Source organism: Lissotriton vulgaris, chromosome 3_1, assembly GCF_964263255.1.
Source record: "Lissotriton vulgaris chromosome 3_1, aLisVul1.2, whole genome shotgun sequence".
In the NCBI taxonomy this organism is placed as follows: Eukaryota; Metazoa; Chordata; class Amphibia; order Caudata; family Salamandridae; genus Lissotriton; species Lissotriton vulgaris.
Window position 1 is genome coordinate 1,683,152,945 of NC_141689.1, and position 72,089 is coordinate 1,683,225,033.

Genomic DNA, 72,089 nt, shown 5'->3' on the forward strand with positions numbered 1-72,089 from the left:
GCATAGGCTGCAGTGGTAGTGCCATCTGGTAGTTTGAAACAAGAGCCATTGACATATAGTTCCCCTTGGGGGTCAGATAAGGACACATCAGTCAGGTCTACCCGTCCTTTCGTTTCTTCCTCAGTCCAAAATAAACAATCATGGACATCATTGTCCTTTTCTTCCAAAGGGAGGGGTAGTAACGTGGCTGGGTTCAGAGTGGCAAATCATTTGATGGTGATGTGTGGAGCAAACAAGGTTAATTTATGTCCAGTCAAACGTGCACTAGTAAGGTGCTGTGTCTTTGTCTTATTCAATAGCGTATCCACAGCATGAGTTACCATTACTGTGAGATCAGTATTAAGGACAAGCCCTGTTGATTGTCCTATAGAAACTACCACTGCCACGGAAGCTCTCAGGCAGCTTAGGAGAGCTCTAGCGACGTTATCAAGAATAGCAGAGAAATAAGGGCAGGGTCTCTGCTTACCACCGAAAGCCTGAGTTAGGACAGAAAGGGCGCAACCATCTGCGTTGTGTACGTAGAGCACAAAAGACTTCTGGTAATCAGGAGTACCAAGCACAGGAGCAGAGCAAAGTGCAACCTTTAATTGCTCAAAAGCTTGCTGGCTTGCAGATGTCCAAGGCAAGGGTTCATGCACTTCTTTGGTGGTCAGGTAAAGAAGGGGTTTCGTTATTAAGGAATAGTTAGGGATCTAGTGACGACAATACAAAGGTATGCCAATGAAAGAACGCACCTCGCGTTGAGTCTTAGGAACAGGCATATTAGTAATAGCAGCTATGCGTTCGGGTATTAGTCTGCGACCCTCCTTTGACAGTAGGTGACCTAAATAGGTGACCTCCTGTCAACAATTTTGAAATTTTGAGAGTGACACCTTGTGACCATGGTGTGCCAAATGTAACAGTTATATAACTGTGGCTTCTTTGCAACCATCCTCAGTGTCCAAAGCCACAAGGAGGTTATCAACATACTGCAACAGCACATTACCAGGGGGAAGCTCCAAATAATCCAATTAAGCTTTCAGAGCTTGGCTAAAAATACTAGGACTTTCTGATAGCCTTGTGGAGCACGTCAGAATCTAAAGCTCCGACCGGCTATTGCAAACCAAACAGATATCAGCTATCTGTATAGATTGGTATGCTAAGAAAATCATTCTTCAAATCGATCATGGAAAATCATTTTGTGGATGGGGGAATCATTGTCAAGATCATGGTAACGTCTGGAATAACAGGGTGCTGGGAAACCACTATTTTGTTTACCTCTCTAAGGACAATTACAAAGCATGAAACATCAGGGTGGGCATCAGAAGAATCCAAGGGTGTCTTTTTAAGAATACGAAGAATAGGGCTATTACACACATTCGCCACAGTCTCTTCGACCACACCAGACTTAATCAAATCCTGTATTATTTCTAATAAAGCCTTTTCTGCGGCCTGCAAGATCTTGTACTTGGAAATGCGTGGCAATTTGGCATTGTCCTTAGTCTGGATGGAGACCAGTGGGATCTGAAGCAAATCCACAACCGTATCCCCTGCAGCCCACAATGTGCTTGGAAAGTTTTTGAACTCCGCGGGGAGGGGCGCATCTTTTGAGAAGCATTGCTTTGCACGGGCCACCTGTGGTCCAATAGTCATGTATACACCATCTGCAGAACAAAATATGAAAAATCCAGTTCCAACAAATTCTCTCCACAATTTGACGTTAATAAAAATGGTAAATCAACCGTGAAGGGGCCAATAGTCAAAGCAAGAGGTTTGGAAATGGGTCCAGCAACTGGCATGCCTGAAAAGACTACCTACCCATTATTTTAGCCAAACAGAGCTGCCTCCAAGACCTGTGAATGGGAGACAGAGCTATTCATAGCCCCTGTATCAACTAAAAATGTCTTGGTCGTACTCTGCAAATCCACCATAACATAGGGTCCGCGCTGATCTACAGGCACCGGAACTGGTACCTCACACTGTCCCTGGCTGTCCTAGCTATGGGACACCCCCGTCACCTCGTCCATTTCATAGTTAGCTTGATTGTATTATCGGCCTCGGGGTCGTCAAAATAGTTCCTGCTCAGTCTATTATGTGATGTATTCTCTGACTGCATCTCCCCTCGGCCTCCTCGTCCTCTTCTGCATCCTCTAAAGCCTCGACCTCTCGGGCCTAACTTTTCTGCAACAACTCTGTACACTCATTCCGCCATTGACACTCCTGCTTACAATACGCACATTGGTTAAACCCAATGGGTGCACTTGAAGCACCACCCCTATTAGACTGGGGTAGCCACCGGGCCAAACCTGAACCTCTGCCTCTTCCGTTAGCCCTCGCTACTTGCTGTATCACCAGCCTCTTCTTCAATTCTTTTGACTTTTTCTCCACTTTCTCTTTCTCCTCATTCTCCCTATGCTCATAATACTGTGCCATACTCAATATTACTGATGGTGAAGAGGTGCTCACGTACCTTCTGAAGTCTGCAACCTCATTGCAATCTCAGGGAGCAAGCTATTAACAAATCGTCTGACAAACAACCGGACACCACCCTTCAATGACAGGTCCTGACCACTAAAGTTGAGGAACACCGCTTCAAACCTTGTAAAGAAATCTGACACACTCTCAACCTTCTTCTGACGACATGCAGTCAACTTGTCCCAATCCATTCGTCTTTGCAGGGTAAGGGAGTGCATGTAAGTGATAATATGCCCTGGCAAAGCTAGGAGCTCTGCTTTTGGCTTCTCGCCGGGCGTACACTCCTTATCCCAAGCCTTGATCTCATCCCATGTGCCACCCAATTCCAGAGCATGATCCTGCGTATGAACCTGCCGCCATATATCGACCAGTACAAGGAGACCAAAGAACAACTCAATATCAGCTAATGTCATCACTGTTGACGCTGTCTCCCTCAATTCTTTATAATATACATTTAGGGTTTTTCCGAGGGTCCGGCAGCTGGCTCTTTAGGGATAGGACTAAGCATGGGCAAATTTTGCGAATTCGCGGTTCGTGAATTTGCGTATTCACGAACTTGCAATCCGCAAAATCTGCGAATTCGTGCGAATTTGCGAATTTGCTGTTTTTGCCGGTTTGCAGGGGTTTTGTACAAGTTCGGGAACGCGAACTTACCTATGTGGTCACAACGGTCGCGACCATGTTGTTTCTACATGTCCAACCTGTTTGCGACCTTGTGGTTCATCGTGGCCACCCTCCGGTTCATCACTGCCACCCTCTGGTTCACCAATGCCACCCTCTGGATCATCACTGTCCCCCTCTGGTTTATCACAGCACCCTCTGGTTCATCACTGTCCCCCTCTGGTTTATCACAGCACCCTCTGGTTCATCACTGCCACCCTCTGGTTGATCACTGCCATCCTCTGGTTCATCCCTGCCACCCTCTGGATCATCACTGCCACCCCCTGCTTCACCCGTGCCACACTCTGGTTCATCACTGCCACCCTCTGGTTTATCACAGCACCCTCTGGTTCATCACTGCCACCCTCTGGTTTATCACAGCACCCTCTGGTTCATCACTGTCCCACTCTGGTTTATCACAGCACCCTCTGGTTCATCACTGCCACCCTCTGGTTGATCACTGCCATCCTCTGGTTCATCCCTGCCACCCTCTGGATCATCACTGCCACCCTTGCTTCAACAGTGCCACCCTCTGGTTCATCACTGCCACCCTCTGGTTTATCACAGCACCCTCTGGTTCATCACTGCCACCCTCTGGTTCATCACTGCCACCCTCTGGTTCAAGGCTGTGAATTGGGGCAGGGAGGTTGAATGAAACTAGACACTGCCTGGGGCACACAAGGTGTCCCATGCAAAGTCCAGTTCAAACCGGTGCTGGGGCTCTCCAGCCCCAGCTCTGGCGTGAAACTGGACAAAGGGAAAGGGATGTAACCACCCCCTTACTGGGTCCCACCCATAGGAGGGACCTAGCAGGAGATCCAGCCCCTAGATTTGGAAAAAAGGTAGGAGCTGTGCCAATGCAAACCAGAGCATCCTGACTGAAACTTTGAAATGAAACTCTGGACCCTTCGACATCCCACTTGACGTGGAAGACTGAAGAATCTCCTTTGTGGTCAAGGAGTGGCCACCCTGTGCAAGCAGGCACCATTAGCGCATCAAGACTATCTTTGCTGTTGCTCCCGCCAGAGCTTGAACAACAGAGATCGACAAGACCCAGACTCCCAGATATCCAACAGCCCCATCCACAGTCCTGGCAAAGCTGAGACCCGTGGAGGCGACGAGAGACGTGGAACCGGCCATCTTGAAGAGTCGACAAAGTGCTTCCTGTGCAGCTCCCGAGGCACCCTAGATGCTGTGCTTTGGGGTTTGAGAAGTCTCATCCCCAAGCAGCCTGAGCTTTAAAGATCACCCCTCCACACTCACTGAGTGCTGCATGGGGCCGTTTTGCACTTTTCCTGCTTGACATGTTGTCCGGTCACTTGCCCGTTGGCTAGTGGCCTCTGTGACGACGATCCATCAAAACTACACTGCTGGTCTGGTTGCTCCCGACTGGCCCTAGCTCCCCTGAAATGGAGCCATTGATCTGACCTTCCCGGTCTGATCCAGAAGACATCTTTGAGTCCTGCTTGGGTTGCATTTGCCAATGTTTGGTGACTCCAATTCGAGAACCAACACCGCCCACAGCAAGAGTCTTTGTGGGACAGCTCGTGTCCACCAGCTGGTCATCTTCGATCCTTCCTGGTCCACGTGGCAGCGGAGACAAACTACTCAACAGCACCTAATCGCAACCTGACACTGCCTGGTTCCGTCCTAGTTCCATCCTGGTCACTGGCTAGTGACCTAGACTCTGTCCCCTCTGCTTTCAGGTACTCTACATCTTCGATCCATTCTTGGATCCAACCGGCCTCTTCTCTCCTGGCCGCCTGCAGCATCTTTATCTCCAGGCTCCATAGAACTCCACGAAGAAACTCGACGCACTTTGGCACCTATGCACCCACTTCCTGTGGATGAGTTAACGAGATTACACCAGTGCTCCTACAGTGGTTTACACCTCTAGTGTCCTACTTTTTAGTGGGTAAGTTCTAGTCCAGTCGGAAGACTCATAAACCTATAACTTTCTGATTTTTACGCACCATTGACTTGTATGGTAAACGCGATTGCCTATAGACACTGCACCCGCATCCTGTGGGCCTCCTATGTCCTTACCTTCGTTAGTCCAGTGTAGGCCCAGCGATTCCCTAGGCCCTAGGCCTGTTCATAGTTTGTGAAGTGGTACTTATACCACTTTCTTAATATATGGTTTGAGTGGCCACCCTGCCTATCCATAATTGTGCATCTTATTATATGTTATACTGTGCTCTTTGTTTAACGCTTGTGCTCCTGTGCTCATAAAGAGTCAAGGGGATTATTCTAGAAATAAATACATATATTTTATAATATATCATTTATGTGGTGTCCTTTCATTTGGGATTTAAAGGATTGCATATGGTAAAACAGCTGGCTTCACATGCCCTCTTGAGTTTAGCCTAAGACTGCTTCTGTCCATGCTACCACTAGGATAGCTGGTCTATAAGGTTGACTTACAACCAATCACCATAAGGGTCATTTGGACTGGTGCAAGGTGCTCACTAGAATAGTGATAATCATATACCAGGCCAACTTCTCACACACAGCACCCTCTGGTTCGCCACTGCCACCCTCTGGTTGATCACTGCCATCCTCTGGTTTATCCCTGACACCCTCCGGTTCATCCCTGCCACCCTCTGGTTCATCAATGCCACCCTCTGGTTTGCCACTGCCACCCTCTGGATCATCACTGTCCCCCTATGGTTTATCACAGCAACCTCTGGTTCATGACTGCCACCCTCTGGTTGATCACTGCCACCCTCTGGTTCATCAATGCCACCCTCTGGTTGATCGCTGCCTTCCTCTGGTTCATCCCTGCCACCCTTTGGTTCATCACTGCCACCCTCTGGTTTGCCACTGCCACCCTCTGGATCATCACTGTCCCCTTCTGGTTCAAGGCTGCCACCATCTGGTTCATCACTGCCACCCTCTGGATCCTCACTGTCCCCCTCTGGTTTATCACAGCACCCTCTGGTTCACCACTACCACCCTCTTGTTCACCACTGTAGATTATGGAGGGAAAGCAAAGCACACCTTCCCAGCCTCAACTGAGATGAATTAATTTGGAGCTGGTTAATGTGTCACTGAATGTGTGCTTCAAGTCGGGCACCTGCTTCCTTAGCTGTAAGACCTTCCTGTTGCAGTTATTTTTTTTACAGGAGCATTGTGCCATACATGTAACTATTCTCTGACCCTGATTTGAGGGTCAGAGCAGGGTCAGAGAATAGTTGAAAGTAGGCAACTGAACTCTGGAGGGGCCCCTCTCAGGAAGCACTACAGGGAATGGTTACGAATTAGTTTGAACTTTTGCACCTGGTAAGTGCTTTCAGTTTTCCAAAATGTGTTTTTTCTTCCATTTCGCGAGATTTGCGGGACGCGTAATCGAACTTGCAATCCGCAAATTCGTGCGATTTTGCTGATTTCTCTTTTTTTTGCATGTTCGGGCGGTTTTTCTTTTTTTTGCCTATTCAGGCGGTTTTTTGCTTATTCGTGGGCTACTTGCAGCGCACCGACCCCGACGTTGCCCATGAGGTCATGTACGGGCGCGGCCATCTTGTTTGCGTGACGTGTTTCCGTTTCCGGGCGCTCGTTGTAAGTTCGCGTTGTATGCGGTGCGCGATTACGTATTCTTGGGCGTTTTTGCGTGCTCGCGGGGGAAATATCGCGCGAACTTACCCACGCGGTCCTCTATGGGCGCGGCCATCTTGTTTTTCATTCACTGGTATGGTTTTGGGCATGCTACCTTTCTATCCACCTTACATCTTTGCAATCCTATGAACTTTTTTGGGGGTTTCTTTGTTTATTATCTCTCTCTTCAATTTCCTACATCAATATTTTGTGTTTTTTTTTTACTTTTTATTACTTTATTACCTACTTTATTTCTTTTGGTCTCTCAATTATTTTTTTTCACATCTATTCTTCTTTCCTTCTTCTTGTGCCCAGGACCATGGCTAAGGGAGGTGACAAGGGCAAGGGGAAGGGCCCAGCCCCACGTACCCGGCTCCCTTGCGGGCGTTGGAGGGGGGAGGAAGTGCAACCCAGGGAGATCTTTTCTGCGGTGGAGGTGGCCGCCTTGATGGTTTTTCTCCAGGTCCACCTCCCTAAGACCGTGGCAGCAGGTGGGCGGATTGCTTCCGGTTACGGCCTCCGGGAGCGTCGCCAGCTGTGGGAGAAGGTGTGCCGGCGCATGTATAAGGAGTCTGGGGTCCGGCGCACCTACCAGCAAGTAACGCACCAGTGGTCTGACATCTTGGACCGGAAGCATGACATGCTCGACTTGCTTGGTGTGGAGATCCCTGGGCTTGGTAAGGAGCTATTTAATAACTACTTTTTTTCCTTCTGCTCTGTTCTTTTGCTAATCTATTTTTTTCCTGAAGAGTACGAATGCTGCTGATTAGATTACATTGCAGGTAAATTAATGTTTAAATAGCTTCTGTCATTGCAGGTGCTCGCCTGGTTATTGGCGTTGCTACTATGCTTACTTTTTTGCAACTTTTTAGTTATTTGAGAGCATTACTACGTAATGCTAGAGACAGTAGACTCAAGTCTAGTCCTTCTTTGTACTCCTGCTGCTGCCACTTTGAAGAGATAGTGGTGGATTGATACGTTGAGTATGCTATTTATTACTTGTTCTAGGACATTTGTTAGTGGTCTGCAATCATGATGACGGACTGTGTCTGTCACTCGATGTCTCGTGCTGCTGAGTGATGGCAGTCGTAGTAGAACCTTTTTGTTGTTGATGTAGTTAGTGAATTACATAACTTTCCTATTAGACGGCCTGCGAATCCTGCAATACTGTACTACTATCCTCTTAGTTGACCAGATCAGATGCAATTGATGTTAATTTGTTTCCCCGACATAATTTTAGATTGAGTACAAAGAAATCAAATATTTCCCAAAAAACAATCATCCATGTTGTGTTTCTTTATTTCATTATCACCAGCAACTCCCTGGGGCAAGGTGACGGCGGAGACAGAGACTCCGGTGGCAGAAGTTGGTCAGGAGAAGTCCCTTCCAGGCTCTTCTGCTGGCCCCAGTAAGTTGTCTTATTGTTATCTTAATACTTATACTTCCCTAACTTTTACAGCTCCTATTTATTATAAATTGGTTCCTAATAATTCTATGTTTTACAAAATAGTCTTGGATCTTCTTCTAATGTAGACTACTTTCTACATTCTTATCCTACCTCTACCATCACTCTCTGTGCTACTACTATTTACAATTATGAGTTGGTCTGTGTAGGTAGCTAAGCTTGCCCATTCGGCAAACGGTGTGAAACAAAACTCTGATACAGCAATAGCTCTAGGCACTGAGTGTAGTCATCTGGGTTGCCCTTGCTGTCTATTCCAGTCTTCTTAATGTAAGTGCTTTGACAATTTGCAACAACAAAATGTAATTGTTTACACCAAGTAAAAGGTAGCAGTGTCCTTTTTGTTTTGAGAGGAGCACATCCCATACCTCTAGTGTTTCAGGGACTATTCTGCACACAAAGAAGTATGGACAAGATGATAGGTGCAGTTCCTGTCTTTCGACATACCTCAGTCCGAACAGAAGTTGAACCCCCAATCCCCTGACCGACTATCTAGAATGTCTGACCAATGATTTTTACGACCCTGAAGAACAGAAGAAGACTACCTCCGAGTCCCGGCCTATCTGAGTCACTGAAACATGACTGCCAAGTGCAGTAGTTCAAACCTTTCCGCTCACTCACTCGTAAACAAAAACCATACAGTGTTTGTTAGTTTGAAAGTTTTATTTTCAATTAAGAAATGAAAACACTATTTCTTTATTTTTAATAGCGTAGTATTCTGATGGATGAAGATGACGTTAAAGTTGTACTTGCAACAACATTCCGATGAATGAAATTAGTATGACTCAAAATTAATAATAGTTAACAGACACATGAAATTATTAGAATAACTGTGCGGGAGCCCCCACCTTCTTTAAAGAACTTAAAGTACTGCTGGTGATGATTTACTAGTAGTTGGAGAATTGTCTGGCAGAAGGGCAATGGAATCTTCTTTCTATAATGAGAAAAATGGTGCCCGTTAAGCAAGCATTCATCAGTTGTCATAAGAACAAGTGTAGCATTTAATGGAATAAGCATATAAAAGGTTAACACCCTCCCCAAAACCGTTACTTTTTTTCAATGCCAGTAAAAAAAAAAATGTGTTATGTAACATGTAGGGGGTTGTGTATGGCATCTGAAAATATGACATGTTTTTCCTAGACGTCACAACATCTGACGCGGCACAGATGACAACCAGTGCCAGGGCCCGCAGTGCGGAGAGGCCCACTCAGGATGCGGCGGCGCCAACAGGAGGAGCTGGGGGGGGAAGACTCAGCAGCGGCGGACGATGGTAAGTTATTATACTCCTTACTAATTGACATTTTTTTGAGTAGCCTCGCAAAGGAGTGTACGATGTACTGTACAGTAGTACACAGTACACTAGTATAAATACACTGCACTGTCAAGAACATTTACTAATTTAGAACTACTTTTTGGGCTATCACGGAGAAGACAGTCAACCTTGACTTTTAATAGCATTAGCTGCAGTACTTCTCTGGTAACCAATGGCCCCCTCTATTTCACTTCAACTCAGCTGGCAAATTTTTATTGTGATTTGTGAAGCCAAGTCATATCAGATGAAGTTTAGGGATGTGAAGAACGAAAAGTTAAAGAAGGGTGAAACGAAGGACGAGCAAGTCTTAATATTTATGACTGTAAAGAATGGTTTTGTTGAATGCAATTCAACATTAGAAGACAGCTCTTTCCAAAATATAATGAAAAGGGTGTTAGTTGGTTTTTAACAAAAATAAATTTTGGTACATTTGAGACATCAAGAAGAATCATAGCCGTACTTTCGAAGCCTGGATGTTATCTTCTTTATCCTCCTCGTCGATAGCAGAGGTGTATGATGTAGTAGAGCAGACGCTGAGTGGAAGAAGTATGGCCAGTGGCAGTGCCAACCCTATAGAAAAGTAAGACATTCAGATCCCCACTTGCATGTACTGCATAAAGTACTGCGAGTCTGCATCATCATGGCCTGTGTCTGTATTTCTTGGGTGAAAGCAGAGTGAGCTGCCATTATGGCGGCGAGCACAAGTTCACGTACCAGTGATTTCTTGCAACCCAAGTGAAACAAAGTTAAAAAAGGCCTTTTTTTAGTACTCTCTGACTATGTATGTAGTAGTGAATCCACCCATAGTGCTGCTAGTGGAATTCCTGAAACTCCCAGTAATGTCACAGGCTTACAAAGACGGCGGAAAGATACATGCCAAAATGTTATACTGTTACAACAGGTATCTGTGCACGCGTCGCCTTTTACAGAGTAAATGCTGTAGGTAATCAAACAACACAACCAATAGACAAACAATGTGGAAGTAGTCTTGATAGAAGTTTTTCTTCAATTCAGATTTTATCCACCACGCCCAGCCAACATGTGTTTCGTCAGGGCTAGTAGCCCGCGACTTAATCAGGGCTCCCGCGGGCAGCGGTTCCAAAGCTATTGCCACAATGGCTAGGTGCTCTCAGCCGGTTGTAATTCCGACCCGGCTACCGGGTACTGTCGAGGTTCTTGCTGATTCATCTCAGCCGTCCGTGTGATGGTTAATACCAAAGATGCAACACACCATAGGAGTATCCGTGTGAGCGGAAGGTTACGCCGTACTGCTTTCCAGCATCTCCGCGTGTAAATGCCGAAGTCATTTACAGTTTACACGCGGAGACGCTGTAAAGCTGAGACGGCTGAGACGAATCAGCGAGAACCTCCACAGTACCCGGTAGCCGGGTCGGAATTGGAAGCGGCTGAAAGCACCTAGCACCTAGCCTAGACTATGCCAGCAGTGCTCCCAGACCCCAAAACCCACCCACCAACACCCGGAACCCCCCCAAAGAGCACCTCAGTCAATCAATCAATCAATCAATCAATCACCCGAGGGTCCCAAGGTGCTTGGGGGAGGGGGGTCTGCTACTGCTTGAACAGCCAGGTCTTGAGTTGCTTCCCGAAGGAGAGGTGGTCTTTTGTCTGATGAAGGTGGATGGGGAGGGAGTTCCATGTCTCGGCTGCTAGGTAGGAGAAGGATCTTCCTCCAATGGTGGCTCTTCGTATGCGTGGAACGGCGGCGAGGGTGGGGCTGGTCGAGCAAAGCTGGTGGGTGGGAGTGTAGAAGGTCAGGCGGATGTTGAGGTACCTGGGACCCAGGTCGTGGAGGGCTTTGTGTGCGTCGGTGAGGAGTCGAACGTGATTCTCTTGTTGACAGGGAGCCAGTGCAGGTCTCTCTAAGGTGTCCAGAGATGTGGCCATGACGGGGGATGTCCAGGATGAGTCGTGCGGAGTCGTTCTGGATGTGTTGGAGTCTCTTCTGTAGTTTAGCTGTGGTTCCGGTGAAGAGGGTGTTTCCGTAGTCCAGTCGACTGGTGACGAGTGCCTGTGTGACCGTCTTCCTGGTTTCAGTGGGGATCCAATGGAAGATCTTCCGGAGAATGTGAAGGATGTTTAAGCACGAGGACGAGATGGCGTTGACTTGTCTGGTCATCGAGAGGGAGGAGTCCAGGATGAAGCCCAGGTTGCGTGCGTGGTCCGTTGGTTTGGGTGCGCTGCCCAGGGCAGGGGACCACCAGGAGTCGTCCCAGGCGGAGGAAGATGGTCCCAGGATGAGGACTTCCGTCTTGTCTGAGTTGAGTTTCAAGCGGCTGTTCTTCATCCACTCGGCTACTTCTTTCATCCCTTCGTGTAGGTTGGTTCTGGCGGTGGCGGTGTCGTTGGTGAGGGAGAGGATCAGCTGGGTGTCGTCGGCATAGGAGATGATGTTGAGACTGTGTTGGCATGCAATGGCTGCGAGGGGGCTCATGTAGATGTTGAAGAGGGTGGGGCTGAGTGATGATCCTTGTGGTACGCCGCAGATGACTTTGGTGGCCTCGGATCTAAACGGAGGGAGGCGGACTCTTTGGGTTCTTCCGGCGAGGAACGAGGTGATCCACTCCAGAGCCTTCTATTAGATTCCGATGTTGCTGAGGCGTTGTGCTAGGTTGCGGTGACAGACCGTGTCGAACGCTGCGGAGAGGTCCAGGAGGATGAGGGCCGCTGTTTCCCCGTTGTCGAGCAGGGCTCGGATGTCGTCCGTGGCTGCAATGAGGGCGGTCTCGGTGCTGTGGTTGGCTCAGAAGCCGGACTGCGAGGGGTCGAGGGATTCGTTCGTCTCAAGGAAGGCGGCAAGCTGTTGGTTGATGGTCTTCTCGATGACTTTAGCAGGAAACGGGAGGAGCGAGATGGGGCGGTAGTTCTTGAGGTCGGCGGGGTCTGCTGATGGTTTCTTCAGGAGGGCGCTGAGTTCGGCATGCTTCCAGCTCTCCGGGAAGGTGGCCGTGTTGAAGGAGCAGTTGATGACGTCTAGGAGTTGGGGTGCGATGACGGAGGCGGCCTTGTTGAAGACGTGGTGGGGGCACGGGTCGGTTGGTGATCCGGCGTGGATGGTGTTCATCGTGTGGATTGTGTCTTCGGCGCTGACCGGGGTCCAGGCACGGAGGGTGGTGGTGGGGGGTGGGCTGCGTGCCGAAGCTGTTGTGTATGTCGGTGATCTTGCTGTGGAAGAACGAGGTGAGTGAGTCGCAGAGTTCTTGTGAGGGGGTGATGAGGTTGGTTGCAGCGCTGGGGTTCGAGAGCTCTTTGACGATGCTGAAAAGTTCTTAGCTGTTGTGTGCGTTGTTGTCTAGTCATTCCTTGAATGCTGTCTTCTTGGTGGTGTGGGTCAGCTGGTGGTGTTTGCGGGTGACGTGCTTGAGGGCGGTCATGTTGTCTGTAGTCGGGTCTTTGCGCCAGGCTTTCTCCAGGGTGCTGCAGTTCTTTTTGGAGTTCATGTGATCGTCGTTGAATCAGGAAGCCTTCTTGCTGCCGGGTCTGGTGGGATGGTTTTTCAGGGGTGCGAGGTCATCAGCGCAGTTGGTGATCCACTGTGTCAGGTTGATGGCTGCCTGGTTGGGGTCCGTTGAGCTGGCAGGAGGATTCAGGCTTAGGGATGTGGAGAGCTGGTCCGAGGTGATCTTGTTCCAGCTCCTGCGGGGAACCGGCTGCGGGTGATGGTGAGTCGTGGTTCTTCTGAAGCTGAAGTGGACGCAGCTGTGGTCTGTCCAGTGGAGTCCTGTGGAGTGGCTGAAGGTGATGTCCTTGCTGGAGGAGAAGACGGGGTCAAGCGTGTGTCTGGTGTAGTGGGTAGGGGTGTTCACCAGCTGCTTAAGTCCGAGGTTGGCGAGGTTGTCCAGCAGGGTGGTGGTGTTGTTGTCCTTGTTGTTCTCCAGGTGGAAGTTGAGGTCCCCTAGGAGGATGTAGTCAGCGGAGGAGAGGGTGTGCAAGCTGATGTAGTCTGTGATGTCTTCGCTGAATTGTGTGCGGGGTCCTGGGGGTCTGTAGATGAGGGTGCCTCTGAGTGTGGTCTTGGGGTCGGTGTGTATCTGGAAGTGAAGATGTTCGGCGGCTGTGAGGGTGTCGTCGGAGCTGGTCGTGATGCGGATGGTGCTCTTGTGGACGATGGCAATGCCTCCTCCTGTCTGGTTGACGTGGTCCCTCCGGGTGATCTTGTATCCGTCCGGGATGGCGATGGCGATGTCGGGCGCTGAGGAGGCGTTCATCCAGGTTTCCGTGAGGAAGGCGATGTCTGGTGATGTGGTGTCGAGGAGGTTCCAGAGTTCTACGGCGTGTCTGTGGATGGAGCGGGTGTTGAGAAGGATGCACTTTAGGTGGTTGCTACTGGTGCTCGGCTTGGCGGGTGTGGTGCAGGTCCGGATGCAGGAGAAGGTGCAGGATCGGCAGATGAAGGGTCCGTGGGTGCGTCGCGGGGTGGCTCGGTAGCATCCGGGGATCCGGCCTGCGTTGAGTGCTGTGAGGGTAGCAGCGTTGTAGGTCCGGCGAGTGGGCTGGCATCCTCGGGGGCCAAGGGGTCTGGCGCTGGGCGCGGTCCAGGCGCGGACGGGCGCAGATGGGCTTACCTTTGGCGTGCCTTCGGTGCACAATCGGCACGCCCACTGCGCATCAACGCTGCGCGTGCGTGGGGGCGTCATAAGAAGGGAGTCATGAGGGAGGGTCCGCTGGGTGGCAGGAGCAGGGGGACCAATCGGCTGGCGGGGGCGGGGCCGCAGGGAGGCAGCAGCGAGAAAGTCGGGTGCGGGCGGGCGGGCGGCTCAGCGGCGGCTGGGTCGCCTGCAGCGAAGCAAGGTCAACAATCTAGCAGGAACAGCAAGCAGGAGGATCGTGGGGGCGACCAGGCCTAGGCAAGGCACAGCGGTCGCTGAGACAAGCAAACAGCCAAAAAGCAAAATTACAAAAATGGGGACTTAGTCATTTTCAGGGCAATTTCCAAAATCACTCCGCACGTGCTCTGCAGCTAAGCCCTAACTCCCCTCTGCCCCCATGGATTTTCTTCAAACCTCTTGCAATCAAAAGTATCCATACCCAGCAGTGCTCACAGACCCCGAAACCCACCCACAAACACCAGGAAGCTCCCCAAACAGGCCCCCGAAAACGCTAAATTGAGCGAAAAGTCAGAAAAAGCTAAAACTTTTTCCTCATGGATTTTGTCCAAACCAGTTTTATCCGGTATCAGACCTTCCCAGCAATGGCCCCAGAGCCGTCAACCCAGGCGAAAACAAGTAGAAGACCCCCAAACAGACAAAAAGCAAAAGTACAAAAATGGGGACTTAGTCATTTTCAGGGCAATTTCCAAAATCACTCAGCGCGCGCTCTGCAGCTAGGCCCTAACTCCCCTCTGCCACCATGGATTTTCTTCAAACCTCTTGCAATCAAAAGTATCCATACCCAGCAGTGCTCCCAGACCCCGAAACCCACCCACAAACACCAGGAAGCCCCCACACAGGCCCCCGAAAACACTACATTGAGCAAAATGTCAGAAAAAGCAAAAACTTTTTCCTCATGGATTTTGTCCAAGCCAGTTTTATCCGGTATTAGACCTTCCCAGCAATGACCCCAGAGCCGTCAACCCAGGCGAAAACAAGTAGAAGACCCCCAAACAGCCAAAAAGCAAAAGTACAAAAATGGGGACTTAGTTATTTTCAGGGCAATTTCCAAAATCACTCCGCGCGCGCTCTGCAGCTAGGCCCTAACTCCCCTCTGCCACCATGGATTTTCTTCAAACCTCTTGCAATCAAAAGTATCCATACCCAGCAGTGCTCCCAGACCCCGAAACCCACCCACAAACACCAGGAAGCCCCCACACAGGCCCCCGAAAACACTACATTGAGCAAAATGTCAGAAAAAGCAAAAACTTTTTCCTCATGGATTTTGTCCAAGCCAGTTTTATCCGGTATTAGACCTTCCCAGCAATGACCCCAGAGCCGTCAACCCAGGCGAAAACAAGTAGAAGACCCCCAAACAGCCAAAAAGTAAAAGTACAAAAATGGGGACTTAGTCATTTTCAGGGAAATTTCCAAAATCACTCCGTGCACGGTCTGCAGCTAGGCCCTAACTCCGCTCTGCCACCATGGATTTTCTTCAAACCTCTTGCAATCAAAAGTATCCATACCCAGCAGTGCTAACAGACCTGAAACCCACCCACAAACACCAGGAAGCCCCACAAACAGGCCCCCGAAAACATGATAGTGAGCAAAAAGGCAAAATCGTTTTCAGGTCTGATTTTGTCCAAACAAGTTTTATCCGGTATTAGACCTTCCCAGCAATGCCCCAAGACCCGCCAACCCACCCGCAAAAAAGCACAACACCCTCAAACAGGCAAAAAGCAATAATGGAAAATCTCATACTTACAATATTTTTCGGCCTTCTGTCCAAACGCGCTGTGCAGCTAGGTCATGACTCCACTTTTCCACCATGGATGTCCTAGAAAACAAATGCAATCAACATTAGACTGTGCCAGCAGTGCTCCCAGACCCCGAAACACACCCACAAACACCAGCAAGCCCCCCAAGCAGGCCCCCGAAAACATGATAGTGAGCAAAAAGGCAAAAACGTTTTCAAGTCTGATTTTGTCCAAACCACTTTTATCCGGTATTAGACCTTCCCAGCAATGCCCCAAGACCCGCCAACTCACCCGCAAAGAAGTAGAACACCCCCACAAGTGCAGAGTCTTTCTTCATTGGGCGTAATCCAGCCCTCTGCTTTGAGGGAAATAGGAGTCTGGAGGAGGAGGATAGAGAAGCATGTTCTTGTGAACTTGTGAACCAGAGGAATACAGACTGCGGCACCTTCAAATCAATAAGCAAATAAGTGAAGACAGTTCTGCTGATGGGCTTGTTTTTGTGATTAGGTGATTTATTTATATTGACTTTGCAAAACAAAGAAAGACATACAGACAGGAATAAAAGTGAATAAGGACGAAAAAGAAAGTTATTGATTCATTGGCTTATTTTCAGGGCTCGGTGTCAGGGAAGAAGAGTTCGTCCTCATACTCTGCGAATTCAGTCGGGAGTAGGTCACCTAACAGAGAAGAAATTCCCTCATCTAAGTTGGTGTCCTCCTCGTCTTCTTCCGGGGTGTATTCTCGTACTTTGTAATCTGGTGGTATGAGGTGCTGATTCATCTTGATCATTGTTAACCTCTCCACATTTTTGGGCGAGAGGCGGGTCCTTTTGCAAGTTACAATGCCCCCAGCAGCACTGAAAACACGTTCAGAAGACACGCTTGCGAGTGGGCAAGACAAGTAGTTTATAGCCAGTTTGGAGATCTCTGGCGACAGTTCTTTTTTCCCATGCCAATACGCCAATGGGTCATCATGAACATAGACCTCTGTTGAGTCATTCAGATAGTCCTGCACCATCGACTCAAGGTTCTCCACGGTTCCTCCACTTTGCTTACTTTTTGCTGGGACCTTTTGAGAAGCAAACCCAAGCTGAGTTAGCCAATGCTCTTCTTCACACAATGTTACTGTTGTGTCTGGTGCAGATGATCCGGTTGCTGGTGTCTTTAAAGGCTGAGAGGTCACTTCTGCCACAGCCACAGGTGCAAAAGTGGATTCTTTTGACTGGGGATGGCCTGCTGATGCTGATGTACTGCCTTTTCCTTCAATTTCCTGCCGTTCTCTTTCAAACCTCATGGCTGACATAGCTAGCCAATGTTTGTACATTAAAACTTCTGCGTCACCAAAAGCAAAGAATGCTCTGCCTGCCAGTGCCTTTTTGTGGCGTGGATCCAGAATAGTAGCACAAATGTAATGCTGTTCTGAGTGGATCATTTGAAGACGTTAATCGCCAAGTAGGCGCTGTAATAATTTCTCCGCCAAAACAAAAGCTTCTTGCTTTTCTTCATCTTTTTGAAACATAGAAGACACCGCCTTCAGTTGGTGCTCTAGCATGCGCAACAATGGGATAGCTTTTCCCAAATTACAGTCCTCCCTGCTGAATGCACGCGTGAAGACCTCAAAAGGACGAAGCATGTCTGTCAGGCTTTTAACTAGCTCCCATTGCTCCGCATCTAGCCTCAGGTCCTTCATAGCTGTACCCAGTGTTAAGAAATACTGATTGAGTACCGTAAACTGCTCATACAGAAGCTCAAGCATGTAGAAGGTTGAGTTCTAACGTGTTGCCACCTCCTGGAGGAGTGCTTTGACTGGCAGTCGACGTTCATGTAGCAGGCCCCTCAGATGCTTCCGGGCCTTAAAAGAATGGCTGAAATGTGTGCACATTCTTCGGCAGGTGGTCAGTAACCCGCACACTGGACTTTCTTCACTCAAGAATTTTTTAACAACCAGGTTTATACATGCGCCAAACACAGCACTCTGAAATATTTACCCAGCTCCATGGCCTTAACTACATTGGCGCCATTATCCGTGGAAACATAACCAATCTTGCGTTATTTTTTGGACAGCCATTGAAAGACCTTTGTGTTAAACTCCTTCAAAATGTTTTCTCCTGTATGACTTGTCTCCATGCCAAACATTGCTAGTGTTGAATGTTTCCGAGCAGCTTTAAAAACGTTGTCCGGGTCAACACCTGCCCTTAGCTTTGCTGTAACTCCTGAAAAAGAGACCCAGTGTGCAGTGATGCACATGTAATCAGTGCCTGCGCCACTGGTTCACATGTCTGTTGTCAGATGTATAGTGTTAACAGCACTCTTCTGCAAAGCTGCCCCAATCACCTCAGGCACATCTGCATGTAGTGCTGGAACCGCAACTCTGGCAAAATAGAACCGGCTAGCAACCTTCCATTTAGGGCTGAGCGTTGCCACTAATTCAAGAAAACCAACCCCTTCCACAAAAGAAAAAGGGAGAAGGTCCAGAGCTAGCATTTTAGCCAACTTAGTGTTATACAGACGCGTCAGTGGGTGGTTGCGTTCAAATGGCGCTTCTGAAAACAACATGCTTCTAATGGTGGGCTGGACCATGATTTTACGGGATGATGATGATGACTTCTTCGACCCAGTTACGTTGGTAATGATGAACTTTTTCGCATTGGTGTCTCACTCTCTCCCACACTCTTAGTGTGGCTCACAGGGGGTGTGCTGCTGACAGGGGTACTGGGTGTAAGTGAAGTGTTTGACGCTTCTTCCTCCTCGTCATCATCAGATGAAACATCAACGTATACAGTTTGTTGACTTCCAATTTGGGCTTCCTTGATCTCCTTTAGGTGCGCATGCCATTGGACAGTGTGCTGTCTCTCAAGATGACCTCTCTGGCCTCCGGTACCATAGTTGGTACCAAGCTTACCACGACTAACTGCAAGCTTACAAATGCTACAAATGGCTATGTTTTCCCTTTTTGGGCAAACACTAAAGAAGTCCCAAACTGCGGACTTGAAATGTCTGTGGGGGGCGGAGGAGGCGATACTGGTGGTCATGCTGCTAATGCCAGATGAAGTGGAGGATGTGTGTTGCCGAACTTTACTATGTTGTGCATTTGCACCACCACTAATTGGAGGTCGAGGTGGATGGAGGTCCCTTCTGGTGAGAAAGAAATATGGAAGCGGTAGGTCGTGGTGTACTAGTTAACTCCAATGATGGTGTTCCCATTGCCTCCTCGTCGACAACATCACGCTCAGCAGCTTTTTGGGCTAGGGTCAAAATGTCTGTTTGCTGCATGCCCGCTGAGGCTGGAGTGGCGTGTATGATGACTGCGTCGTCGTCGTGAGAGTCTTCATCAGCAGGAGTAGTATACGCCACTTCTTCTTCATTACCACACTCCATAAGTACAAGAGTTTCGGGGACTTTCCTTTTACGCTTAGCTACCTTTGTCAGATCATGGTGTGCCTCACTCTCAGACGGCAGTGGTGGTTCCCAAGTTTCATCTATATCTTCAGAAGGAGGTGGGCTTGAAGAAGATGTAGACACCATCCTTGATCTTTTCCTTGCTAGGGATGTGGAAGACAATGAAGGAGGAGTGGCTTCCTCAAATGATACCTCGGCTTGAATGTCAATTTCCTGATGTGCCTCTACTTCGGGAGGAACAACTATTGTGGGCACTTGTGCCCCTCCATGCACCTCTGCTTGCGCATCTCCTTGCGCTGCCTCTCCTTCCACATGTACTTGGGCTTGTACTTGCAAATGTGGTTGTTGTTGCGGCTGTGGTTGTTGAACACTCGTCAGATGAGTTACAACAACCTGTGTTGATTGAGGGACATTGATGCTACTTTCTTGCGATGAGCCAACATCATTGGTCGATGGTGATTGAACAACTAGACGAAGTGCCTCTGCAGCACTCAAGGGCTTGGACTTAAGTTGGCGTGGTGGTGGTGGCACTGAGCCTAATGGAGCGGGGGTGCTGCTCCCAGCTTGGTCCCCAGCAGATCACGCTGCTGCTGCAGGCGTACTTTTTTTTTTATTCCCAAAAAACGTGGCGGGCGGCACACCAGTCTACTTGGTAACTTGCTTCTTCTGCTCCTTACTGGCAACTTTCTTGCTAGAGGAGCTACGGGGAACTTTTTTTGGGGCCATCTCCTTCAGAGGTCAGAACAGCAGGCCGCAGTTGCACGAGTTGCAGAGTTATCTTGTCTGTGGTCAGACGTGACGTCGCGTGACGTTATGCTGCACACACACCGCTGCAGGACTTCTTCCTGGCACTGGTGGTTCTCTTGTGCACCTAAATGCAATGGAAGACAGAGGAACATCAGTTATACACCCCAAAAAGTCAAAAAACACATAAAAATTAGCACAATCCCATGCTATCCATGCCCTTAATGATGTTTAAATTCAAGACACCCCACAGAAAGTCTAGGCCCATGCACCACTGAGTACCCCTGGGCATAATGGATGAAAGCTAGGCAAAATGGGTGCAGGCCTGAGAACACTGCCTGCCTTCAAAATGGCCCCTTGCCCCCCAGCACATGGCCAGGGCCTGCCTGTACCAGCACTCAAAATGGCCCCCACCCACATGGCCAGTCCCAACAACACCCCCAAAAAGTCGAAAAGCACATAGAAAACAGCACAATCCCATGCCATCCATGCCCTCAAAGATGTTTACATTAAAGAGACCCCACATCAAGACTCAGTCCATGTACCACTCACTACCCCTGGGCAAAGGGCTCCACCAGCAGCCAAAGAAATCGAAAAACACACAACAATCAGCACAATCCCATGCCATCCATGCCCTCAATGATGTTTAAATTCAAGACACCCAACAGAAAGAATAGGCCCATGCACCACTCACTAGCCCTGGGCAAAAGGCCCCAACAGCAGCCCAAAAAAATCGAAAAACACACAAAAATCAGCACAATCCCATGCCATCCATGCCCTCAATGATGTTTAAATTCAAGACACCCCACAGAAAGACTAGGCCCATGCACCACTCACTACCCCTGGGCATAATGGATGAAAGCTAGAAAAAATAGGTGCAGGCCTGAGAACACTGCCTGCATTCAAAATGGTCCCTTGCCGCCAAGCACATGGCCTGCCTGTACCAGCACTCAAAATGGCCCCCACCCACATGGCCAGTCCCCATCAACACCCCAAAAAATCAAAAAACACACACAAATCAGCACAATCCCATGCCATCCATGCCCTCCATGATGTTTATATTAAAGAGACTCCACAGAAAGACTCAGTCCATGCACCACTCACTACCCCTGGGCAAAGGCCCCAACAGCAGCCAAAAAAATCGAAAAACACACAAAAATCAGCACAATCCCATGCCATCCATGCCCTCAATGATGTTTAAATTCAAGACACCCAACAGAAAGACTAGGCCCATGCACCACTCACTAGCCCTGGGCAAAAGGCCCCAACAGCAGCCAAAAAAATCAAAAAACACACAAAAATCAGCACAATCCAATGCCATCCATGCCCTCAATGATGTTTAAATTCAAGACACCCCACAGAAAGACTAGGCTCATGCATCACTCACTACCCCTGGGCATAATGGATGAAAGCTAGGCAAAATGGGTGCAGGCCTGAGAACACTGCCTGCATTCAAAATGGCCCCTTGCCCCCCAGCACAAGGCCTGCCTGTACCAGCACTCAAAATGGCCCTCACCCACATGGCCAGTCCCCATCAACACCCCCAAAAATCGAAAAACACACAAAAATCAGCACAATCCCATGCCATCCATGCCCTCCATGATGTTTACATTAAAGAGACCCCACAGAAAGACTCAGTCCATGCACCACTCACTACCCCTGGGCAAAAGGCCCCAACAGCAGCCAAAAAAATTAAACAACACACAAAAATCAGCACAATCCCATGCCATCCATGCCCTCAATGATGTTTAACTTCAAGACACCCAACAGAAAGACTAGGCCCATGCACCACTCACTAGCCCTGGGCAAAAGGCCCCAACAGCAGCCAAACAAATCGAAAAACACACAAAAATCAGCACAATCCCATGCCATCCATGCCCTCAATGATGTTTAAATTCAAGACACCCCACAGAAAGACTAGGCCCATGCACCACTCACTACCCCTGGGCATAATGGATGAAAGCTAGGGAAAATGGGTGCAGGCCTGAGAACACTGCCTGCATTCAAAATGGCCCCTTGCCCCCAGCACATGGCCAGGGCCTGCCTGTACCAGCGCTCAAAATGGCCCCCACCCACATGGCCAGTCCCCATCAACACCCCAAAAATCGAAAAACACACAAAAATCAGCACAATCCCATGCCATCCATGCCCTCCATGATGTTTACATTAAAGAGACCCCACAGAAAGACTCCGTCCATGCACCACTCACTACCCCTGGGCAAAAGGCCCCAACAGCAGCCTAAAAAATCAAAAAACACACAAAAATCAGCACAATCCCATGCCATCCATGCGCTCAATGATGTTTAAATTCAAGACACCCAACAGAAAGACTGGGTCCATGCACCACCCACTAGCCCTGGGCAAAAGGCCCCAACAGCAGCCAAAGAAATCGAAAAACACACAAAAATCAGCACAATCCCATGCCATCCATGCCCTCAATGATGTTTAAATTCAAGACACCCCACAGAAAGACTAGGGCCATGCACCACTCACTACCCCTGGGCATAATGGATGAAAGCTAGGCAAAATGGGTGCAGGCCTGAGAACACTGCCTGCATTCAAAATGGCCCCTTGCCCCCAAGCACATGGCCTGCCTGTACCAGCACTCAAAATGGCCCCCACCCACATGGCCAGTCCCCATCAACACCCCAAAAAATCAAAAAACACACAAAAATCAGCACAATCCCATGCCATCCATGCCCTCCATGATGTTTATATTAAAGAGACTCCACAGAAAGACTCAGTCCATGCACCACTCACTACCCCTGGGCAAAGGCCCCAACAGCAGCCAAAAAAATCGAAAAACACACAAAAATCAGCACAATCCCATGCCATCCATGCCCTCAATGATGTTTAAATTCAAGACACCCAACAGAAAGACTAGGCCCATGCACCACTCACTAGCCCTGGGCAAAAGGCCCCAACAGCAGCCAATAAAATCGAAAAACACACAAAAATCAGCACAATCCAATGCCATCCATGCCCTCAATGATGTTTAAATTCAAGACACCCCACAGAAAGACTAGGCTCATGCATCACTCACTACCCCTGGGCATAATGGATGAAAGCTAGGCAAAATGGGTGCAGGCCTGAGAACACTGCCTGCATTCAAAATGGCCCCTTGCCCCCCAGCACAAGGCCTGCCTGTACCAGCACTCTAAATGGCCCCCACCCACATGGCCAGTCCCCATCAACACCCCCAAAAATCGAAAAACACACAAAAATCAGCACAATCCCATGCCATCCATGCCCTCCATGATGTTTACATTAAAGAGACCCCACAGAAAGACTCAGTCCATGCACCACTCACTACCCCTGGGCAAAAGGCCCCAACAGCAGCCAAAAAAATTAAACAACACACAAAAATCAGCACAATCCCATGCCATCCATGCCCTCAATGATGTTTAACTTCAAGACACCCAACAGAAAGACTAGGCCCATGCACCACTCACTAGCCCTGGGCAAAAGGCCCCAACAGCAGCCAAACAAATCGAAAAACACACACAAATCAGCACAATCCCATGCCATCCATGCCCTCAATGATGTTTAAATTCAAGACACCCCACAGAAAGACTAGGCCCATGCACCACTCACTACCCCTGGGCATAATGGATGAAAGCTAGGGAAAATGGGTGCAGGCCTGAGAACACTGCCTGCATTCAAAATGGCCCCTTGCCCCCAGCACATGGCCAGGGCCTGCCTGTACCAGCGCTCAAAATGGCCCCCACCCACATGGCCAGTCCCCATCAACACCCCAAAAATCGAAAAACACACAAAAATCAGCACAATCCCATGCCATCCATGCCCTCCATGATGTTTAACTTCAAGACACCCAACAGAAAGACTAGGCCCATGCACCACTCACTAGCCCTGGGCAAAAGGCCCCAACAGCAGCCAAACAAATCGAAAAACACACACAAATCAGCACAATCCCATGCCATCCATGCCCTCAATGATGTTTAAATTCAAGACACCCCACAGAAAGACTAGGCCCATGCACCACTCACTACCCCTGGGCATAATGGATGAAAGCTAGGGAAAATGGGTGCAGGCCTGAGAACACTGCCTGCATTCAAAATGGCCCCTTGCCCCCAGCACATGGCCAGGGCCTGCCTGTACCAGCGCTCAAAATGGCCCCCACCCACATGGCCAGTCCCCATCAACACCCCAAAAAATCAAAAAACACACAAAAATCAGCACAATCCCATGCCATCCATGCCCTCCATGATGTTTATATTAAAGAGACTCCACAGAAAGACTCAGTCCATGCACCACTCACTACCCCTGGGCAAAGGCCCCAACAGCAGCCAAAAAAATCGAAAAACACACAAAAATCAGCACAATCCCATGCCATCCATGCCCTCAATGATGTTTAAATTCAAGACACCCAACAGAAAGACTAGGCCCATGCACCACTCACTAGCCCTGGGCAAAAGGCCCCAACAGCAGCCAATAAAATCGAAAAACACACAAAAATCAGCACAATCCAATGCCATCCATGCCCTCAATGATGTTTAAATTCAAGACACCCCACAGAAAGACTAGGCTCATGCATCACTCACTACCCCTGGGCATAATGGATGAAAGCTAGGCAAAATGGGTGCAGGCCTGAGAACACTGCCTGCATTCAAAATGGCCCCTTGCCCCCCAGCACAAGGCCTGCCTGTACCAGCACTCTAAATGGCCCCCACCCACATGGCCAGTCCCCATCAACACCCCCAAAAATCGAAAAACACACAAAAATCAGCACAATCCCATGCCATCCATGCCCTCCATGATGTTTACATTAAAGAGACCCCACAGAAAGACTCAGTCCATGCACCACTCACTACCCCTGGGCAAAAGGCCCCAACAGCAGCCAAAAAAATCAAAAAACACACAAAAATCAGCACAATCCCATGCCATCCATGCGCTCAATGATGTTTAAATTCAAGACACCCAACAGAAAGACTGGGTCCATGCACCACCCACTAGCCCTGGGCAAAAGGCCCCAACAGCAGCCAAAGAAATCGAAAAACACACAAAAATCAGCACAATCCCATGCCATCCATGCCCTCAATGATGTTTAAATTCAAGACACCCCACAGAAAGACTAGGGCCATGCACCACTCACTACCCCTGGGCATAATGGATGAAAGCTAGGCAAAATGGGTGCAGGCCTGAGAACACTGCCTGCATTCAAAATGGCCCCTTGCCCCCAAGCACATGGCCTGCCTGTACCAGCACTCAAAATGGCCCCCACCCACATGGCCAGTCCCCATCAACACCCCAAAAAATCAAAAAACACACAAAAATCAGCACAATCCCATGCCATCCATGCCCTCCATGATGTTTATATTAAAGAGACTCCACAGAAAGACTCAGTCCATGCACCACTCACTACCCCTGGGCAAAGGCCCCAACAGCAGCCAAAAAAATCGAAAAACACACAAAAATCAGCACAATCCCATGCCATCCATACCCTCAATGATGTTTAAATTCAAGACACCCAACAGAAAGACTAGGCCCATGCACCACTCACTAGCCCTGGGCAAAAGGCCCCAACAGCAGCCAATAAAATCGAAAAACACACAAAAATCAGCACAATCCAATGCCATCCATGCCCTCAATGATGTTTAAATTCAAGACACCCCACAGAAAGACTAGGCTCATGCATCACTCACTACCCCTGGGCATAATGGATGAAAGCTAGGCAAAATGGGTGCAGGCCTGAGAACACTGCCTGCATTCAAAATGGCCCCTTGCCCCCCAGCACAAGGCCTGCCTGTACCAGCACTCTAAATGGCCCCCACCCACATGGCCAGTCCCCATCAACACCCCCAAAAATCGAAAAACACACAAAAATCAGCACAATCCCATGCCATCCATGCCCTCCATGATGTTTACATTAAAGAGACCCCACAGAAAGACTCAGTCCATGCACCACTCACTACCCCTGGGCAAAAGGCCCCAACAGCAGCCAAAAAAATTAAACAACACACAAAAATCAGCACAATCCCATGCCATCCATGCCCTCAATGATGTTTAACTTCAAGACACCCAACAGAAAGACTAGGCCCATGCACCACTCACTAGCCCTGGGCAAAAGGCCCCAACAGCAGCCAAACAAATCGAAAAACACACACAAATCAGCACAATCCCATGCCATCCATGCCCTCAATGATGTTTAAATTCAAGACACCCCACAGAAAGACTAGGCCCATGCACCACTCACTACCCCTGGGCATAATGGATGAAAGCTAGGGAAAATGGGTGCAGGCCTGAGAACACTGCCTGCATTCAAAATGGCCCCTTGCCCCCAGCACATGGCCAGGGCCTGCCTGTACCAGCGCTCAAAATGGCCCCCACCCACATGGCCAGTCCCCATCAACACCCCAAAAATCGAAAAACACACAAAAATCAGCACAATCCCATGCCATCCATGCCCTCCATGATGTTTACATTAAAGAGACCCCACAGAAAGACTCTGTCCATGCACCACTCACTACCCCTGGGCAAAAGGCCCCAACAGCAGCCTAAAAAATCAAAAAACACACAAAAATCAGCACAATCCCATGCCATCCATGCGCTCAATGATGTTTAAATTCAAGACACCCAACAGAAAGACTGGGTCCATGCACCACCCACTAGCCCTGGGCAAAAGGCCCCAACAGCAGCCAAAGAAATCGAAAAACACACAAAAATCAGCACAATCCCATGCCATCCATGCCCTCAATGATGTTTAAATTCAAGACACCCCACAGAAAGACTAGGGCCATGCACCACTCACTACCCCTGGGCATAATGGATGAAAGCTAGGCAAAATGGGTGCAGGCCTGAGAACACTGCCTGCATTCAAAATGGCCCCTTGCCCCCAAGCACATGGCCTGCCTGTACCAGCACTCAAAATTGCCCCCACCCACATGGCCAGTCCCCATCAACACCCCAAAAAATCGAAAAACACACAAAAATCAGCACAATCCCATGCCATCCATGCCCTCCATGATGTTTATATTAAAGAGACCCCACAGAAAGACTCAGTCCATGCACCACTCACTACCCCTGGGCAAAGGCCCCAACAGCAGCCAAAAAAATCGAAAAACACACAAAAATCAGCACAATCGCATGCCATCCATGCCCTCATTGATGTTTAAATTCAAGACACCCAACAGAAAGGCTAGGCCCATGCACCACTCACTAGCCCTGGGCAAAAGGCCCCAACAGCAGCCAAAAAAATCGAAAACACACAAAAATCAGCACAATCCCATGCCATCGATGCCCTCAATGATGTTTAAATTCAAGACACCCCACAGAAAGACTAGGCCCATGCACCACTCACTACCCCTGGGCATAATGGATGAAAGCTAGGCAAAATGGGTGCAGGCCTGAGAACACTGCCTGCATTCAAAATGGCCCCTTGCCCCCAGCACATGGCCAGGGCCTGCCTGTACCAGCGCTCAAAATGGCCCCCACCCACATGGCCAGTCCTCATCAACACCCCAAAAAATCGAAAAACACACAAAAATCAGCACAATCCCATGCCATCCATGCCCTCCATGATGTTTACATTAAAAAGACCCCACAGAAATACTCAGTCCATGCACCACTCACTACCCCTGGGCAAAAGGCCCCAACAGCAGCCAAAAAAATCGAAAAACACACAAAAATCAGCACAATCCCATGCCCTCCATGCGCTCAATGATGTTTAAATTCAAGACACCCAACAGAAAGACTGGGTCCATGCACCACCCACTAGCCCTGGGCAAAAGGCCCCAACAGCAGCCAAAGAAATCAAAAAACACACAAAAATCAGCACAATCCCATGCCATCCATGCCCTCAATGATGTTTAAATTGAAGACACCCCACAGAAAGACTAGGCCCATGCACCACTCACTACCCCTGGGCATAATGGATGAAAGCTAGGCAAAATGGGTGCAGGCCTGAGAACACTGCCTGCATTCAAAATGGCCCCTTGCCCCCCAGCACATGGCCTGCCTGTACCAGCACTCAAAATGGCCCCCACCCACATGGCCAGTCCCATCAACACCCCACAAAATCGAAAAACACACAAAAATCAGCACAATCCCATGCCATCCATGCCCTCCATGATGTTTACATTAAAGAGACCCCACAGAAAGACTCAGTCCATGCACCACTCACTACCCCTGGGTAAAAGGCCCCAACAGAAGCCAAAAAAATCGAAAAACACACAAAAACCAGCACACTCTTATGCCATCCATGCCCTCAATGATGTTTAAATTCAAAACACCCAACAGAAAGACTAGGCCCATGCACCACTCACTAGCCCTGGGCAAAAGGCCCCAACAGCAGCCAAAAATATCAAAAAACACACAAAAATCAGCACAATCCCATGCCATCCATGCCCTCAATGATGTTTAAATTCAAGACACCCCACAGAAAGACTAGGCCCATGCACCACTCACTACCCCTGGGCATAATGGATGAAAGCTAGGCAAAATGGGTGCAGGCCTGAGAACACTGCTTGCATTCAAAATGGCCTCTTGTCCCCCAGCATATGGCCAGGGCCTGCCTGTACCAGCACTCAAAATGGCCCCTACGCACATGGCCAGTCCCCATCAACACCCCAAAAAAATCGAAAAACACACAAAAATCAGCACAATCCCATGCCATCCATGCCCTCCATGATGTTTACATTAAAGAGACCCCACAGAAAGACTCTGTCCATGCACCACTCACTACCCCTGGGCAAAAGGCCCCAACAGCAGCCTAAAAAATCAAAAAACACACAAAAATCAGCACAATCCCATGCCATCCATGCGCTCAATGATGTTTAAATTCAAGACACCCAACAGAAAGACTGGGTCCATGCACCACCCACTAGCCCTGGGCAAAAGGCCCCAACAGCAGCCAAAGAAATCGAAAAACACACAAAAATCAGCACAATCCCATGCCATCCATGCCCTCAATGATGTTTAAATTCAAGACACCCCACAGAAAGACTAGGGCCATGCACCACTCACTACCCCTGGGCATAATGGATGAAAGCTAGGCAAAATGGGTGCAGGCCTGAGAACACTGCCTGCATTCAAAATGGCCCCTTGCCCCCAAGCACATGGCCTGCCTGTACCAGCACTCAAAATTGCCCCCACCCACATGGCCAGTCCCCATCAACACCCCAAAAAATCGAAAAACACACAAAAATCAGCACAATCCCATGCCATCCATGCCCTCCATGATGTTTATATTAAAGAGACCCCACAGAAAGACTCAGTCCATGCACCACTCACTACCCCTGGGCAAAGGCCCCAACAGCAGCCAAAAAAATCGAAAAACACACAAAAATCAGCACAATCGCATGCCATCCATGCCCTCATTGATGTTTAAATTCAAGACACCCAACAGAAAGGCTAGGCCCATGCACCACTCACTAGCCCTGGGCAAAAGGCCCCAACAGCAGCCAAAAAAATCGAAAACACACAAAAATCAGCGCAATCCCATGCCATCGATGCCCTCAATGATGTTTAAATTCAAGACACCCCACAGAAAGACTAGGCCCATGCACCACTCACTACCCCTGGGCATAATGGATGAAAGCTAGGCAAAATGGGTGCAGGCCTGAGAACACTGCCTGCATTCAAAATGGCCCCTTGCCCCCAGCACATGGCCAGGGCCTGCCTGTACCAGCGCTCAAAATGGCCCCCACCCACATGGCCAGTCCTCATCAACACCCCAAAAAATCGAAAAACACACAAAAATCAGCACAATCCCATGCCATCCATGCCCTCCATGATGTTTACATTAAAGAGACCCCACAGAAATACTCAGTCCATGCACCACTCACTACCCCTGGGCAAAAGGCCCCAACAGCAGCCAAAAAAATCGAAAAACACACAAAAATCAGCACAATCCCATGCCCTCCATGCGCTCAATGATGTTTAAATTCAAGACACCCAACAGAAAGACTGGGTCCATGCACCACCCACTAGCCTTGGGCAAAAGGCCCCAACAGCAGCCAAAGAAATCAAAAAACACACAAAAATCAGCACAATCCCATGCCATCCATGCCCTCAATGATGTTTAAATTGAAGACACCCCACAGAAAGACTAGGCCCATGCACCACTCACTACCCCTGGGCATAATGGATGAAAGCTAGGCAAAATGGGTGCAGGCCTGAGAACACTGCCTGCATTCAAAATGGCCCCTTGCCCCCCAGCACATGGCCTGCCTGTACCAGCACTCAAAATGGCCCCCACCCACATGGCCAGTCCCATCAACACCCCACAAAATCGAAAAACACACAAAAATCAGCACAATCCCATGCCATCCATGCCCTCAATGATGTTTAAATTCAAGACACCCCACAGAAAGACTAGGGCCATGCACCACTCACTACCCCTGGGCATAATGGATGAAAGCTAGGCAAAATGGGTGCAGGCCTGAGAACACTGCCTGCATTCAAAATGGCCCCTTGCCCCCAAGCACATGGCCTGCCTGTACCAGCACTCAAAATTGCCCCCACCCACATGGCCAGTCCCCATCAACACCCCAAAAAATCGAAAAACACACAAAAATCAGCACAATCCCATGCCATCCATGCCCTCCATGATGTTTATATTAAAGAGACCCCACAGAAAGACTCAGTCCATGCACCACTCACTACCCCTGGGCAAAGGCCCCAACAGCAGCCAAAAAAATCGAAAAACACACAAAAATCAGCACAATCGCATGCCATCCATGCCCTCATTGATGTTTAAATTCAAGACACCCAACAGAAAGGCTAGGCCCATGCACCACTCACTAGCCCTGGGCAAAAGGCCCCAACAGCAGCCAAAAAAATCGAAAACACACAAAAATCAGCACAATCCCATGCCATCGATGCCCTCAATGATGTTTAAATTCAAGACACCCCACAGAAAGACTAGGCCCATGCACCACTCACTACCCCTGGGCATAATGGATGAAAGCTAGGCAAAATGGGTGCAGGCCTGAGAACACTGCCTGCATTCAAAATGGCCCCTTGCCCCCAGCACATGGCCAGGGCCTGCCTGTACCAGCGCTCAAAATGGCCCCCACCCACATGGCCAGTCCTCATCAACACCCCAAAAAATCGAAAAACACACAAAAATCAGCACAATCCCATGCCATCCATGCCCTCCATGATGTTTACATTAAAGAGACCCCACAGAAATACTCAGTCCATGCACCACTCACTACCCCTGGGCAAAAGGCCCCAACAGCAGCCAAAAAAATCGAAAAACACACAAAAATCAGCACAATCCCATGCCCTCCATGCGCTCAATGATGTTTAAACTCAAGACACCCAACAGAAAGACTGGGTCCATGCACCACCCACTAGCCCTGGGCAAAAGGCCCCAACAGCAGCCAAAGAAATCAAAAAACAAACAAAAATCAGCACAATCCCATGCCATCCATGCCCTCAATGATGTTTAAATTGAAGACACCCCACAGAAAGACTAGGCCCATGCACCACTCACTACCCCTGGGCATAATGGATGAAAGCTAGGCAAAATGGGTGCAGGCCTGAGAACACTGCCTGCATTCAAAATGGCCCCTTGCCCCCCAGCACATGGCCTGCCTGTACCAGCACTCAAAATGGCCCCCACCCACATGGCCAGTCCCATCAACACCCCACAAAATCGAAAAACACACAAAAATCAGCACAATCCCATGCCATCCATGCCCTCCATGATGTTTACATTAAAGAGACCCCACAGAAAGACTCAGTCCATGCACCACTCACTACCCCTGGGTAAAAGGCCCCAACAGAAGCCAAGAAAATCGAAAAACACACAAAAACCAGCACACTCTTATGCCATCCATGCCCTCAATGATGTTTAAATTCAAAACACCCAACAGAAAGACTAGGCCCATGCACCACTCACTAGCCCTGGGCAAAAGGCCCCAACAGCAGCCAAAAAAATCAAAAAACACACAAAAATCAGCACAATCCCATGCCATCCATGCCCTCAATGATGTTTAAATTCAAGACACCCCACAGAAAGACTAGGCCCATGCACCACTCACTACCCCTGGGCATAATGGATGAAAGCTAGGCAAAATGGGTGCAGGCCTGAGAACACTGCTTGCATTCAAAATGGCCTCTTGTCCCCCAGCATATGGCCAGGGCCTGCCTGTACCAGCACTCAAAATGGCCCCTACGCACATGGCCAGTCCCCATCAACACCCCAAAAAAATCGAAAAACACACAAAAATCAGCACAATCCCATGCCATCCATGCCCTCCATGATGTTTACATTAAAGAGACCCCACAGAAAGACTCTGTCCATGCACCACTCACTACCCCTGGGCAAAAGGCCCCAACAGCAGCCTAAAAAATCGAAAAACACACAAAAATCAGCACAATCGCATGCCATCCATGCCCTCATTGATGTTTAAATTCAAGACACCCAACAGAAAGGCTAGGCCCATGCACCACTCACTAGCCCTGGGCAAAAGGCCCCAACAGCAGCCAAAAAAATCGAAAACACACAAAAATCAGCACAATCCCATGCCATCCATGCCCTCAATGATGTTTAAATTCAAGACACCCCACAGAAAGACTAGGGCCATGCACCACTCACTACCCCTGGGCATAATGGATGAAAGCTAGGCAAAATGGGTGCAGGCCTGAGAACACTGCCTGCATTCAAAATGGCCCCTTGCCCCCAAGCACATGGCCTGCCTGTACCAGCACTCAAAATTGCCCCCACCCACATGGCCAGTCCCCATCAACACCCCAAAAAATCGAAAAACACACAAAAATCAGCACAATCCCATGCCATCCATGCCCTCCATGATGTTTATATTAAAGAGACCCCACAGAAAGACTCAGTCCATGCACCACTCACTACCCCTGGGCAAAGGCCCCAACAGCAGCCAAAAAAATCGAAAAACACACAAAAATCAGCACAATCGCATGCCATCCATGCCCTCATTGATGTTTAAATTCAAGACACCCAACAGAAAGGCTAGGCCCATGCACCACTCACTAGCCCTGGGCAAAAGGCCCCAACAGCAGCCAAAAAAATCGAAAACACACAAAAATCAGCACAATCCCATGCCATCGATGCCCTCAATGATGTTTAAATTCAAGACACCCCACAGAAAGACTAGGCCCATGCACCACTCACTACCCCTGGGCATAATGGATGAAAGCTAGGCAAAATGGGTGCAGGCCTGAGAACACTGCCTGCATTCAAAATGGCCCCTTGCCCCCAGCACATGGCCAGGGCCTGCCTGTACCAGTGCTCAAAATGGCCCCCACCCACATGGCCAGTCCTCATCAACACCCCAAAAAATCGAAAAACACACAAAAATCAGCACAATCCCATGCCATCCATGCCCTCCATGATGTTTACATTAAAGAGACCCCACAGAAATACTCAGTCCATGCACCACTCACTACCCCTGGGCAAAAGGCCCCAACAGCAGCCAAAAAAATCGAAAAACACACAAAAATCAGCACAATCCCATGCCATCCATGCGCTCAATGATGTTTAAATTCAAGACACCCAACAGAAAGACTGGGTCCATGCACCACCCACTAGCCCTGGGCAAAAGGCCCCAACAGCAGCCAAAGAAATCAAAAAACACACAAAAATCAGCACAATCCCATGCCATCCATGCCCTCAATGATGTTTAAATTGAAGACACCCCACAGAAAGACTAGGCCCATGCACCACTCACTACCCCTGGGCATAATGGATGAAAGCTAGGCAAAATGGGTGCAGGCCTGAGAACACTGCCTGCATTCAAAATGGCCCCTTGCCCCCCAGCACATGGCCTGCCTGTACCAGCACTCAAAATGGCCCCCACCCACATGGCCAGTCCCATCAACACCCCACAAAATCGAAAAACACACAAAAATCAGCACAATCCCATGCCATCCATGCCCTCCATGATGTTTACATTAAAGAGACCCCACAGAAAGACTCAGTCCATGCACCACTCACTACCCCTGGGTAAAAGGCCCCAACAGAAGCCAAAAAAATCGAAAAACACACAAAAACCAGCACACTCTTATGCCATCCATGCCCTCAATGATGTTTAAATTCAAAACACCCAACAGAAAGACTAGGCCCATGCACCACTCACTAGCCCTGGGCAAAAGGCCCCAACAGCAGCCAAAAAAATCAAAAAACACACAAAAATCAGCACAATCCCATGCCATCCATGCCCTCAATGATGTTTAAATTCAAGACACCCCACAGAAAGACTAGGCCCATGCACCACTCACTACCCCTGGGCATAATGGATGAAAGCTAGGCAAAATGGGTGCAGGCCTGAGAACACTGCTTGCATTCAAAATGGCCTCTTGTCCCCCAGCATATGGCCAGGGCCTGCCTGTACCAGCACTCAAAATGGCCCCTACGCACATGGCCAGTCCCCATCAACACCCCAAAAAAATCGAAAAACACACAAAAATCAGCACAATCCCATGCCATCCATGCCCTCCATGATGTTTACATTAAAGAGACCCCACAGAAAGACTCAGTCCATGCACCACTGACTACCCCTGGGTAAAATGCCCCAACAGCAGCCAAAAAAATTAAAAAACACACAAAAATCAGCACAATCCCATGCCATCCATGCCCTCATTGATGTTTAAATTCAAGACACCCAACAGAAAGACTAGGCCCATGCACCACTCACTAGCCCTGGGCAAAAGGCCCCAACAGCAGCCAAAAAATTGAAAAACACACAAAAATCAGCACAATCCCTTGCCATCCATGCCCTCCATGATGTTTGCATTAAAGAGACCCCACAGAAAGACTCAGTCCATGCACCACTCACTACCCCTGGGCAAAAGGCCCCCACAACAGCCCAAAAATCGAAAATTCCAAAATTGTAGTTGCAGCAACTGTAATGCCCCAAACAAACTTACTTGTGAAATTTCTAATCCAAAAGTGATCCAAAGAAATTCAAAAAGGCCTCAAATCCAAATATCCAGCAGCATCCACAAAAAGTAATCCTTCCAGGTCAAGATCCGAATGAAAGTGACCAGCACATGGAGAAAGCACTGGGAGGAGCCTGCTGGACAGGAACAGGAAGTTGGAGACTGTGGGGCACTTCCTTCCTCCCACCCCCCCCCCAAAAATGGACTCCTTGCAAAAAAAAGTGCAGGCAAATGTCAACCTGAGGAGTTATTCAGATAAAAATCATCATTTTCAGAAGGTTTATGCTGCTTGCTGGTGGATTTCTTGTGCAGAATTGCAAATTTTGTATTTTCGCGAGTGAGAGATTGTTGCTGCTCGCCGCATCTACAAGGTCGCAATTGCGAAGTACCGCGATACGTGATCACGGCGTACTCGCGTTGACAAACTCTTGCTGTGCAAGTTGGCAAGCCGCGAATACGTAATCGCGCTCGCCAAATTCCTGCGATCCAAAATGGCGCATCACTCGCAAAATATCAAGAAAAACAACTCGGCAAACGCTGAATGACGGTAAGTAAACGCCACGCGCCGCAAAATTGTATCACCAAGAAAAAAAAATCCGCTGCGTGCGAATTTGCGGATTTTCGGTAAATTCGCGAGCGTTCGCAGATTGCGAATTTACTGAAAATCCGCGAAATCCGCGAGCGTAATGGATTTTGCGCCCATGCTTACAGGAGACCCGATGGCGTTAATACTACTCGATGCCGAGAAAGCTTTTGACCGGGTCTCCTGGTCATTCCTCTGGCAGGCTATGTCTCGGGTCAGTTTCAACCAAGTTTTCATACAGGCAATCCAAAAATTCTACATTAATCCTCAAGCTATGGTGATGGTCAACGGCTGTATCTCTAAAGAACAAAAAATTTCGAGAGAAACTAGGCAGGGATGCCCCTGTTCCCCGCTGTTGTTCGCTATTTATATTGATCTGTTTATCAGGAGATTGGAATGTAACAAGATTATAACCGCTATGTCGACACATAAATACTCAACAAAAACTCTTGCATATGCCGATGATATCGCCATTGCCACTGCTAACCCAAACCTGGCTATGCCAACTTTTGAGCTGGAGGCTGTAAGATTTGGGAACATTTCAGGGTATGCTCTGAACCAAGGGAAAACCCAAATACTTATCAATAACAAATGTGATATGATAGATCCACGCATGACGGGTTCAGCTACTTATCTAGGGGTTACGATTACTTCTGAATTAGAGAATCTAGTCGACCTGAATCTAAAACCCGCACTAAATAAAATGCAAAAAGATCTCCGCCGTATCAATAATCTACGTCTCTCTTTAATCGGACGGGTGAATGCATTAAAAATGGTCTACTTTCCAAAACTCCTATATATATTTAGAGCCATTAATCTAGAAATTTCAGACCAGTGGTTTAAAAGAATTAAACATATTTTCAGGGACTTTGTCTGGTCATACACACAGCCCCGCCCTGCCTATAAACTGCTGACACTTCCCAAAGAAAGAGGAGGATTAAGCCTTCCAAATCTTAGGCTATATTATTGGGCAACAGTCTTGTTATATAATCATGAACATTTTCTTCTTGACGGAACGGGGACAACTGTGGATAATGACGCCCCTTCAATTCATCAAATAATACTAGGCGATATAAGCACTGGCTATCTTTGGAGATATCTCTTCGATAGTTACCATAAAAAAGTAAGATTAAAAACGCTCATAGGAGTATTTAAGGTTTGGAAATCTGTGAGGAAAATGATAGGTTTGGGACGGTTACCTTTCTATACACCCATACAAAATAATCCCTCCCTACCAGACATATTTAAAGACTCCTATATTGATAGATGGATCACTCATATAGGATGTTTTTTTTTCCTCAGAGGGGCTATATTCTTTAGAATTTTTGAAAGACAAGTATCATTTGGAATGGAGAGACTTCTTCAAATATCTCCAAATAAGAGATTTTCTATCACGACGTGTAAGGGGAGAGGACACCATGATTAAAAACCCCATAGCCAAAATTCTCAGCCACTCTCATGAAAAAATCCTGATTGGGGGGTTATATCAGCTATTACTGATGCATTTCTCGGATGATTTGCAGAAGATCACTAATAAATGGCAAAAGAAAATCACAATCTCCACAGAAGAATTTGAGTATGTATATGGGTTATCGCAAACTGTACTTATGTCAATGAAACTACAAACACAATTATATAAAATATGTTTTTTATGTATTATACTCCGGACAGAATCGCCAAATGGGGTAGTGGGAGAGGCACATGCTGCTTCCGATGTAAGTTACAAAATGCAGACTGTATACACGTTTTTTCATCCTGTCCCTCTTTAATTCCTCTCAAGTCAAAAATCGAACATTTTCTTTCACTGATTCTCAAAATAGTGGTCACTCTTTCTGATCAAACAGTTGTCCAGGGCGTAACAAACTGCATCAACCAAAATATCGGTCATGAATTGATTTTTATCTCGATGGCCGTATTAAGAATTTGCATAGCATCAGCTTGGTTAGATCCTATAGCCCCCTCATATCAACAGTGGTTTTCCAGACTGTTAGCAATCTTTAATCTAGAAATGGCAATATATAAAACTAAAGGTAGGAAGCGTAGGATAAAAGGGCTAAAAATCTGGTCACCTTTATTAGAATGGTCTGAATCCCAATGACTTATAGAATAACAATCTGGCTGTAATGATTCAGCTGTAATATGTACCTATCTAACCTATTGTCTATTTGTCTTTGAATAATCATTTGTTAATTCATTTATTTACCTTTTTCTTTTATTATAAATATATGCTTTAGGATTTCCTTTTGCTCCACATTTAACCTGCCCGATCGGAGCGGGGGGAGGGGGGGGTGTTGTTTTAAATGTTGTATTGTCTTTTTTGTACAAAATCTAATAAAGATATGTTAAAAAAAAGAAGACTTGTGGAAGCTTAGAATAGTAAAACAATCGTTATTACCAATTGTATTTCATTGCATTTGTGTCTTTCAAATATAAGCCATTGTATGAGAAACAATACATTTTGAAAAATGTCTTCTAAATCATACACAAATTTACGACAATGACTCCTCTTGATCTCCCGGATATAGATAATATGGTTATCAAGCTAGAACCTAAATCCGGACCACTAATTTGCGTCTTGATTTACAGGCCTCCACAGTATATGCCACATTTTCCTGCGCAGTTGAGTGAGCAAATGGCCAATATCGCAACTAATGCAAATTCAATCTACTTAGGGCTGCCTCTATTTCTTATCAAGAGGCTTCAGATGGTCCAGAATCAGGCGGCCAGGCTAATTCATCATCAGCCTAGTTGGCAATCAGCCAGACCACTACTAAAAAACTCCACTGGCTCCCGATACCCCAAAGGACAGAATTCAAGACGGGATGTCTAGTTCTCAAGTCACTGTATGGCAAGAGTCCTATTTTTTTTCAGACCCTTCTAAATAGGTACACTCCTTCCCATGCCCTTCGCTCAATGCATCTCCAATTATTGAGCACTCCTGCCTGTAAGCAGAAGCGACAAGGTGGACAACGGTTGGCATACTTGGCCTCTAGACTCTGGAACTCACTTCCCATGGAGATTCGCTCCTGTACAGATTTACTCAGATTCTGGAAATTACTTAAAACCTGGTTGTTCACATGTGCGCACGTTTAGCCTCCCTCTGATTTTGGTATGTTTCCAGTAGCGCCATGAAACCCCTGGGTGTACGTGCGCTTTATAAGCAACTTGTAACATAACATAACTACTACACATACCCACAAATTCAGAAAAGGAGAAATGACCACTGCTCCTAAACTTCATATCTTATGCCGATTTCAGAAATACATAGGTTTCCTTGATACACATTTTTACCATATTTCACCATATGAGTTGGACTGTGGAAAATAAATACAAACTTGGTGAACATTATCGGCGCCATCTTGCCCCTTTCCAAGCCCATTCGTGCGCGTAAGCGGCAGCCATTTTGAGCACCATGACCTCCCTGCCCCTCGCTGATAGCCAGCGCGTCTCTCTCTCTCTCTTAACCTCGCAAGCATTCCCCCGCACGCTGACAACCCCCGCTCTCTCATGCCCTGGGTCATAAACCCCTCTTCAGCGCAGCATCACCACAGAACCCCATCCTGTTCCCAGCGCAACACCTCCCCTCATTCCTTTCATGGCCACAGATCCTTTTGATGCAAACCCCCTTTTCCTGTGTCCCCGTTTGTCTTCCTTGTTCCCAGGCCGCCACCTGGCTCTGCGGATACTGTTTATTACCCCGTACAGTAGGAAGCTTCCCCTCCCCATCAAAAGACCCCCGAACCGATCAAAGCCCCCACCCCATGAGATCCGATCAACCCCATGCATTCCGTGAATCGGCGGAATGCCCTGCTGTGCGGCAACCATCACCTGTTGTGACCGGGGTGGGGAATCCAACTGTAAATGTATGTGGGAACGGGCCTGAAGGGGAGATTCCGAGGATGTTCTTTCAAGTACCAAAGTGTTACGAGAATGTGTTATGTGCAATAAAGGTCATAAACCCTAGTATAAGAGGCCAGGCCTCAGAGATGTGGTTAGAGCACCTCGTGACGATACTTGCTGTCTGAATTGATGTGTTCTCCTCCGGAGAGAATAAAATCCTCGTTTCCTGCCTTCCAGTCTCCAGCGCCTGCTTCTTCATTGATTAACATTGGTGGGTCATAGAGGCGATATCGCCGGGCAACAAAAAAGGGTCTTTAGTTACTGGTTGTCTTTGGAACCCCTTTTTTACAATTGGCGTCCCAAGCGTGGGGCCCATCAGCGACTCGTGGATCCAGTGGGAGAGGTCCTGACGACAGAGTGAACGACTGCAACGATCGGAAGGTACCCTGTCCGATAGACCCTCGTCTGACAGCCGATCATCCGAACTTCACTGGTTCCGAACAGACCTCTCTCGAGTGATCTGCGGTCCTGACTGGGAACCATCAGGAGTGCCACGAGAAGTACGAAGAGAAGAGGACGATCGGGCGCTGGATTCGGAAGACAGGAAACTGTCCATGCGGTCCGGGTAAGGTCGTGTAAACACGACGAATTGCGAAAGTGATAGATAATTGAAAGTGATTGATAATTGTTGAGAAAATACTAGTATTACTTTTTGTTAATTTATTTGGAGATTCACTGTTTGCAAACGGAGAAACAACAGGCTCTCCCTTTATAAACAGCGAAGGATAGGTACGCACCCGTCGGACCTATCTTTCTCCCCCATTGAACAATTGCCCCTTCCCCCCATTGATTAACTGTTATAGATTGTTTTCTGGAGATTCTCTGTCTGCAAACAGGGAAAGAATAGGTCCCCTCTTTGCAGATAGTGAAAGGGTAGGTGACGCGAACCTTTGCGAGCCTACTTATTCTTCCCATTGACCATATTGATTTTTTATTTTTGACCTAACATTGATTGCTCAAGATTGGTTCATGAGGTATTCACTACGTGCAAACAACGTAGAATAGAAATATTCTGTCTAGTCTTTGCGCGCAGTGATAAGATAGGTAGTGCTGACTATTATCCCATTGTGATCCGTCATGCCTGTCTTCTCCCCACTGGTTAGTAGCCTGTTTTACCCGGACTGCTTATTAGAGATGAACCATCCGGCTCCGCTGGAAGGCACCCCTAATAAGGACATGTTCATGAAGCATGGATTAATCGCTATAGCCTATAGTGAGCTATGGCATAAATATACGAAAAAGGATCGAGAAAGTCAGTGGCCACTGAGAGGATCCTTTGATCTTGACAAAATAGAAACGGTAGAAATAGCCCTTCGTAGGAATGAAACAACACCTATTATGCTCGATAGTCTCGGCATGTGGCGCAAAGAAGCCACACGACGAAGGGAAGGCGACGAATTTAGAAAAGATGAAGGGACACGACGGACAACCCTCCGAACGTCTAGTAGGCAAAGGGAAGGGCCAGCGATGGCACAGTCCCGAGGAGTAGACATGAAAAGAGAACGGTGTAAAGGGGTGTGCCGACAAGTCAACCCCGGAACACAACGACCCGAAGGTAATCCCCCGGCACCATGCACAGGACGAACAGATGTAAAACAAAATCAATGTGCTTTCTGTAAATGTCTTGGACACTGGAAAGCCCAATGCCCGACTCTGCAGAGCATAGGTAAGAACGGAGGGTCGACAGAAAGAACAGGCCGACATAAAGGGAAAAGGCACGAGATAAAAACCAATCAGACTAGTGCAGACAGGACAGACAGAACCACCCCGTTTGATTATGCTCGATGGCACAGATTTCGTCAGACCAATTTTAACGACATGCTAGAGTTCTGGGACTGATTGCTCTCTGTTGCTCCCCCACTCTGAAAACCAAACACAACTGCAGGCCAGTGTAAACAACCCCCCGTTAGAGAAAAGACTCAAGGAAACCAAGCGTCTATTATATAACTTAGGATTTAATTACGGTAAAGAAAACACACAACCAACAGTAAATAGAATAACTAGTAGAACTCTCTCTAAAACAAAACTTTACTAATAGGAAAAATACAGAACATATTATGCTCACTCCGGAAGTCCTCGAAATGTAACAGTTCGATGGTCCCGCCCATCCGAAACACATAGCACGTGTGGGGCGGGGCCTGCCAGCAACCATGGGCCAAAAAGAGATCGCTGGCGAGAAGGTACTGGAGACTCCACAAAGCAGGCAATGAAATGGTCTTTCCATACTGCCCTTCCAGGGATGGCGTCCCCCGGGCCGCGAGTAGGGAGGGGGCGGCTGCAAATGACCCCCTCCCTCGTATCTCCTGGTCCGGCCATCACGAATTCCTCCATCGAACGGATGCAGGGTGGGCAGGGAGGGAGAGGCGACGCGGACGAGCCTCTCCCACCTCCACAGGTAGGAGGCTTCCCTGCCCTGGCCCGGCGCCGATGTCCTCCAGCCGGGCGACGGCCATATACCTATGCTGCACAGGACATATCATACCCGCCTGGTATATTTTCGCAGCACAAGACATACAACGCCCGACTGGTATATTTGCGGAGCGCCGGATGTACAATGGTCCCCCAAGAGTCGGAATCAGGGGTGTAGGGTGGTCATCATGTGCACCCCTGATTCAAAGGGACGGCGTGGGATGCGCCGGGAGAGAGAGGCGGCACAGACAAGCCTCCCTCACCTCCCCAGATGAAGGCTCCACTGCTGCACCCTGGCGCCCCGAACCAAAATGTCCTGCTCCAGCAGCATGATGCTCTGTCCTTCGCCATCACAAGAAGTTTCTTCCACTCCTGATGGATACGACAAAGGGTGGCTGCCGCGGGATCTTGAAATGGCGTCTGGGCCCTCAAAAGGCGGGTCTAGGCCGCTGCAGAAACTTTGTCCGAAATTACAACTCGGGCGCTTGCCCACCTGGGCGCAAGCCCCCACCATCGACAAACGTCCCCTCGACTTTGAAGATTCTACCAAAGTCCCAAGGGCCCTCAGCCCCTTCAGGCTTCCGGTGAGGAACAGCTGCATTGATCTCATATGAAATAACCACGGCACAGCAACAAGATGGCGGTGCTCTCGTGTCTGCATCAGCTTCCGTCTGAACCACCCAGGAACATTATGGGCTAACGAACTCGAACAAGTTCCGGCCAAACATCAACACGACCCGGTAAGAAAGACTCTACCCCCCTCCCTCTCTTGATTGACGGTCCACACCACCAGCCCCTCTGTTAGCACAGTTTTCTTTTGAACTGCCGAAAGGAACTCTGGTCCAACCGCCAATCGTCGGGGACATTTTTTTCCTCTGATGCTACTTCCGGACTAAACCGGCCTCGCCCAAAATGGCGCCGGTATCAATGGAAACTAACGGATGCCTCGTGGTGTTCCTTAGCTAATGAAACTTGATGTACTAAGATATATATACGAACCGTTGTGCACTCGATGAGAAAGGGAGGAGGGTTCACTTGGCGAACATTTGAGAAGGGTTCCGTAAAAATGTTGATTTCAATGAACGATTTATTTTTGATATTTAGTGTAACTGGTACATAACGTCGCTTATGATGCACACCCACGGTTTACATCTAGGAAATGTGATTCTGATGAGCTTGACTGTGTTTCCATTTATGAACTGAAATGCCCCTGATTCCCTCGTCACGCAATGAAATGTTTTTAGTTACTTGCAAATAATTAATTAGGCCCTTTTTAACATGTTCTTGTGCCACAAAATAACCCCCTACTGCATGTGCTTCCATCGTCGACATGTCCGGCCAGAATATGATTGCACTCTTCACATTTTACGTACTGAATAATTATGCAAATAAAGGTCTTCAAAACTATGAATAGGCATCACATACTTTTGTAAATGTGGGAATCAGTGGGAGGGTTTTTCTGTGCGCAACCGTTCTGCTCTTTTTTTAAGGTTATCTGAGAAATGGTTGTTCGGCCCTGGATTGATGATCGAATCAAAGGTATGATACGTTGCCTCCAAAATATGCGACTAAGCTCAGGAACTAATGTATGAAGAAGGACCTCGACTTCTGAGAATGGGTAAAGTAAAGCGGTGTGATTGATAAAATACTATAAAGTTATGGTGGTTGAAGGTACACAGGTACAGGGTTGAACGAAGGACTGATATGTCTTAGAACATCACAGCTTTAGGGATCGATTTAAGGACCCCGATGGCCGGATACATCTACAAAACCGGGTACCTCACGCTAGGCACCTCTGATCTTTTTAGCGTTTCCCTACACACGATCCTTAATGCCATCCTCGAACCTCCCCATGAACCACCTATCGCATTGCCCGCCCCTATGACCTTAGGAAACCAAAACCCTGAGGGATTATATCCCGAAGAGATAAGTACGAGTATGTGGTAAGTAAAGGACTTTCGTGCCCATACATTTGATGTGTTCGAATGTTGTCCCCCCACCTCCCCTTTTTCCTCCTTTTTTCCCTCTGCAGGTTACATTAGAATCCCGATTAGAGTACCGTAAGGGATCTGGAACCACGTCACGCCCGATGCATGAAAACGGACTAGCGCTGCAAAACGGCACAACAAGGACGCTCTACCCAATGCACGACCTTTTTACCTGATCTAATGCTCTTCTGTCCCAAAACTGCATGCTTTCTACATCCTAACACAAACCCGAAACGTCTAACGTTGGGTAACGCACTGAATAGCCCGAACAATACACGGTCATTCTCCATGTCCCACGTGTACTGTTTGGCCTATTCTCTCTCTCTCTCTCTCTCTCTCTCTCTCTCTCTCTCTCTCTCTCTCTCTCTCTCTCTCTCTCTCTCTCTCTCTCCCTCTCTCTCACTCTTTCACCCCTCCACGCTTTCCCTTTTCCTAATGACTGGCACCTAATTGACGAACCTGGTGCACCTCCTGATTGGCCCCAAATACCACAAGTATTTGCACTAAAATTTGTCCTACATAAAAATTGTATCGGTACCACGTTACTACCTCTCCTTTTCTGCTAAATATGGATGAAATTTAAATTGGCCAAAGGGAAAGGGACAGGTAAGACGACTAAGGTTCCCTAAATTTGACCCACAGTCAGGGAACTATTTGTCAGTGGCTTCTATGATAAAATGTGTCTGTGGTAATGCGGCCATCCCCATTGCAAATTGTCCCCATACCCCAAACAGTAAGAAATGATCGAGACACCCCCGTCTTCCCAAAAATGTCCCAGTTTGGTATCAGTTACCCTGTACAAGAATCTGAAAAAGCGCCCCTTGCTCCAATTGGCTGCGTTCCTAATTGTTTTCCATAGGATTGCACCCACCCCAAAGATAAGTTTAATAATTATTGCAAGCCCCCCCCCCCGAGTTTTTCGTAGTAACCAGGTTGCGAGAATTTATATAGAAAGTTAGAAAGATGTGTGCAAAGTTAAAATTAGATCGAAAACCGAAAGAACTTGTTGCAGTAAACCTTATTGAAAATAGGATGTTTAGCTAAAAGATTTTTTACGCATTGATGTAATGAAGAGTTGTTTAGCCTATGTTCATCCCTCAGAAGGATGCCTATCAGACTATGGTGAATAGCACGTTGCACTTTTTCGTAAAATACAAGGCCCTGAAGACCAGCCTAGCCTTGCAAGACTCGTACTAGGGAAATGGGTCTCTGCCAGAAGAACTGACATCTACTATAATAGACGTATGCAATGAATGAGTACCAGACCTCGTACCTATTACCAATGAACGTAATAATCATCAAAGCGCCAAAGAATTAGCCAACAAAAGGAGGTTGTAAGGAATCCGGCAAACCCATCATCAATTGTTTATACGTTGGCCGCAAAAATCTCAAATGTAGCGAGTGCTTACCCCAGTTGCTTGGTGTTGGGAGAGAAATAGATTTATGTAATTACCTTCTTCTGCAAAATCTCTAAAGACTGTCTTTTCAACACTCATTTAAGGGTATCACTGTCGGAGGAGAAAGAGACCGGATGTGGGAGCACGCGGCCTGACTGCGGATTGTGGAACATCAGCGACGGAGGCCGAGGCGAGACCACAGCAGTAAGGAGTCGCAGGACGGGGCACTGTTTCAAACAAAGCTAAGGAAAGGGCTGACCTGAAGCCCCTGCTCTATGATCAACGTGTGCCAAAAAGTCCCCGCTCTTTGAACATGGTTACGGACCCGCCTGTCGCAAACCCTCCGTCCCCCTGATCTGTTCCCGACTTGGCCTTGCTCCATCCCCTCCTCCTCCGACCTACCATAAGGACTGTTCACACCTGCACCTTTCCACCCGAACTCCCAAGTTCCTCCAAATCCTACTGAGCTACCCAGAGAAGAGTACTCCCTGCGTCAGAAGGGAGGGAGCTCCGACTAAGTAGACCACGAACTATGTTAAATCCCAGAACGGTGACCTAGAACTCCACCAAGGGTCGCCCCCGAAGAAAAGATAAACAAAGTCTGTGGTTCTGCCCGCTACCAAGCACCTCGAAGATGATGGAAGCAACAGGAAATGCCCACCACAGACTCGAGAAACGAACAGATCTCACAATTCTGGAACAATTGCATTTTTCATTGCAAATCTATGCTCTGCATTACGGAAGAAGATGCACCTGCTCCAAAACCGTAACGCATTTCTCCTACGAGGTCTGACGAAAACCAAACAAAATGCACCCCTACTCGCAGACCCCCAACGACTCAATCCACATGAACATTTCTGTTGATAGGTAATCCAGGTGCTCAACAGTGCCGACAGAAGATGACAAAAGACAACGAGAACTCTGATATTTTTTTACTGTATCTCCTTTCTCTCCCAATCACCATTGGACTAACTATGCTCCCGCCGAATACAAAAAGGACTTACTTATATGATAACTTACCAGCTCCTATTCCAAATGACTATAAGTATCTATGATCTGTACCCAACACCCTCGCTACGTACTTCTAGTCTGATATTGCATTACGATGACTTTTTCTGCAACCAACTTAACGATGAACCCGCCTACTAGATGATGAGATTTTTTAATATGATGTTTATAATGTGATGTTTATGTACAGTTCTTTTACCTAAGTCCCCTCTCCCTTACTTATGATCGCTGCATATAGGTGTAGATAGGAAATAGGCCAGCAAGATGTCTTGGAAATGTTAAAGGGAGGACTGTGGAAAATAAATACAAACTTGGTGAACATTATCGGCGCCATCTTGCCCCTTTCCAAGCCCATTCGTGCGCGTAAGCGGCAGCCATTTTGAGCACCATGACCTCCCTGCCCCTCGCTGATAGCCAGCGCGTCTCTCTCTCTCTCTTAACCTCGCAAGCATTCCCCCGCACGCTGACAACCCCCGCTCTCTCATGCCCTGGGTCATAAACCCCTCTTCAGCGCAGCATCACCACAGAACCCCATCCTGTTCCCAGCGCAACACCTCCCCTCATTCCTTTCATGGCCACAGATCCTTTTGATGCAAACCCCCTTTTCCTGTGTCCCCGTTTGTCTTCCTTGTTCCCAGGCCGCCACCTGGCTCTGCGGATACTGTTTATTACCCCGTACAGTAGGAAGCTTCCCCTCCCCATCAAAAGACCCCCGAACCGATCAAAGCCCCCACCCCATGAGATCCGATCAACCCCATGCATTCCGTGAATCGGCGGAATGCCCTGCTGTGCGGCAACCATCACCTGTTGTGACCGGGGTGGGGAATCCAACTGTAAATGTATGTGGGAACGGGCCTGAAGGGGAGATTCCGAGGATGTTCTTTCAAGTACCAAAGTGTTACGAGAATGTGTTATGTGCAATAAAGGTCATAAACCCTAGTATAAGAGGCCAGGCCTCAGAGATGTGGTTAGAGCACCTCGTGACGATACTTGCTGTCTGAATTGATGTGTTCTCCTCCGGAGAGAATAAAATCCTCGTTTCCTGCCTTCCAGTCTCCAGCGCCTGCTTCTTCATTGATTAACATTGGTGGGTCATAGAGGCGATATCGCCGGGCAACAAAAAAGGGTCTTTAGTTACTGGTTGTCTTTGGAACCCCTTTTTTACAGGTCTATACTCTTTATACAATGAAAAATCAGTTGCTGGCTCGGCGTACCTTGGGATCTTGGAGAACCTACAAACCGTACATATCTTCTCAACCAGGCGGGTCTTGCAAATGTAAAGTATATAAATTTTGTAAATCAGCTATCGTGACTAAAAGTTACCATATTAAATGGCAATTTTTATTCCTACTCATTTTCAATATTCCTTTATTTTAACAGTTATTTTCCTTAGGAAAACATCAAGGTTTACCACATATGACCCCTTGATGAATTTGGAACTTTTTATTTTTCTGGATCAACCATGGGTTTCTCACTGGTTTCCACCACAAACTGGAAGTAGGATGAGAACACAAAAATATAGGAAAAATGGGCTACCTCTTTGAAAAACACAGTACCTCAACAACAATTGACTTACGAAGTATGAACAAATTCTTTTGGGCACAGAGAATTTCACCCTTAAAAGTTGTACCATATTCAATCCAACCACTCTGTTGCCATTGTCTGGGGATGAAACTGTGTATGATGAAGTTGTATATGATTGCTTGGATGTGACTGAAATATGTACAAAGCTCAGACCTGATATTCAAGACATACCTTTACCTGAATCTGATCATGTGTTGTTTATTGATGGTTCTTGTCTGTACAGTTGCAGTTGTTGTGTCAGTGTCATGGTTGCAGGTAGTTTATTCGGCTCAGGTTGCAAGTTGAATGCATTGATGAGGGCTTGTAGCATTTCAGAACAACTTGGAAGTAACAATTGAGTCACAGCATGGTGTCGTGTGGTTCCCACTAATCATGAATCAGAAGGTTCTGCTCGTTTGTGGACAACATAAACCTTAGGTGAGGTGTCTAGATTGATTTAGTGCACCCCTAGAGTTGGCCTAGAGACCACTAGCTCACAGTACACCCCCTAACCTGAACGGGGAGTAAATGAGTTGCTGAAGGTGTTACCTATCATATTTTACCGTTAACATGTGGAATTTCTTGTAGTGTATTAACAATTTTCTTTTATGGTATTAATCATTTACTGTAGTATTATTCAAATGATGGTCAAATCTTTTCTGAGCTTCTTGTACTAAATTGCCTAAATCTATTCCTGGACCTTCATTTGTTGGGGGAATGGGCTATCTATTTAGACCAACTCGTTTCTTGGATAAAGCTTATGCACATTAAAATAACCTAACAAGTAAAATAGGTTCATAGATTTAGTAGAAAGTAGACAAAATAATATGACAAAACAATTGATGCCCCTTTAAAACTAACCCTTTGGAGCTTACCAGAAGAATAAAATCAAACAGTAAAAGGACTGGATACATTAACCTTACACTTGCAACATAAAGAAAAGCTTTGTATATGTACAAAAGGTCAAATTTTAACACAAAGTTTGTAGGTATTAGAGAATATGAACATACACTGGGGAATGTATTTAGAATAGAATCAATCCTACTTTTCTGGTGTGCATTATGCTTCCGGTGAAAATGCTTTTTTATAAATTACTGAAAGGATAGTATGGAAATTGTTCTGTGGGAGTTGTTTTTCTAAAAGTTGATCATGTGAAACAAAATGACGAAGATTCAAATGAGCAGAAGGAGAACATTTAAATAAGTGCTAGTGCAAGTGAGCACGTGGATGATATTTTTGGAACTTTAATACCTTCTGTAGGAGTAGAATTAAACTCACATAAAATTAGACAACTTTGTACCGTAGTTGATAAATTAGCCAACAGTACAGCTGGGGGATTTTCTGTTGTAGATATTGAAACAATTTCTTTAACGTCAATGGTGATGCAAAATCAACTTGCCCTAGATGTACTCCTCAGGAAGGAGGGTGAAGTCTGTTGATTGTTAAAAGTTCAACAGTGTTGTATCTACAGACCAGATAAAAGTAGAGATCTGGAAAATTACATAAAAACATTAATGACTTAAACAAAGATCTGAATGGGTTAAAATCTGATGCTGCCTGGGAAATGAAAGGAAAATGATTTTCAACTATTCGCATGTGGTTGGGTAACTTGGGTAATGGACTAGTGATTTCTATCTTGAAAGCATTAGTGGCAATCTCTTTGTGCATAATACTAATGTTTGCTGTTTATTATGTAACTATAAACAGAAACAACAAGGATTGAAATGATCTAGCTCTGAAGTTGAATTAGAAGACAAACAATGCATATACTTTGCCTAAATGAAAATTCTAGAACAGCCAAGAAGAAAAAGGCTTAGGATAACTAAACTGTAAATTGTGATGATCTGATGTGTGGTATATTCTCCTGTTAATTTCTGGCTAGCCTCTGCTTTTGTCTCTTGATCTGGTAGCGCCGGGACGCCCCTTTACTGGGGCAGCTGTTGCGCTTAAAAATCTCTTAACATAACATTACATATTCTGATGGATTGATTTGCCATCAAAGGTGGGCTTGTAACAGCGTAAAAGCTGATTATCCTTTACATGACATGAAACTGATCTTGATAAAGGAAAACCAATGTGCGTTTTGTACATGTCTAGATAAATAACATTGAAACTGAGAACACTGGAAGTACCAGTATCGTAAAAGAGTGCTTAGATTTTTAGAGCTAGAGGAATCTACTTACTATGAGAATTACATGATTATTAGTGGATTAGAATTTACATTTAACAAAAACCTAATGAAAAAGTTATCAATAAAAAAGATTGCTATAATGGAAATTAACAATTGCAAAGGAGTTTAAAACGAAATTGCACTTATAGGAATGATGAAACCTAGCATCCTTAGTTTCTTTATTTCAATGCACCATGGGGTGAGAAAATTGGTGCAAAATGAATATGCAATGTCGTACATGAATGAAACTTTCAGCAATGATGTGTGATACTATTGGGGTCTTAGATTTATTTCAATGGGAACTGTTAATCAAAATTTGAAAATATTTTACATTTATGTACTTTTAAAATTTTTAGTAATAGACCATACTTAGTGGTCGATTAGGATGGCGGACCCCGAGGTGGAGGGACCGACCGCAGGGGCAGCGGCGGTCCCTCAGTAGCAATTAGTATGTGACCACCACCCTGGCGGTCACATCCCGTATATTTTACATTGCGGCGGGTGCTGCTTTGAGCAGCACCCGCCGCAATGTAAAATATGCATGTTTAACTTTGGCATGCACAACTTGGCAGGCACCGCGTTGTGCCTGCCACCATGCTCATGTGGAAAAGCCGCTGTGGAAAAGCATATTTCTGCCTGCATCACAATATGGCTGGCGGTGTCTTGCAGACACCGCCACCATATTTGGGTACACACACCCCAGATCAGCGGCGGACGGACTTGCCGTCCGCCGTTGATCCCACCACCATCCTAATGTGGCTGGTGGTGTTGTCGCAGTCCAAGGCGGTAAATCCGCTTCCTCCAGGCCGGCAGTGGCTTCCGCCGGCCCGGAGGATGCGGATTCACCGCCATCCTAATCGGCCCCTAAGTGTTGAACATTTCTATGCAATAATTGTTTACAAAAAGAGAACTCTTTCATAATATGATATACTTATTGAATTTTGTTATGCTTGAACTAAATTATTAGATTCTTCTGCTAAATAGGAAATGCTGACTTTAAATGCACTATTTGCCTTTTCCCCCTAGATTTGCATTTTTCACAGTAATGGACTTTTGCTACGTTCCTTAAAATGTTGCTTTATCGGTTTCCATCACATCGCATTCTCACATGAATACGCTACTTTTCTTTAACTCTTTGTGTGAAAGCATGGGAATTTGTTTTATTACTTCGACTCATGAAGAGCAAAAAGTCAATACATTATGTGCCAACTAACTTATGACGACGGAATGGACTGCCCTTTCTAATGGGCAACTTGGGTAAATATGCTGGAGCATCAATCTTGTACCTGATGAATGGAAGAATAGTTACATGATGGTCAAATAATAATTTGATGACAATTGATGTCACAAATGGACAATTTGGCTTATAAAAGAGACTTCCTTAGGAGGAGGGAGGTTCCCTTCACTTCCTTCGCCAAATTCTGCCACACAATGTCTCTTTAATAAGTGTGTCTACATGTTGTTTTCATAGAAACTGTGCTTACTAAATGTGATTTCTAATTATTGAGATAATCATAGATTAATTTCAGAACATCAAGTTAAACTACATTTGATCTGGTTGGCAATTGAAGAATTGCTAGTCTGTATGATACGTTCTGGACTAAACTTTTTCAGAAGATTCGGTCTCCCTATGGCCATCCTTTACATATGCAGTAGGGTCTTGAAGTTAGTGTAATCACATTTGAGCTCTAATATGTGAGTTGGCTATCAATTAATTGGCCCTTAATGGATAGCCAACAGTTTGGCACCTTACTTCTTACCCCTCATTATGAACAAGAGCCATTGGAGGACCAATGCCACTGAGTGAAATAGAGAAAACCATTTCAGCTGGAACAACCACTAGCTTGCACTCAGGTATTTGTAAGACAAAATATTTCAATTTACCATTGACACTTATCCATTATTGTAATGACTAGGACTAAGGCGTCCGTAAAAGAAATTATAAGTATTATCATTAAAATATCACGAGTATAAAAATAAATATAGGAACTCAGTGCAAAACACTGCGAAAGGGTGTATTAGAATTAAGTGTATCTTTATTGCACAACCTAATAATAACAAGTATGTGTAGCTATATTAAAGGGGAATTATCTAGTAACATACAAAAGATGTTAAAATACCACCAATTATACCAGAAAAAACAGTATGGCTAAGGCATAGAACATACAAACTTGTACTTATTTTATATATATGAACAGAATACCTAGCATTATAATCCAACACATTTTACCACATACAAACTTTTACTTATTTTATATATATATATGAACAGAATACCTAGCATTATAATCCAACACATTTTACCACTTGTCTAAACCCTTATCCTAGAAAGGCATGAACTTTATACTACTTTAAAAAGCAATTTTAGATAATCATCAAACACTTATGTCAAGATAAATTGTCCAAGAGTGTGAACAAGTGATGTACCCAGCGAAATAAATCTGTCTCCTACAGCTAAAATAATACCTTTTACTTTCATTTCTCAAATGCATTTTGAAAATAATTCATTTCTGTGGATTGAAGGAATAATTTGTGCTAACCCAGAATGTTTTCTGCACATGCACATGCTCACCTCTGTGGCGAATGTGTCTGAAAATAACGCAATATAAACAAACTGAACAGTTCCATAGTAGAAATGGAAGGAAAAACCTACAGCTGTTCTTAATATTTATGGGTAAGACTTTAATCAGACTTTTATCACAGGAAGGAAAAGTATGGGGAACTCTGGGGCATATTTACAATAAAATGTTAGAGCGCGGAGCTATGCCAAATTTGGCAGTGCCACACTCCGACATTTTCAAAACACTGAGATGTACTGTTTTCACAAGAATAAAGCGCACCTCTGTGTTTCCACTAGTGCAAAAAGCACCAGCGCAGGCACCCTGCTACCATGTGGCAAGGGTGCCTGTGCTTCAGGGACAATTGTTTAGGTCCAGCAAGGGACATTTCTTGTACATAGACAATCAATAATGGTGATTTGCATCTTCTATGTATGCTGCAAAATGCAGCACACATGGAAAGAGCAAAAAAAGAGGAGAAATTAATAATTTCTCCTCCCTTGCCATTCTAATGCCTGGTATTTCATGGCATTCATTTTTGTTGCTGCCTCATCCTTGTTAATCTGGGACAGCATCATAAAGCAATTGGTTTTGTGGTGGAATTCCCAAGGTAAAACCCATTGCATGCCTCTTTGCTGCAGAGGACTGCGGCGGCGAGGCACATGGTTCTAAGGTGACGTTTAGACACGCAAGGCGGCTTAGTGCTATCTTGTAAGTATAGAAAAAGGCCCTACACCATTAGACCATAACAAAAGGTGGCACTCAGGTGGTGGTGAGGACTTGTAAATATACCCCTTAATTTTTCCCAGGATCATGTTGCAGTCAAATCAAATTAAATCAAAAACGAGCTTTATTCGATTTTAAGTATTAAAAACATAAAAGCATACATACAGAAAAGAAAATTCATCATCAAATATCACAATAAAAAATACATTTATATGCAGCAATCGACCGAGTAATACTGGTAAGTTCATAATGTACTAGTAAAAGTGTTATGTTTCCCTTAGATAGATTTTCCAATACACTCGTCCCAGAATTCATTAATTGATCGCTTTCCTGATCCTTAATACGTTCTTTAGGAATCCCACAATAGAATCAATGCAATAAAAACTATCCAGCATCTGCAAGTGTATAAAAGCAGGACGGCATTGCCTCTAGCCTCCCTGTTTTAATAATGGCTTTAACCATCTTAGCCTCTTGATAGTATAGAACTTACAGAATAAAACCACATGTATTGTACTTTGTTGTGATACATTATCGCAGGGGCATCAGCATATTTTCCCAGACCAGTTGTTGATAGTTGGGTACGTAATTAGATGGTGAAAGGTCCCAAACCTAAATCTGGTCAGGAGATATCTGTTGTATCTGCTCAGGACATTTTGCAAGCATGGTTGAATATTACACGTGATTGTAATCAGTTGGTAGTGGATCACCATGGGTTTGTTCAATTCGAGAGTTAGCCTATTTTCTTCTAAATGAGTCATAACAACTCTTTTAAACTCCTTACATTTAATAGCATTCAAGCTATCGGGCAGGGTAAAATATTCAGGATGGCCAATGCCCTGCATACAATTCTCAACATATTTCAGCCATAAAAATGTTGCGGGCGTTATCTAATTTCATTGCATCCCTCAGTATATCCCTGTTAAGGCCGGCACTCTCTGTGGTCCAAATTCTGTGCCATAACAGAACTGGCTGGGCCTTGATCAGGTCAAAATATATGTGACTCCTAGCTCAGATTGACAATTAAAAACTAGTGCACTGGTTGGAACACTTAAGATGGACCTCAAATAAGCGTTTTCTGTACTCTGAATTAAAGTGCAATCTTGGAATCCCCTGATTTCCGCCCCGTAGACAGCTATACTCACGCATTTTGCGCGATATATCTATAGCAAGATTTCTAAAGGCCTTTTCCTACTTTTTTTTGAAAAGTTGAAAAGAGCTGCTATAGACTTCATATAAAGTAAAGACCTAGCCTTAACAGCAAGTGCCCAGGAGCCTGACCTATCAAAAAGCACGCCCAAGCAACTAAATGAGTGGATAGATTCCACGTCGCTCCCCCCGCCTGAAATCTTCTAGTCTGGTTTTTCGTTGTCCCACATGACATCACAAAGCTTTTTTTGGCATTGAATTTCAGGCCAAGCCTATACATAAAAATAGAATAAAAAATGAGTGCCCTTTGTAGACCTACTTGGCTGTGGGCCATGAGGACAGCATTGTCGGTATAAAGGAAGGATGCAATCGGGCGTGAGTTTACGTATGACGGATCCCTAGTATGTGACACCAACTCCGGTTCCAAAGCATTAGTATATAAGGAGAACAGGAGTGATGCCAACACACATCCCTGCCTTACGCCTTGTTCTATTTTAGATGAGGCAGTACACTCACCTTTGGTTCCATAACAGACCTTTGCAGTGGCCCTGGTGTATAACTGTCTTAAAAATTGGATTAAAACAGGGTCGACTTTTAATTCATTTAGGACCCCCCATAGATTTTCATGAACTACACAATCGAAAGCCGTAGAGAGGTCTACAAAAGCCAAGTAGAACTTCCCTGCTTTGGCCTTAGAATATTTACCAATTGAAATGCTTACATTTAAAATCTGCTCGTTGGTTCCTAGACCGGCCCTAAAACCATATTGGACGCAGCTTAAAACACCATTTTCTTCAGTCCATCCCTGCAGTCGATCTAGGAGAATCCTGCCTGCCACCTTCATCAAAGAATCCAACAGAGATATCGGAGGGTAGCAGGCAGGGTTCTCTCAATCACCCTTTTTAAAAATAGGGACTATGATAGATTCAGACCATGTTTTAATAAATCCTCTCTCGCAACATGCTTGTAATACCCTAGTTAAAATAGGGCCCCAAACCTCCAAGTTTAACTTGTAGAGGTCAATCGGTATCCCGTCAGGACCAGCCCCCTTACCACTCTTACTTGCAATGACTGCGGCGTTTACGTTCTGAAGCGAGATATCAAATTGAATAGGTATAAAAGATTGGTCTGCACTCACTATTTCATGCCTCTTCGGAATACCCTCATTGAACTTCTGTTTTGCATGTACGCTAGAAAAAAAGTTGATCCAGGTCTGTTCAGCTAAAGCCAGCTCGATGGTTGGTACATCATTTGTATTAACAAGAAAGAATGCATTTACTGCTGCCCAGAATTTTGCACTATCCCTGGACTCAGCGGCTTCACTGAGGTCCTTTCAGCCCTTATCTTTGACTTCAGAAATCCTGTTTTTCCTTGCTTCATTGTACAGTTTTCTGCATGCCCTTATCTTGATCATATCTCTTGTCTCACAATGTAAGGCAATCTTTAGATTTGTATAGCTTTGTGTAAATTTTTATCAAACCAGCCTTTCTTCGTGTTAGACGAGCCTTTATGTTCTTTAAATAAAGTGTTTTTGACAATCTCAGTAATATTATAAGAAGCAGTTAAAACCTCATCGGGTGTCGGGCTATTGCTTAGGTATTTTAAAATAGGGTCTAGTGCCTTTACTACTATTTCTGTCCTCAATTTCTTAGGGTCCCTACTTCCCCAACGGAAAGCGTATCCGTTTTTTCTTCCCATGCTATTTTGTTACCATATCTCTTCAGCACCCAGCTTGGGACTTTTAAGTTCACACTCATGGCCAGGTGTTCACTCATAACATTGGGGTGAATATTGTAGGCTTTCATGTGGCTAGCATAACGATTTGGAATGATGATGAAATCTATAGTTGTTTTAGCACCTCTCCCTATGAATGTATGACCAAACTCCACTATAGGCGTGCACAGACGGTTTGAAAATCCCAAATCATACTTAAACATAACTTCATTGAACAGCTCGCCTTTAGTGGTGTGTTGGAAGTGGAATGGTGGGCCATCATTATCCAAAGATAAGCCATACTTCCCAGATCCCGCCACTGGACACAGATTTGTATTAAAGTCCCCACCCCAAATAGGTACAATTTCAATATTGGGGTTTAAATCCGAGTAAGCAATATCTCCGCTTAGCTTCTCTAATATGGCTCCCAGGTGTCCTGTTTCAATGTTGTTATAAAAATAAACAAGGAGCAGGGCATAGTTGCAATCCATCTGTATTAAAACCATCTTGCTCTTATGTGTGGCAAACAAATCAGAGATATACACACATAGTCCTCCTTTTGGCCTACCACTAGGTGATTGGATGGTAGGGGTGTGGTATGTCTTGTACCCATTTATATGTGTACTATCTATAGCCCTGGTCTCTTGGAGACACAAAACATCAAAATTATTAATAAAAGTCAACCAAGCTGGATCATTGACCTTATTCCTTAAACCTGACACATTCCAAAAAAGGATTCTACATAACCCTGATTGATTATCAGTTTGGATCATGTGGTCACCTCCTAAGACATTGGCATTGCCTGGGGTACCTGCCATTTCAACCCCTCGTGCCTCTAAGACCGGGTTCTGTGGAGGTATAACAGCCAAGTTGTCGGTATTAGAGATATGGTCATGTACATAGTGACCCCTATCAGTTGGATGTCAATCATTCTCGTCTAGAGAAGTAAGGGGAGCAAAACTATTTGACACGGCCACTCTACAACATGGTCCCTCCTGTCTCCCTCCTAGTTCACCGTGATTCACTGGGTTATTAATGAAATGTGGTTGGTAAAAGAACCCCAACGGACGCACGTGGATGCCAGAATAAGGTATATTTAGTTTGTGCATTGTTAATAGAACTTCCCTAACTAGTGCTGGTGAACATAGTGAAAGGACTATCCAATCTCCTTCGTATAGCTTAGTACATTTGCCTACCCATGCCACCCTCCTCAGCATCTTAAATTCCTTAAAAAGGGCGTTCGTTAGGCCTGTCTCATTCCCCAACCAATTGATTGTCTTATTTCTGAAGGCAGGCCAATTTTCCACGGTTACTGGTGAAAGTTGGGGGACATTGACTAATATAATCGGTTATGGTGTTGCCGCTGGGGGAAGTTTAATACTTGTGAATTGTGTCTCTCCCCAGAAGCGTTATTGGCCTCCTTATTGGTATTTGCTCCAACCTGTGGTTCCGTCCTAAGTTTCTCATGTTCCCTATCCAGTAAGTTTAATCCTAATCGTGCTTCTCTCTCTGTGTGACTTTTGTCAGGGGGGTTAAATGCGTTTAATCGCTGGTCCTTGCACTCACCCCGCCTGCTAACCTCCTGGGTTTTTTTGTTTGTCGATAAAGTCGATTCTGCTATCATTAGTATGCTTTATAATACATATTTTGAATATATTGCTTTCAATCATTGTTACTTTCCAAGAAGTGAAAATTGACAATATTCAGGAGAAATATGTGATGAAGTATCCCTGTACATTATAAAGGCATTGCAAATCACCAAGGAGTTCCATGAACATATAATGAAGATTAAGTTCCTTTATAAATTCATAAACTCTGAGGTTACTTCAAATTTCATTTTACTGTACTGCAGACAGAATTTTATTGTTTTTGATGCATGGTCACAACAACACTCTTCCCACAAACCATTTAAATCCTTGGAGCCATATTCTTGAAGTTTGTGATGTAGGGAAGTCCAACAAGTCACCTTGCTGCACTGCCCTGCAACACAGGGAATGGGCAGGAATGCACCGTATTTGTCCAATACAGTGCATTAATTGTCCTTTACCCTTGTGCAGGCGCCATTTTGGCAGCCTAACACCATTACAGGCAGCCTGCCTGTTTTTAAGCAGGATTGTTTTTGTGCAGGAATGGACACCTTCCTGCACAACAGAGTGTATTTTTCCTCTTCCTACGTGTGCTGTTGATTGTAGCACTCCTAGATAGAGGAAGTAACAAGGCGAAATATAGATATTTCTCCTTCTTACACCTCCCCCAGTGAGGCATATCTTTTTCGCACATTCCCAGTTTACACGGCCGTGTAAATCTGAGAATGTGTTAAAAACCATGGGTGTTCCCATGCAACACCTGGCAGAGTAATGCATTGCAGTGATTTGCACTGTGATCCATTACTCCAGATTTTTGGACCCACTCAGGGCCATCAACTGTGGCTTTGCATAGCTTCGAAAATCTGACTAAAGGTTTGAGTCGCTCGGAACAAACTGGATCATAAAAATGGCCCTTAGTGTCTTGCACTATCATGTGAAAGAGATTGTATGGTTGCCGGTATATAGAATAAAAGCTGAATCTGTAGTGCCAAATTAAACACTTGAAAAAGCATTTACGAATTTGTTGCAAGCATATTAGTATCAGTTTAAAATTCAGATTTAAAACTGCTTTTCTATAATGAATGTGAATGTTTCGAAACATGCAGATATATTTTATATTTGCCATTATAACCTGTAACGTGAAAATATAAAAATGTTGTCATAAATTTCTACTTTCAAGGACTCCATTTTTATTATATTATTTGTTTAAAATGCAGCTGTAGTTATGCTCACTGGCCTGTCTTTAAACGTGGGTGCTAGCTCAGCTTGAAGGTATTATGACATCACAGCCCACTGTAATAACGTGCTATAGTTCAGCAGCCGTGTCATTGCTAATATTAATAATGAATGTACAGAAGGGATTTTATTCAGAGTTTGCAGACTCCTGTATATTACATAACTGTTTGAAATATATAACATTAACAGCAAGACTAGAATGTTTGCAACAGGTCAGATATTCAGTTTAGGCTCCTTATGGGCTATAGCTACTGTTCAATTTACAAAGGGAGCATTTTGGGCTGCCAGATTCGGGTCCTCTGTTACCTAGGCCACACTCTGAACACCCACAGTTCTTCCAATAGGAAATATTGACTGCAGCTGGATTAGTAGATTGCTCTTAGCCCCTTCTGGGCTACCATCGGCCGTTTGCCGACGGGAGCACTACCTCGTGGGTGCTGTTGGCCGACGGAGCCCCGCCAACTCAATAGAACGCCCGCACCACGGCTAAGGCGTTAACTGAAGCACTGCATGTACAAAAAGGCTTCACTGGCACACCTTATGCCTCCCCCATCAAAACAGCCATTTCAGACACAGCTTTCAGGGTTCCACCTTTTGACTTGATGAATGGGGAAATCAAGTCACCCAAAGAAAAGGAAACCGTTTTGGCAAGACATCGGGCTAATCCTGGGGAAGCTGTTCTCTTTGCATTGTGCATTAAAGTTTCAACACTTGTTGTGTTTTATTCAAGGTATCTAGTTGTATAGATGAGTGGGAAAATAACTATATAGTACTAGGAGGCCATAATTAGACATCTTAGAAACTACTACTGAAAAAGAATAGAAAGAGGGCAGCAGGTGCTACAGAAGCACACAACTTTGTGAGCAATCTAGAGTGCTTATAACTGAAGAAACTCGGGCCCTGATTTAGAGAATGACAGATGCTGGACATCTTCCAAATATATCTGGAGGTCCTGTCCACCCTAATTAGAATTTATAACCATGAGGGTATTCTTAATAGGATGGACAGCACCTCTGCCAATTCTTGTAGCTGTCTATCATCTGTCAAACTCTAAATCTAATCTAAAGACGGCTTTCTGTGTTCTCTTACTTTTTGACTGTGGCTCTTTTTTTTTTTTTAATTGATCATTTGACAGAATATAAAGAACACTAACAACTGACATGAAGACTGTGTCTCTCTCTCTTCCTTTCCTTTCTTCCTCTCTTCTCATCCATGTATACTGTATGCTCCATGTAAATATATATTTTTCTACAATAAAAAACTACAGAAATTAAAAACTGTTGTTTACAAAAAATATTGTGTTCATACAATTTAATAGTAAAATCAAAAATATTGCATCAATAATATTGGTAAAAAAGGTAAGAATATATATTTATCTTAATAAATATCGATTTGTAACAAAAATATATTTAGAATAAATACCTATTTTAAAATGTGTACATATTATCCAATGAGGGCCGCCACTGGTTAGTTATAGTTAGGTTATAGTTAGGTCAGTGTTTCCAAAGTAAAAGCTTTGTTTGTGTTGCTAATAATTTTGCCACTATTTTACAAATATCTGTGAAACGAAAAAAAAAAACGTCTGGTTTCTAATTAGTTTGTATATGGAAAGTTCTGGGGTGATCTGTCAAGTGGTGTCTGAGAAAAAAGGGGGGATACCAAAATACTAAATCCCCATGTATTTTACACAGACTTCTATAGGCAGGCAAAAACTGCTAACCGGAATTACACCAAATTTAGGGGCTCATTAGGATGGCGGACGGAAGTGCCTCCGCAGCCCCGGAGTATGCGGAACATGCCTATTCTGCGTCCGCCCGTCGTGGACACTCCGTCCGCCAGATCAGGATAGGAAAGATGGGCCAAAATCCGTCCGCGACGGAAGATCACGCTCCGCCGCCCAACTACACCCGACCACGCGGCGGACGTAACCAATCCAGAGACTCCGCCGTACGGACTGACGTCTAGGACCGTCCTCCAAATCAAGATGGCGGAAAATACACATAAAAGCGCTGCGGAAAAACAACCTGCCTGAACACTGCGGATGCCCCACAGCGAACATACCCACCATGAGCCGCTCGCCGACATGGACCCAGCACTACACGCTTACCCGATACTCTTCGCGATCCACCATGTCCTAGTCTTGGCCCACCATCGAGGACAACGCAGGTAGGCTACAAACCATTCGCTGTCTGGAGAGGACAGCGAATGGTTTGTATCTGAACCCACTGATTCTTGTGGAGGGGAGCACCTGCAAGGGTCGTGACGTAGGGTCGTGATGTATCTGCACCCACTGATTCGTGTGGAGGGGCGCACCTGCAAGGGTTGTGACGTAGGGAGGGGGGAGTGTCATGTATCTGAACCCACTGACTTGAAGCAAATACAAATACACACCTGCATCACACACGCAGGAATGACTCCGACAAACCACGACACATGATTGACTAATTTATTTACACATAATCGGGGTAACATCACAGTGCAGGCTTGAGCATGGGCATAGTGGACACCAGAGCAGGTACATCAGAGGCAGCACATGAGAGGGCAGACAGCATTATCAGAACAGCAACAGGGCATTGTGGACACCAGAGCAGGTCCATCAGAGGCAGTACATGAGAGGGCAGACAGCAGTATCAGAACAGCAACAGGGCATTGTGGACACCAGAGCAGGTACATCAGAGGCAATACATGAGAGGGCAGACAGCAGTATCAGAACAGCAACAGGGCATTGTGGACACCAGAGCAGGTACATCAGAGGCAGTACATGAGAGGGCAGACAGCAGTATCAGAACAGCAACAGGGCATTGTGGACACCAGAGCAGGTACATCAGAGGCAGTACATGAGAGGGCACAATGCAGTATCAGAACAGCAACAGGGCATTGTGGACACCAGAGCAGGTCCACGAGAGGCAGTACTTGAGAGGGCACAATGCAGTATCAGAACAGCAACAGGACATTGTGGACACCAGAGCAGGTACATCAGAGGCAGTACATGAGAGGGCAGACAGCAGTATCAGAACAGCAACAGGGCATAGTGGACACCAGAGCAGGTACATCAGAGGCAGTACATGAGAGGGCAGACAGCAGTATCAGAACAGCAACAGGGCATTGTGGACACCAGAGCAGGTACATCAGAGGCAGTACATGAGAGGGGCTAAGTGCACCAACAGTCCATGGCAAGGCACAGGTACATCAGAGGCAGCACATGAGAGGGGCTAAGTGCACCAACAGTCCATGGCAAGGCACAGGTCCATCAGAGGCAGTACATGAGAGGGCACAATGCAGTATCTGAGGCACCACAAGTACGAATCACAATGAACTCGTCCCAAGGACCACAGCAGTGGAAGACTGTTTACAATGGACAATGTACACACCATGTCCAATGACATGTGAGTGAAGTCAGCAGCACCTCACATCACACTATCAGGTGGATTGCGTGAAGTACCTGCATCGGACAGACTGCCAGCACCAGAAACTGGAGTGTGAGACACAGCCACGGCTCGAGTGACTGACACATGCGCCACAGACCCAGACACACTGCCAGCACCACAAACAGGAGTGTGACACACAGCCACAGATGTAGTGACTGACACGTGAGCCACAGACCCAGACACACTGCCAGCACCTGATACAGGAGTGTGAGACACAGCCACAGCCCGAGTGACTGACACATGGGCCACAGACCCAGATACACTGCCAGCACCACAAACAGGAGTGTGAGACACAGCCACAGCCCGAGTGACTGACACATGGGCCACAGACCCAGATACACTGCCAGCACCACAAACAGGAGTGTGAGACACAGCCACAGCCCGAGTGACTGACACATGGGCCACAGACCCAGATACACTGGCAGCACCACAAACAGGAGTGTGAGACACAGCCACAGCCCGAGTGACTGACACATGGGCCACAGACCCAGATACACTGGCAGCACCACAAACAGGAGTGTGAGACACAGCCACAGCCCGAGTGACTGACACATGGGCCATAGACCCAGACACACAGCCAGCACCAGTAACAGGAGAGGGCACAACTGATACAGTGCTACTACATGATGCATGACAGCAAACAACAGACACAGTGCCACTATCAGACACATGCGAGTCAACTGCAGCTGTGCCACTGGGACCACTGAAATGATGAGCCACAGGGCTGTATGGGCCAGGAGGCAGGGTTGCTCTGGGAGCGGAGGATAGTTGCACTTGACCGACATCGGGGTGTGCATGTGTCAATGCTGTGTGTCTACGTTTCTTGGGGATATGTGACTGCACCCTGGACAGGACAGGACTGGCAAGTGGGTCGGACTGAAAAGAAATATCACCCACCATGGGTGGTGCATCTGCTGCCGGGGGAATGCTCTCTGGGGACGTGCTGGAGCCTGCTTGTCGTTTGCTGTGTGGCTGCCTTCTGGCCTCTGCAACATGTGTCATGGGGGATGCTACTACAGGGTCCACCTTCCTCCTCTCCTGACGGGCCCTGATGGGAGTGGAGGTAAGGGGTGACTCCACCGCGGAGACATCTGTATTCCGTTCCCTCAACAACAGCAGCCTCAGTGCATCAAGGGGTGATGTATGCCTGTCCTTGATAGCGCCACTGTCCATGGAGATGCCTTGTCCCTTGGATGTTCCATTTCCGTAGGAGGAATGTTGTCTGTGGACCTTCCCTGTTCCCTGGATGGTGCCCTGTTCCTGGCAGCAGACTTGTCGTCTGTGGTGTACCTATCCCCAAAACACACCTTCTCCCTGTGTGTGTCCCTGCCCTTGGGAGTGTCCGTGCTCTTCTTAGGTGCGTTTGTCTTTTGACTGTCCTTGTCCCTGCCCTTGGTAGTGGCTACGTCCTTCCTAGTGTCCCTGCCCTTGGGAGTGGCTCCTTCCTTCCTAGTGACCCTGCCCTTGGGAGTGGCTCCTTCCTTCCTAGTGTCCCTGCCCTTGGGAGTGGCTCCTTCCTTCCTAGTGTCCCTGTCCTTGGGAGTGCCTCCTTCCTTCCTAGTCTCCCTGTCCTTGGGAGTGCCTCCTTCCTTCCTAGTCTCCCTGCCCTTGGGAGTGCCTCCTTCCTTCCTAGTGTCCCTGTCCCTGGGAGTGTCCCTGCTCTCATGAAGTGCCTTCGTCTTCTGACTGTCCTTGTCCAAGGTAGTGTCCATGGAACTGGGAGTAACCCTTGCCTTGGGAGTACTTTTTGTGTGGGATGCCTGTGCAGCATGTGAAGGCATTTCACCCAACCCCTCTTGTGGATCCCGTGTGTGTACTCCAGTGTATCTGACGTTGTCTTTGTGAACAGATTTTGCTGACCTAGGGGATGGTGTCTGAGCCCTCTGTGCCTTGACGTGCTGGCTGACGCTGCTTCTAGTGCAATAACCTGTATTTGAGTCCTGGTCAGAATATTCACTCCCCCCTGAGACATCCAGTGTTGTAGGTGGGGGAACAGAAGTAGCACCCAGTCCATGCGACTGTACAATGGCAGACGACACACTGGTAGCCAATGACTGCACTGTCCTGTGTAGACCAGCAAGATCGCCATGCATCCCTTCCATGAATGCCACCACCTGCCCCAACTCCCTATTGTGGTCTTGGAAAGCATTTATCATATTGGTCTGCCCCACACACAGCTGTTGCAGCAGATCAACAACCTCAGCACAAAGAGCATTTTGGCTCACCGAGGCTGGGGCAGCGGTGCCGACACCGAACGCCACTCTGCTCCCCCTACTCCTGCGTGCACGAACAGTACATGGTGCAGTTGGCGGCAGGGTGGGCCCTGTGTGCTGTGTCCCGACCGAAGGTGTTGATTTCCCACTCCCAGTCTGTGACAACAGTACTGACTCACCAACACTGTCGGAAGATGATGACGATGTTGTCTCCACATGCGAGTCCTCAGGGACGGTCCTGTCCCCCTCTCCGGCGCTGGCCTCTTCTGTGTCAGTCTGCATGTGCACGACGTCTGATCCGGATGCATTGCCTCCAATCATCTCCTCCGTCTGTGGCTGAGTGCCCTCTGCCAATGCTGAAATGCACATAAAATTGGTGTAAGTCATGGGCACACTCACGTACAGTACTGCAACGGAATCCTTAATGCCATTGATGACAAAGTACATCGATCCCCCAACCTGCACACGGGCCACCCCTACCAGTCATCCTCACATGAAATAAGTGGTGTTGGCCGTGTAACATGTACAGCATGCGGACAGGGCATGAGCACGTACATCTGCACACCAGTCTTGCCATGGGGTGACGGACCACTACAGCATGTGCATCAACACTCAACTGCTTAGCGAGTGGCGTGTCAACATGCCGGACCTGGACGTGACATTTCACTGCACCAATGTCACCAACATGCCATTGCAACGAGACATACGCTACACGGAAGTCACTAATGTGTCTGGGCAACAATACATGCATTGCACTCACAAGCAACATACACTGACAGTATGCTTACCGCTACTTTGCTGTTCATCCACACGCAGCCGCTCGGACAGGTCAGGATGCGTCTCAGCAATGATACGGTGCATGAGAGGGGTCATTGAGCGTCGGGCCAGACGTGGCGTTCTTGGAATCATCCCTAGTGTCACTTCCGCTACATTCTCGTTCAGCCTGGAAATGTAGTCCCAGCGTTTGTGGCAGTGTGTATGTCGTCTATTGGACACCCCCACTGCCCGTACATCACGTGCAATGCTCCTCCACACGTCCTTACGAAGGTGCAGCTTGACCTACCATGATGGGAGACAAAAGGGTGCGTCAGTGGACAGTTGGCCAGTCACACAGATAGGGGCAACACGTATCTCTCAGCAGCCATGCACATTTCGACTAATGTGTTGGGCCCACATCACACCGCCAAGATTTCAGAGCCCAGGTGTAATGGACCACCTCATGCACACCAACATGTCCCCCACTGCACTTACCACCTGTCCGGGTGCGCCGTACAGCCGTCCGAAGTTGCGGAGCACACCGTCCACGAGGACATCCAGCTCCGCGGCGGTGAAGGGACGAGACCGGATCTCTTTGACTCTCGACATGGCAAGTTCACGTAGTATGGCACTAGAGCGGCAGTCGGTGGTCAGCTCCGCAGCAGCAGGTGGACGTGATGGTCACAGGCAGCAGTCGGTGGTCAGCTCCGCAGCAGCAGGTGGTGGTGATGGTCACAGGCAGCAGTCGGTGGTCAGCTCCGCAGCAGCAGGTGGAGGTGATGGTCACAGGCAGCAGTCGGTGGTCAGCTCCGCAGCAGCAGGTGGAGGTGATGGTCACAGGCAGCAGTCGGTGGTCAGCTCCGCAGCAGCAGGTGGAGGTAATGGTCACAGGCAGCAGTCGGTGGTCATCGTAGAATGTGTGCTTTTGCACATCACACATATATAGGGCTCAGAGGCCATGTCAGTGGCATACCGCGCCAGCCATTGGTCAGCCCTGGATGCGTGTTTGGAAATGGGCCAATGACTGGCCCTGGTGTTGCGGTGCACAGCATACGCTACATTCGATTGGGCATACGCGGGCCTTGTTCACACTTCCCATTGGCTGCACGTGCACAGACCGTCACGGTCACACACCGGCACCCGCATGTGGAAGCTTCCGGGACGGATGCTTCTCCTGCTACAATGTTCAATCACTGGTGCCAACATGGCGGGGCACGTATTCGGCGGGGGAGGTGCAGGCCAACACATCCATTAGCTGATGTCAATGGACATGGCAGGTCATGACCCCCCTTACAGTCACATTGCATCATCCACCATACACCGGCTGGCCCAGCCCGGCCCAGGACCGCCGTGCCGGCCATGTCAACCACCGCCGTGCCAGGCCCCGTCCACTACCGCCGTGCCATGACCCGTCCACTACCGCCGTGCCGGCCATGTCAACCACCGCCGTGCCCCGTCCACTACCGCCGTGCCAGCCCTGGCACGGCGGTGGTTGACATGGCCGGCACGGCGGTAGTGGATGGGGCATGGCACGGCGGTAGTTGATGGGGCATGGCACGGCGGTGGTTGACATGGCCGGCACGGCGGTAGTGGACAGGGCCTGGCACGGCGGTGGTTGACATGGCCAGCACGGCGGTAGTGGACGAGGCATGGCACGGCGGTGGTTGACATGGCCGGCACGGCGGTCCTGGGCCGGGCTGGGCCGGCCGGTGTACGGTGGATGATACAATGTGACTGTAAGGGGAGTCATGACCTGCCATGTCCATTGACATCAGCTAATGGATGTGTTGGCCTGCACCTCCCCCACCGAATACGTGCCCCGCCATGTTGGCGCCAGTGATTGAACATTGTTGCAAGTGAAGCATCCGTCCCGGAGCCTAGCACATGCAGTTGCCGGTGTGTGACCGTGACGGACCGTGCACATGCAGCCAATGGGAAGAGGGAACGCGGGCCGCGTATGCCCAGTCGTAAACAGCGGAAGCAGTGCACCGCCATGGCGGTGCCAATGATTGTATCTTTTCTGACGATGCACCTTGTTCTATTGTCTGCAGCTGCCTGATGACGGTTGTGTGCATGATTGCATGACTCCACATGTCATGCTCTATCCCATGTGTGTCCATACCATGCCCATCGGTGTGCCAAAAATGTGCATCACATGTGCATGTCGACATCGGGTATTTCCCTACACAAGTTTCTAGTACCTCACATCTACACAGTACATCCCGGATGTATCGGCACATTCTGATTCAGTTGTCAGTGTGTGGTATATGTGAGATAATGACTATGGTGGGGGTACACATGTGTTCAGTGCATGTGTGTTGCCTATTGTGTCACCATGCATGTGATGTACATATACCCACCATTATTGGTGTTGCCATTAGTGCATGAGGAAATGGTGTGTGTGTATCTTTTCGTTTATGTGCATGCACTTGCATGTGTGTATATGATGTGGCGCCTACACATTTGGGTCATGTCACATGTCTTGTTGGCAGTAATGTTGACCTGAGACAAAGTAGCATTGCACATGTTGAGACACATCATGTTGCTAGTGGCTGCACATTGTTGCTACGTCAATCCATGTTGTAGTGACAATCAGAGATGTCACACATATGACAATTATACACTACATTTTACGTGTTGGTAGAGTTCGTTGACATGTGAGTGAGTTGCACAGACATGCGTTGTATGTGAATTGACTTCCATTCCATCTACTCCCACACAGGAGGGCTCCAAATGTCCATCGCCCATACACTGTGCTGGAGGATATGGTTGACGAGGAGGTGATCAGGAAATTCCGGCTGGATCGACGTCGATTGATGGAGCTTGTGAACCAATTGTCTCCTCACCTGCAGCCGCGAAGAACCTATCCAGGTTCCATTACACCCACAGCAAAGGTGATGGCGGCACTCCACTTTTTTGCTACAGGCACCTTTCAGTACACAGTTGGACATGCCGGGGGGATGTCACAGTCCATGTTCAGCATGGTACTTTGGGATGTACTGAGAGCCATGATGCTGTACAAGCATGACTACATTCATTTCCCACAGGCGGCAGAGTTGGCAGCGGTCAAAGCAGACTTCTATGCACTGGGTCGGATACCACACGTTGTGGGTTCCATTGATGGCACGCATATCGCTATCATTCCACCACGGGCACGTGAGCAGGTGTATAGGAATCAGAAGCACTTCCATTCCCTCAACGTGCAGGTGGTGTGCCAGGCCGACAACATAATATCACATGTGTGTGCAAGATTTCCAGGCTCTGCACATGACGCCCACATCATGCGGAGCAGCATTGTCCCCCAAATGATGGCAAATCTGCGTCCGGCACAAGCGTGGCTTGTTGGTGAGTATGCTGTGGTGACAGGAGTGATATCTGTGTGGCATGGTGTGCCCACCAATTCTGGTTGTGATGTTTCTGTCGCTCTCTCTCTTCCACCAACATAGGCGACTCGGCTTACCCAAACATGCCTTGGCTGCTGAGTCCCATACGCAATCCAACTACAGCGGGAGAAATGCGATACAATGATGCCCATGGAAGGACACGTCGAGTGGTAGAACGTACTTTTGGCCTGCTGAAGTCTAGGTTTCGGTGCCTGGATAAGACCTGAGGGGCCCTGCCTTACTCACCAGGCAAAGTATGCAGGATCGTGATTGCCTGCTGCATGCTCCACAACCTGGCTGTGCGCAATAACATTGAACTGCTCTTGGACCCTGATGAACAGCAAGTTCCTCGCCCTCCCGACCCACCCATGTCGACTGATGAGGATAGTGGTGAGGAGGAAGGTGTGGACCAGAGGCGCCAGCTCATTGATCGCTACTTCCCTTGAATGTGAGTGTGCACCTCTTGTGCTTGTTGTGTATGCCCTGTGTATGTTTGCTGGTGTTGTGTCATTGTGGTGTGCATCATCTGTGTGTTCTGCAATGTGATGTATGCATGTGTGTATGTGTGTTTATTTTTCTGGACATGCAAGTCTCCATGATGTGTGTACTCTCATCCAATCATTTTGTGATGAGTGTGGTTTGTGGAATGTTGCACTGCAGTGTGTTGTGATGAGTGTGAATCTGTTTCCTGACGTGTCTTTGCGGTTTCTGTATTTCCCTAGGTCACTCCCGCTGCGGCATGATTCTGTACGACTTGGATCCCTGAACCTGGTAACTTCTGTTTCTGATGCAATCATGTGAATAAACATGGAGGCAACACATCATTGAGTGAGTAAGTGGTATTAATTTACAGATTGTGCATTGGTGTTGGTGCATATTTACAAATGAGTGAAGGGGTGGGGGAGTGTGAGTTAAAGGTAATGGCAGATGAAATATCCGTGCTGACACCACATTAGGTGGTGTCTGCCTAGTGCAGCAGGCCTGTGCCAATGATTGGCTTGGTGGGACAGGATAGTTGGCAGGGTGAATGGCTGGCTCAGGTAGTGTCACAGTCATTGTCGGCCCCTCTTGGAGCGTGTGGAAGGAGCATCCACACTGCTCTCGCCCACTTCCAGCCTCGGATGGCCCCTCCGTCTTTGAGGCGGGACGGAGTCAGCTGGGGGCGCAGGCTACTCTGGTTCCACATCCGTCGCCAGGGGCGCAGGTGGCGGTGGTGATGCTGCCCGTGGTGTTGTTTGAGGGGGGGTGGGGAGGGTGGTGTTGCGGGCTATCCATCCCATCCACATGGTTGTGTTCTGGGACATGATGTCTACAATTTGGCCAAGCCGCCTCTCAATGGCCCGCAACATTTTGGTGTTCTCAACTGAGTCCTGGTGGGCACGATCTGCCTGGACCTGCCCACGTTCGTAGTTTTCCTGGACCCTGGCTAGGGCTTCCAATGACTGTGCCACGGCATTGGGTGGGTGTCCTTCCTCAGAACGTTGTTGCGTTGTGCTCCTGCCTGCCTGATGTGGCCTCGCCTCTCTGGTTTGCCGCACACTCTCCCTGCGTGGCTGGGATGGCGCAGGCCCGGCGTCGTGCGGTGGGTTAGGCAGGGTTGCAGGGGCAGGAGTGGTGGTACTGGTGGTGGTGGAGGTGGTGGTGGTGGTGCTGGTGGTGGCTGTGCAGGTCACAATGGCCGGTGTGGTGGGAATAGCAGAGGCCGTAGTAGTCGGTGCTGGAATCACCTGGGAGCCAGATGGGCCTGGCTGCCTGCTTGTGCCCGCACCATCCTCCGCACCAGAGCTGGCTGTGCAATCGTCCCCAGAGGGTACTGAGTGAGGTGAGTCTGGAGGCCGGGTGGTGGTTTCACCTGTGAGATTACGATCACCTGTAAAACAAAATTGTGAAGATGAGTACTGTGGGCATTACGTGTTATTTTCATATTGATGACTATTCAGTGGCCACTCGCACTCACCCCACCCACCACCACCGCCATCCCTATGGACATGGGGGCCTGTTGGGAGTTGTAGTGCCGTCCTCTCACACACCCCATCCACCACCACCGCCATCCCTATGGACATGGGGGCCTGTTGGGAGTTGTAGTGCCGTCCTCTCACATACCCCACCCACCACCACTGCCATCCCTATGGACATGGGGGCCTGTTGGGAGTTGTAGTGCCGTCCTCTCACACACCCCACCCACCACCACTGCCATCCCTATGGACACGGGGGCCTGTTGGGAGTGGGACTAGTGACCATTCACACACCCCACCCTACCACCACCGCCATTCCTATGGACATGGGGGCCTGTTGGGAGTTGTAGTGCCATCCTCTCACACACCCCACCCACCACCACCGCCATCCCTATGGACATGGGGGCCTGTTGGGAGTTGGACTAGTGACCTCTCACACACCCCACCCTACCACCACCGCCATCCCTATGGACATGGGGGCCTGTTGGGAGTTGTAGTGCCGTCCTCTCACACACTCCACCCACCACCACCGCCATCCCTATGGACATGGGGGCCTGTTGGGAGTTGTAGTGCCGTCCTCTCACACACTCCAACCACCACCACCGCCTTCCCTATGGACATGGGGGCCTGTGGGAGTGGTTTAGATGTTGGTGAGTATGTGGACTGCATGCATGGGTTGGGTCTGGGAGATGTGTCTTCTGAGTTGTGTGAGGCACACCATGTCGTTGTGCTCGTGGTGCTTGGTTTGTACTTACCAGCCTCTTCTCCATCCTCAATTCCTTCAAGGGTCTCTGGGTGCAGGATGCTCAGCACCTTGTCCTCCCAGTCGGTGTAGGGTAAGGGCTCCGGGGGGGTTCCCCCGCCAGTGTGATTTGCCCAGAGATGGTTTTTGGCACGGATGGATTTGACATGGGTTTTGAGGTCATGCCACCGCCTCTGAATCTCCTGCTTGGTCCTCGGCACGGTCCCAGACGCATTCACCCTGGTGACTATCCTGTCCCACATGTGGTTTTTCCTGGCTACGCTGGTCTGCTGCACTAGGGCCCCGAATAAGTGGGGTTCTACACGGATGATTTCATCCACCATTACCTTTAACTCGGTGTCTGTGAATTTGGGGTTCTTTTTTGGTGCCATGGTGTGTGGTGCTCGGGGTGTGGGTTTGAGTGAGTTGGGAGGTGCAGGTGTGTGGTGTGTAGGAATGGTGTGGTGGGACTTTGTGTTGTGGGTGTGTTTGGGTGGTGGTTATGTGTATTCTATCGGTGTGTGCTGTATGTTCTCTTGTGTCTCTTGCTAGCAGCTATGCTGTGATGCAGAGGATTTCGGGAGTGGGTGGGAGTTATTTTATAGTCTGTGTCTTGGTCCTGTCTGAATGGTTATTGGCAGTCAGGTGCTAGGTGGGTGTGTTGACTGGTGTGCATTATGTGGTACTTGGGGGTGGGTCATTGTGTCTTGTGATTGGTTTTGATGTTTCAGGTGGGTGGTAGTTCATTTTCCTGTGTTTGG